Source organism: Miscanthus floridulus, chromosome 17, assembly GCF_019320115.1.
Source record: "Miscanthus floridulus cultivar M001 chromosome 17, ASM1932011v1, whole genome shotgun sequence".
Taxonomy (NCBI): Eukaryota; Viridiplantae; Streptophyta; class Magnoliopsida; order Poales; family Poaceae; genus Miscanthus; species Miscanthus floridulus.
Window position 1 is genome coordinate 21029782 of NC_089596.1, and position 72089 is coordinate 21101870.

Consider the following 72089-nt stretch of genomic DNA (forward strand, 5'->3'; position numbering starts at 1 on the left):
CGGCATACCACCCACAGACAGACGGCCAAACGGAGAGGGTGAACCAGGTGCTCGAGGACATGCTGCGGGCTTGTACCATCTCTTTTCCTGAGAAGTGGGATCAGTGTTTGAAGCTGGCCGAATTTTCTTATAACAACAGCTATCAGGAAAGTATCCGTATGGCACCATTTGAAGCTTTATATGGACAGAAGTGTCGAACACCACTAAATTGGGTTGAAGTGGGAGACCGTGGGTACTTCAGGCCTGATTTCATCAAGGAGGCTCGAGAGAAAGTAAATATAATTCGTGAACACTTGAAGTCAGCTCAGAGTCGACAGAAGGCTTACGCAGACAAGCGAAGAAGACCTTTGGAATTTGCAGCTGGAGATTTTGTGTATCTCAAGGTATCTCCTATGAGAGGAGTACATCGGTTTGGTGTCCATGGCAAGTTAGCCCCTCGGTATGTGGGTCCATACAAGGTGTTGCAGCAGTGTGGTCCCGTTGCTTATCGTCTCCAACTTCCTGAAATTCTCTCGGCAGTTCACAATGTATTTCACGTCTCGCAACTGAAGAAATGCCTACGAGTTCCTGAAGAATCTGTGGAAATAGAAGGACTTCCGCTCCAACCTGATCTGTCCTACGTGGAACATCCTATAAAAATCTTGGATGAGAAGGAGAGAGTGACCAGGAACAGGGTGATAAAGTTTTACAAGGTACAATGGCAAAACCATTCCGAGGACGAGGCCACCTGGGAGCAAGAGAACTACTTAGCAAAGCATTACCCCCATCTCCTCTCTGGGTCGGATAGTTAGTTTTGCGCAAAATGTACTCCATACCTTTTTCTCACTAGGCACATGAAATCTCGGGTCGAGATTTTGTTTTAGGGGGGTAGATTTGTAACACCCTGGTGTTACATTGTAACATTCTGCTGAAACTTTTCGTAAGCATCTGATTTATGTGCATTGGTGTATGATAGGTTTTATAATCCATGTTGGCTTGGAAACATTTGTACGAAACGGGAAAGAAAAAGGTTATGTTTCATGTCACGTAACGCGTTTATTACCTTAATCGAATTATTGTTAATGCTAAGGTTATAAACGTTTTGTGAATGGCAATAAAAAGTTGTGGTCGGTGACGTGGAGGGCTAGCGAGTACGTTCTGGGGTCGGGCTTGGGGATTCGACGCGAAACTTTTCAAATCGACGTCCTCCGCGTAAGTGTTTGAAGCGGTCGACGAAGCCATCTTCGGCGTTAGTTGTAGAACAAGTGGTCTAGAAGTAGCGCAATGTCGCGAATGGGAGTGATGGCTCGGTGTACTCCTTTTCGCATCGAGCAATTGGAATAGCGTTTGGAGCGCGGCGTACTCATTTTCTAGCTGCTTTAAAAGTCGTGCACGTCCCCTGTCTCGGCTCTGGGCGCGGTCACCACCCGGTCGGCTTGCCAGCGCGCTGTGCCGCGCGGGCCTGAGCCACTGCCGCGCTCGGCTGAGCTCGCGGCGCCGTTCGGGCGCACGCCCCGCGTGTCCTGACCATCTGCCTCGCTGTTGCCCGCCTGTGCGCTCTGCCTCGCTGCTGCTCGCCTCGCCTACCGACGCGTCGCGCTCGGTTCCGCCGCCCGTGCTCTGCCTGCCTTGCCCTGCCCCCGCTGTGGCCGTGGTCGGGCGAGGTCCCGCGTCCGCGTCGCTAGCGGCTGCGCTCGGCACCGCTCGGTTGACCCTTGGCCGTTTGCGCGTTTTGAAAACTGCCACTGCGCTGTCGCCTCGGCGTCGCGTCCACCGTGTCCTGGCCTGGCGCCGGCCGCAGACGTGCCATGCCGGGGCTCGTCGTTTGCTGCTGCGACCGTGCGGACGGCTGTCGGGAGCACGCCCTGGGGTTCCCCTTGGCCAAGCACGGCTGTACCTTGCGTTGACGTTCGCAGGCGAGCCATGCCGAGCCGGGCGTTCCTCTGTCCCCGCTGTCCCCTTTGCCGCCGTCGCGTTTCTTTCCAATTGACCGCTGCGGTTGCACCACGTTTCAATTGGTCTTGCCCGCAGCTCCGTTGGGTAGCCAGTAACCTTTCCCGCCCCTCATATCAGCCTGTAGCTCTGTCCTGTGTGCCAATTTCGAAGGGCCGAGCTCTCGGGCCATTAAGACCCGAAGCGCTGCGCCGCCGGCTTTCTTCACCACCAAAGCAGCTCGGTCAAATTCCTCGCACCACTAGCCCCCCCTTTCGTCGGTTGTCACCATGCTCGCCCTATCCTTAACCCTACCGCCGTAGTGCATCCCGTGGCGCGGCCGTGCCATTGCCGTGCTCTGCTGCACTCATCGCGCGCACGTGGCCGGCTTGGCCTGAGCCACCTCCGATCACTTCTTCACGTCTTCCAGTTCCGTGGTGAGTCGCTGGTACTCGTCCATTCCTTGTTTTGTCCCGGCCGTGCTGTTGTTCACCGGAACGGCATCGCCGCCCTTGCAGGCTGCCTCCCGTCGTGGTCCGTGCACGCTGCGACGTCTCGGCGCCTGTGTCTTCGCCCGGTGGTTTGCGTTCGCACGTAGGTGAGCATCGGCCCTTTATTTTAGCATGGAGAGGGCCGGGGTGGCCGACGTAGGCATCCAGTGCCGCACCGTCGCGCCGGTGCGTGCTCTGGATGGCCAGGGACCTCCTCGCGGTGAAGAAGATGAAGTGGGAGGGTGCTGGTGTAAAGCGGTAGACTAGCGAAATAGTACCGGAGAGCCCTTTGCAAATGCCGAGTTCGTCGGGGGTGTTCTTGCTTATTTACCGCGCGCGCAGGCCTTTCCCCTTCGCGGGCCGTTGGCCATCTGGGCCGCGCCTCCGCGTGGGCCGCGCGCCTGGCTGCTGTCGCGCGCGGGCGGGATGGCGAGTTGGGTCGGGCCGCGCGTCGTGGGCCGGTCAGGGAGGTTTCAGTTTCTCTATTTCATGGCATTAGAAATTGTTTATCTATTTAGGTTATGAACTGAACTTCAATAATTAGTAGTAAATTGCATGATTGTCCAAAAATAGCGAAACAAAGGTTGTTAGGTTCGCAAAAATATCGACTACCTGTTAGTACAGTTGGTTCCCCATTAGTGGTTAGGATGGTAGGCTCATAAGCTTGATGTAAAAGGCTTAGCGGTATATCGATTTTTAATTGCAAGATTGGTTGTGGTAAACCGACGATAACTTTAGCTTTGAAATCGTTATCGTAGGTTCCTTAGGCATTTATATACTTGCTGTACTGATGATAATCATAGAGCGAGTCGTTGGATGACATAGTTATTCTTGCTTTATCATAAACTGACATTAGGAGTATGAATATCCGTAGTCAGTGTAAGAATGTAGGACACGTTCATACTTGTTAGTAGTACGGGTATGTAGCTTAGACTTTAGTGGGTAGACCTTACTTAGTAATGTAATAGAGGTACTTTTGCATTGAGAATTTCTGTTGCCATATTGTAATCATTGCATCGTCATTTCATGTAGATCACGAACAGGTAGACTTCGTGCCCGTCGGTGATCCGGAGTACGACGAGGTGATCGAGGAGTACGAGGAGGAGCTTTTCACACCGGAAGGGGACCAGGAGCCTGTTGGTACTGACTTTGCTGACTCGGCACCTGCCCAAGGCAAGCCCCGGTGCATAACCCCTATTTTTAAATGGTCACTGAATATATTTATATGATATGCATTTACGTTACAGGCATTTTATGAAACTACATGCATAGATATATCCACCATGAGTCCTACTAGTACAGGTCGAGTAGTTGCTATGCTCAGGATGTCGGTAGCGTGAGTAACCTGACGTTACTCGCAAATAGGTGATTACACTATGATATCATGATGAAATAATGGAAAGGAAAATGGTGACCGGACAGGGATGTGGATTTGGGTACTGGTGGGTGTGAGGGGTTGTGTCCTGCGGCCAACAGGGCATAGCCCGGTTACACTTTTTCCCTGTCTGTGTCGATTAAGGACCGGTCGTTGCATATGACTCTAGGCAAGTCACAGATTATTGTCCCGAGCACATACTTGGGTATGGGCGCAGGGAAGACTTGCTGCTCTCTTGTCGCGAATCCGGCTCTTTCCGGACCGACTGATGGGAAGAGGAGGTGGTGGAGGTCCTTGCGCCGCACTGAGTCCGGGATTCAGAGGCGGGGGCTTGGAGTCCAAGTTTGGACGGGGACCTGGACACCCGGGACAGGAGAGTGGTGGGTTAGTCCTGCTTGTGCCTTGGGTACAAGCGGGGCGTGTGTCTTCGGGGCACCCAGCTGGGCACATTGATTCGCGAATCGCCGGGTTATCCGGTACGGCTTGTCTGCGGTTTAGCACCGTAGTAAGAACTGGAAGTGGAAAAGGAGAAGAAACAGTATCGATTGCTCAACTCTTGCTTGAAAGTAGCACAGGTGCTTATATAGATTGACTAGATAAAAACTTAATACGGCTGATAATAATAATATATCAATAAGGACTCACTATTAGTACTGCTTTTGGCTAAAAGAAAACCAGCAACCATAAAGCCTAGCATATTCTTTGGAGTCGGGAAATTATTTCCCACTATCGGATAAGTCTTGCGAGTACATTGTGTACTCAGGGTTTATTTACCCCTGTTGCAGGTGACGCTTGAGGAGTGTCTTGTGTGGAGGATCCATCTGGTGGGCTCAGACGGACTCCTCGTTATCTTATCGCTAGATGTTATCTTTTAATATTCCGCTGTTTATCGTTCCGAACTCTGTATTTGGTATTGTAATAATGTACTTTTCAGAAACTCTAATGTATGAGATGGACTTGTGTTGTAACTCGTTTTCATTATTGGATCCTTGGGGAAAAATGTGGATCTTTCGGGCTCTCCCTCTGGGTGTGTCCGACGGATACCGCTCGTGGTAGTGGCTTTCGGGGTGCTTAGTGTCTGGTGGAAGACGAGCGCCTCTGTAAGCCCGCTATTCCGGGTGGTTCTGCCACAATGTGCCTCTCGGCAAGCCTCTCCCAGATGCTCCCCGCCGTCTTCACTATCAAGCTTCTGGCCGAAACGCCGCGAGCCTTGTTCCCTCCGGTACACGGTGGCGGCCACACCACAAATACGGTTGGTGTGATCTCGCAAGACTTCAAGCCCCTCCGATGTACAACACTTGTGCTCGCAAGCACGGGGTGGCAAGAGGTATGCAAACCTCACTAAACACTAGGCAAACACCTAGAGCAAGCACATAAGCGGTGGTCTAATCAACCTAAGCACTTCGCAAAGCACTTATGCTAATCACCTAATAAAACACTAAGCACTATGCATGTGGAGACCACTAAAATGGTGTATCAACACCCTTGGTATGTTTCCTCAGTTCCACACTACTCAAATGGCCGGTTGGGGGTTGTATTTATAAGCCCCACTAAGAAAGTAGCCGTTGGGTCGAACTCCCGCAAATCTGCTATTGACCGGACGCGTCCGGTCGTCCCGACCGTTGTAGCCGCGAACCATCGATCGGACGCTGCCAGCGTCCGGTCGCCTACCACCGGACGCGTCCGGTCGTAGTTTCGCACGCTAGGAACCTCTCTGTACTCGATCGGACGCTGTGTTTCTACGTCCGGTCGGTTGCCGCCAGCGTCCGGTGCTCGCGTCCGGTCGCCTGTCTGCCGAGCCACCGGTCCAGCGTCCGGTCGCCTCTGCGAGCTCGTTTCTTCGCGATCTTGCGTACGGCTTGGTTCCTATCTTCATGCTTGGACTTTGCTTGATATCTTGGGTCTTTTCTTGTGCTTCTAAAGTCTTGCTTGAGGTGTTGATCATCGGATCATCACGTCGCCTTCGTCCAAGTCACGTCTTGCACCCTATTGGACTACAAAACAAACACTTGCAAATTCATTAGTTCAATTTGGTTGTGTTGGTCATCAAACACCAAAATCCAAAGTAAATGGGCCAAGGGTCCATTTTCCTTATAATCTCCCCCTTTTTGGTGATTGATGACAACACGACCAAAGCAAGCAAATTATAAAAATTTTGAATTTAAAAACTACCTACTTGCTAGGATGCAATGCAAAGGGCAAGGTTATATGATGCTAGAAAATCCTACTTAGATACCAATCGAAAACCATCTTGCCCTTGCAAAAGTCCCTATGTGTCATTATGGATTCCTACAGATTTTACCATTACTTAGTCTAATCCATAATCCACTTTCCTCTCTTTCTTGGACCATTACCACTTGTAGACATCAACTTGATGCTTGCCTTTGGTCCTTCAAATTCTCCTCCTTTGACATCAAACACAGAAAAGGAAGACATTAGTAGCACAAGGGAGGGTCAAATTTCGTGATCCTTTGTGTATAGAATGAAATGGATCACAAAATTTGACTCTCACATTATATAGACTAAGCTCCCCCTAAATGTATGCATACATATGGTAGAAAGCAAAGCATATGCATAATTAGCAATTTATTGCACAAGAGAGTTTAATCTATATAATGCATAGAGAAAGCATATAAATATGAAATGAGATCAACATGATGAAGCCAATTGAAGAATGATGCTTAACTCCAGGGACTCCAAATTCCTTACAATGAGACTACTACACATGTGATAGGTTTGAAAAAAAATTAATACTATTTGAACAAGTGTTAGTCTCAAAGCATCCAAGTTGTAGATTAAGCTCCCCCTAAATTTGTGCACACAAGTGTTGAATACTTGTAAAATTTGTGCACATTGATTTAAGTATCAAAATACCACTTGAAAGATGATATTTGGGAGAGATTATCTACAATTTGGACTTTGGCACATATTAGATAATTAATTGTAAAACAAGCTATGTGCCGTGCTCCTAAACAATTTTAATTCATGTAGGTTTGCTCCAAGGGTTGATAATGAAACCGAGCAAGCCTACCATATGAAATACCTATTGAATGCATAACAAAAGATGTAAGCATGTAAATGCAAACATAGGCATAAAAGATAAATAGATGCTTTAATAGAATATCAATTGAAAAACAAAACCAATTGAAATGAATACTAATTAGAAGTAATGACATCTAGTTACCTAACATGGGAAGGGGAATTTGGGTCCATAGTATTCACTAACCTACTTGGCAATGTCTTTGTCCATCATGATGCACCCCATGAAATGCACCCAAACTTTGCCAAGTCTCCAAATTCCCCAATGTCCGACGGACTTCTCACTTCCTTTTTAGGATCCAAACCTTCTTGGTGCTCTTCATGTTTGAAATTATTTCCTTTGGCACCCAAAAGCGTTTGACCCCATTGTTGGCTTGCTTGTTCACCTTGATAGCCACCACCTTGTCATTTTTCTTCTTCTTCAAGAGATAAGGTGTGGAGGCCTTCTTGTCCACCTTGTTGGTGTAGGTGTTGGAGAGCTTGCTTGTTTGCTTTTTCTCCTTCTTCTTTGCTCCTCCCCCATTCTTCACCTTGCACTCATAGGACTTGTGACCTTCCTTGTGGCACACGTAATAAACCACGGTTTGTCCTTCATCAAGCTTCTTCACTCCCTTGACGGTGTTATCTTGATGAAGTTGGGCTTGCTTTGCCTTTCCTTTTACTTGAGTCAAGTCCTTGATGAGGCGAGCTACTTCTTGCTTAAGTTCCTCATTTTCCTTTGCAACCTCTTGTGTGCATGTATCTACAATAACTTTCTCAACACAAACTTGGTTGCACAAAGGTGAGTCTAAACATAAATCATTGCAAGAAGTAGAGGCATCCTTTTTAATGATAGAACTTTTCTTTTTAGATGCCTTGGTGGGGGTATTTTTGATGGCTTCAAGATTAGCAACTTTATTTGTTAGCTCATCACAATGTTTGCACATGATTTCCAATTGAGCAAGCAAACTTTGATAATCATTTTGTAGGCTAGCTAACTTTTCTTTTAATTTTTCATTTTTCTTTTCAAGTTGCTTATCATTGATTGTGCATTCATTTGTTGTTGCACTAGCCTCAAGTTGCTCAATTTTAGTAGATAGTTCAACATTGAGATTTGCAAAATTTTCATATTGTTCAAGCAAATTCTTGTATGCTTCTTGTGAACTACCTAGCTCTTCTTTTAAATTTTTGAGCTTCTTTTGTTGACTAGTGCAAACTTTAACATATTTAAGATTTTCTTGCACAAGGTTATTATAAGAGGGCATATCATCATCACTATCACTCTCACTAGAGGAAGAGCTTTTGTTACCTCGTGCCATAAGGCACACATGAGAAGAGCTTGATGACGATTGCTTGCGGCCTCGCCTTTTGTGATGGGGTTCTTCTTCACTTGAAGAATTATCCCATGACCTTATTGAAGTGAGGGCTTGGTTCTTGCATGCCTTCTTCTTTGTCTTGGGTGTGGGCTTGTTTGGACAAACTTCCACAAAGTGTCCCGACTCGCCGCATCCGTAGCATCCTTTCTTTCTTTGCTCATTTCTTTGATTGGTGAAAATGAGATCCTGAATTTGAATGGGCACACCCTTGACATTGAGCCTTTGGATCATCTTCTCCACCTTGTTGATTAATTTGATTGATTCTTCATCAAGATCGGAGGTGGAGGAGGAAGATTGATCATCATCACTTGAATCTTCATCATCATCATCATCATCCTCATCTTCTTCTTCTTCACTTGAGGAGCTTGAGCTTGAGCTTGACTCAACTTTCTTGCCCTTCATCTTTTTCTTCTCGCTACAAGCGAGAGCTTTGCCTTTGCTTGATGAAGAAGCTTCTTCTTGCCCCATCTTACGTGACATTTCAAATGCCACTAACTTGCCAATGGCTATGCCCGGGGTCATGGTGCTCAAGTTCTCCATGTTGTGAAGGATGGTGATGATGCTTGCATATTTCTTTTGTGGTAGAACGGAGATGATCTTCCTCATGATGTCCGCATCATCTAGCTTTAATAATCCTATTGAATGGAGCTCATTGATGATTAGATTCAATCGAGAATACATATCACAAACAAGCTCATCATCATTCATAGCAAAGGAATCATAATTTTGCTTGGCTAGACAATATTTTTGCTCACGGACATTACTTGTGCCATCATGGAGCTCTTGGAGTTTTAACCAAATTTCATGTGCCGTATTTAAGGTGAACACTTGGTTAAACACATCCATGCTAAAAGATTCAAACAAGCAATTCTTAGCTCTAGCATTAAAATGCATTTCTTTTTCGTCACTCTTTGTGGGCTTTTCGGGATTCTTAATGGGTTTCATCCCGTCACGAGTGACTCTCCATACACCTAAATCAACCGCCTCAAGGTGGCAAGCCATTCTAGACTTATAGTAGAGGAAGTTAGTGCCATCAAATTGTGGAGGCCTAGTGGTATCCATCCCAACCACTCTACAATAGTGTCGGCTCAACGGCGGTTAAGCCAAAGGTCCAAATATGAGCCAACCGGCTCTGATACCAATTGAAGGAACCATGACGCCTAAGAGGGGGGGGTGAATTAGGCAACTTAAAATTATAACTCTAAACTATGGCCTCTTTTTCTAACCCTAGCAAAACCTATGCAATAGATAAGCTATCTAGATGTGCAACTATGGTTTTGCTAATGTGTTGCTATCTCTACCGCAAACGTAGTAAAGTGATCAATGTAAATGCAGAAGCTAAAGAGCAAGGTAGAGATATGCAAACTCTCGTCGACGACTCCGGTATTTTTACCAAGGTATCGAGAAGCGCGCAAGCTTCCCCCTAATCCTCGTTGGAGCCCCTCGCAAGGAATCCCTCGCAAGGGCCAAGCTCCCGGTCGGGTAACTCCATGGATAGCCTCAGGCCTTCCCCACGCGCAAGTGGGTCTTTGATGTGCCTCTCGGCAAGCCTCTCCCGAATGCTCCCCACCGTCTTCACTATCAAGCTTCTGGCCGAAACACAGCGGGCCTTGTTCCCTCCGGTACACGGTGGCGGCCACACCACAAATACGGTTGGTGTGATCTCGCAAGACTTCAAGCCCCTCCGATGTACAACACTTGTGCTCGCAAGCACGGGGTGGCAAGAGGTATGCAAACCTCACTAAAAACTAGGCAAACACCTAGAGCAAGCACATAAGCGGTGGTCTAATCAACCTAAGCACTTCGCAAAGCACTTATGCTAATCACCTAATAAAACACTAAGCACTATGCATGTGGAGACCACTAAAATGGTGTATCAACACCCTTGGTATGTTTCCTCAGTTCCACACTACTCAAATGGCCGGTTGGGGGTTGTATTTATAAGCCCCATTGAGAAAGTAGCCGTTGGGTCGAACTCCCGCAAATATGCTACTGACCGGACGCGTCCGGTCGTCCCGACCGTTGTAGCCACGAACCATCGATCGGACGCTGCCAGCGTCCGGTCGCCTGCCACCGGACGCGTCCGGTCGTAGTTTCGCGCGCCTGGAACCTCTCTGTACTCGATCGGATGCTGTGTTTCTGCGTCCGGTCGGTGGCCGCCAGCATCCGGTCCTCGCGTCCGGTCGCCTGTCTACCGAGCCACCGGTCCAGCGTCCGGTCGCGCTTCCAGCGTCCGGTCCAATGTCTAGTCGCCTGTCTGCCGAGCCACCGGTCCAGCGTCCGGTCGCCTCTGCGAGCTCATTTCTTCGCGATCTTGCGTACGGCTTGGTTCCTATCTTCATGCTTAGACTTTGCTTGATATCTTGGGTCTTTTCTTGTGCTTCTAAAGTCTTGCTTGAGGTGTTGATCATTGGATCATCACGTCGCCTTCGTCCAAGTCACGTCTTGCACCCTATTGGACTACAAAACAAACACTTGCAAATTCATTAGTCCAATTTGATTGTGTTGGTCATCAAACACCAAAATCCAAAGTAAATGGGCCAAGGGTCCATTTTCCTTACAGGTGTATCTTGTTCCATCAAAGTGAGGTGGCTTGCCAATATTGACGGATGGAGTATGTAGTGTTGAACCTTTCATGATTTGTCCATAGTCAAAACTCATGTGTGAATATATTCCTTTTCCATGAGCATGCTCATCGGCTCCAATATCACTAGCGGCATCTTTGTTTGCTTCATTCTTATCACTAGTATCATTCTTGCCACTTATTGCATCATCAACCTCCTTGCTCAATTCTTCCTTCAACTTGATCATCTCATCTTGCATCTTTTTCATTTCATCTTGAAAGAGCTTTGCTTGAGCAGTCATCAACTCTTCAGCTATTTTCTTGGCCATTTCGACAGCAACGGCTTGCATCTTGTCGGTCTCCAACATTGTCTCTTCTCACGTGGTGAAACGCAAAGAGAAGACCTCGCTCTGATACCAATTGAAAGGATCTAACAATGCCTAGAGAGGGGGTGAATAGGTGTATCTTAAAATTACTGCAAATGCTAAGTTTAATTCTGTCAGTCACTATCGAAAGTCCCGACGTTTGAGTCGGAACTCCCAACGTTGTCAGAAGTTCCGACGCAAACGTCAGCAGTTCCGACGCCTACATGAACTACAAAAGTAGTGCCAAATTTAACTTTGCGGATAAATAAACTTACAACCTCACTTTCTAGTGCTTTAGTGAAGATCTTGGGTCACTCCCTTGACACCGTAATGCCTCCAAACCGTAGATGGAGTCCAAACCCTAAAATAGAAGTTTGGGAGAAAAAGAGACAAACACATATAAATAATCTCTAGCAATCACAACAACAAGCACACGGGACACAAAGATTTATCCCAAGGTTCGGCAACCCCACTAAGGAGCTCCTACGTCCTCGTTGTTGAGCTAACCACCATGGTCGGAGTCTTTTCCACCTCCTTGCCTCTCTCAAAGCGACCACAAAGATCACTTGAGCTTTCCACTAAGAAATCGAAGGGTGATACAAACTTCCTAAGGCTCTTCCATAAGATGGAAGCTCTTGGGCAACGCCTAGCCGGCTAGGGGCAAAGCCCCAAGAGTAATAGACGCAAAATCAACCGGCTTGATGAAGAAATCAAGTGCTCAAGCTTTCCAAAGTGATGCTCTCACTTAATCCACTCTCCTTTCACTCAAACCCTAAGGGAACCGAAGATTAGAGCAAAGGGGGAATGGGAGGGGTGCTTTAGTATCTTGGGAGCTGTTGAGCACGAAGTGAGTCAACTGTGAAATGAGTCCGTAACGGTTAGAAGTGAAGAGAGGAGAATTTATACTCCAAGTGAAAATCCAACCGTTCAGATCTACGTCGGGAGTCCCAACACAGATCTCAGGACTTCCGACGTTAACAGAAAACATTGTTCACAATGGGTCAGAAGTCCACGGGTGCAAGTCAGTGTCGGAACTTTCGGCAAACGTCGGGACTTCCGACGTTCGTCGGGACTTCCGACGTGCACAGTTAAACAAACAGCCAACACCTCTGATGCTAGGACTCCCGGCTTGGGTCAAGTCAGTGTCTGAACTCTCGACGATCGTCGGGACTTCCGACGAGCATAGACAGCCAGCCAGTCAGAAGCATAGGCGCTGAGACTCCCGGCTTAATTGAGGGATACCATTTCATCTTTATCAACTCTTTGATTCTTTCACGGGACTAATAGCTACGGCATATCTCATTAAGATCATATTAGTCCCTAATTTGGATGTCATCAATACACCAAAACCCACATATGGGGCAAATGCACTTTCACATTGTATATTCTATCATATCCTTGGGATAACAAATTCACTCCATCTGGTTTAGCTTCCATATTTCGTTCATGTCATTGTAGAACTCGTCGGCGGGGTTTAAGACTTGGTCATTAAGAAATTCTACTATGGTCTCTTGAATTGCTTTCAGTTGGTCACGTCGTATGACTTTTTCCTTCAACCATAGAGTCTTCAATAAAAGTTAAAGGAAAAGTATTAATATATACATATATATGTGTGTGTTGGTCATGTGATTACTTATATATATGAGTAATAAAAGAAGTTGTGAACATATGAATATATTTATATAACGTACTTTGAGGATCTCTTCAGGAGTTCTTTTTGCGTACGCCATGATGAACTCGCAAACATAGTATCCACAGTAGTTGGTAACCTGTTCTTGCCTCAGAATCCACTTTTACGAGAAAAAAGATCCGGTGAATTGAAAGCATGCATGGTGTTAATTGAATTATATATATATAAATGTAGCTAATACTTACTTTGTGTGTGATTACATTCAGTGGCGCTTTGCAATGTTTCATATGGTGTTCCTTAATGAAACTTTTCCAAACACTGTGCCTAATAAAATAAAAAATTAATTTGGCCTTTAATAATTGTTGCAGTTAAGAGATCGGGGCATATATAGTTGCTAGAGAGACCAAATTACCATTGGATAATATCTATCATGTCTTGGTACTCTGTTTGCTCTTTTCTTAACGAGTCTAAGATGCTTAACCGACTATTGGCCATATCGATGACCATCAATATCCAGTGATTGCTGCATATGTTTTTATACACACATATGATCGACATTAACTAGAGTCAACATATATATATGGGAGATAGCTTAACTAGTAAGCAAATAATTGAACAAATGTCCATATGATCGACATTAATTATTTAACACTCACTTAAAGTTGTAGGGGAAGAGTATGTCCTTGTTTTGTTGGTTCACTAAGAACCTCATGAGATTTTTCTCGAGTTCAGCTTTCCATTCAGGCGGGGAATTAGGGTGTTTGAATAAGATATTTGGATCAATGAAACCAACATCATTATCCTTTCTCTTTCTGAGTTCTGTCATCTCATATCTGCATATATAAAAATATAGTGTGAGGATATATAATTTATATATATACATGTAGCTTTATATATATACACTTTAATAGTAGAAAATAATCACACTTACAGACAATAGCAGCTAATGAGACTTTTGTCGAGAGAGTCTAGGTGGCATAGTTGGTGTAATTCTAAAAACTCGACATATATAACGTCATCGCCATGGAAGTAATGTTGGTTTCTAACTCTGACAGAAACAAAGTTCTCTCCCCATTCACACGCCGCCATATACCACTTGTTTAGCTAGTACATTTGCATACCCAGTTCACCTAAGGCCTCAGGGTTGTACAGACTCTTTCCATGTTCAAATTTCTTCCAATGATCCACTTTCGAAGCAGATGGTCCTTCAGCAAGCACTTGGGCAAGGTCCAAACCAGTATCCTTGTAAAACCGAACTAGGTCCTCAAAATCGACGTCCAGTAAGTCTAAGTTTAAACCATATTCATTACGAATGACAAGAGGGGGGACTGATTGTTGTGATTGTTGTCCGAGTTGTGTAACACCTTTCTCTGCTCTAGTCTTTTTCTGCGCCGCCTCAAATGACTTGGTGAGAGAGCGGTCGTAATCCGATTTTGGTAGGGTCTTTTGAGATTCCCGCTTTTTCTGGTCCACCTTCTTTCTTAGAAGATCTGGAGGTAGATAGAAGTACGGTTTCTCTGGGTTCTCCCTCGCTTCTCGTTGCTTTTTTACTTTTTCGAAGAACTGTTCACATCTTTTTGTACTGCAACATTTAATTCCTTTTCACTTTTCTCGTAAGATAGGTTTTGGGGAATAACTGGATTAGAGGAGGCTTTCTTCTTTGTCGGCTGGTGGGCCAACGGCTTCGTTTGTGGGGTGGACCTCTTAGGAGCTGGCTGCTTCTTGGTCATCAAGGGAGGCAGGGCAGGCGTTGGAGACCTCCTTGGAGGTGGCGGCGGTGGCGACGTTGCATAATCATTGCCCGGAGCACTATGATGATCTGGAGATTGAATAATTGGACTTAGGTTGGCGGATGCCCTGCTGTGTGAGTACAAAAAAGAATAATTAGGTATAAGAAATTGTTATTATTAATCATGCATGTCAATAGAAAATTAGTAAAAAAATTGTTTCATTCACTTTTGTTCACACCTATTGTCTGGCAGTTGAGGAAGCGGCGGTGGACTAGAGACCCCGGGAATAATGATGTAGCGCTTGTGCCATAGTATGAATATCTTCTCTGCTTCTCCTAGAGTCTTCTCCCCATCACCTCCTGTAATGTCAAGAGCCAGATCACTAAAACCTTTGTTAACTCTATCCACTGAGACGCTAATATATCCATGTGGTATTATTGCCCCATGGATTCTTGGTGTCTTGGTAGGATCTGGTGGAGAAAAAACACTGAGAGCCACCATGATTGTGACATTCCCTTTTGGAATATGTAGCTCACATAATGTAAAGGTGCAGTGATGTCATCCATGGGGAAACGTAGTGTTGCGTCATCTTGATTTGGCAACTCCGTGGAAGCGCAACTGCTTTTCAACTAATCAGGGGGGCTAATATTAATGTTGATTCCTGAATCTGATGCCTCCCTTTGGGCACTCATTGCTATTTGCACTTGCTTTATGATTTCGTCCTTCATTCTAGCTTGCATGTCTTTTTCGTGCTCCTGTGCTTGAAGCAACGCCTCCCGTGACTCACGAACATATTCCTCCAACCTGCTGATCCATATTGCTTCCTCATCCTTCCTTCTCTGCCGGCTTCTATAGGTATCTCTGTTGTTAGGGAAATCATGCTCCCAAGAAATGTTCCGTCCTAAACCTCTCGTTTGGTCACTGTGTTCAGCAGTCCCGATGGTATACGTCAGTTCATCCTTCTCTCTATTGGGCCCGAACGCACCAATAGCTTTAGCTTGTAGAGCATAAGAAAATCTTTGTGTTGCTCTTTCGAGTTTTGGGCCATGAACCAGCTTCCCGGTCTCTAGGTCCAGTCTTCCCCCATGAGCAAAAAACCAATTCTTCGCGTGTTTGGGCCAATTGAGTGATTCTGGTGTGATACCCTTGGCAAGAATGTCCGCTTTCATTTTTTCCCACATGGGAATGGCAGTCGCGTAGCCACCTGATCCCATGCCATGGTGGTATCCCCTTCTGTCAGACATTCTCTTGGTTCCTTCTCACCTGTTCCTCACCCTCTTCTGATGTCTTGTACTGTACAAAATCATTCCAGTAGGGCCTCAACTTCACTAGCGGGCCCCTAGTATTGAAATTGGGCGTTAGGTTCTTCTTGACATATTTTGTGTATAGGGATTTCTTCCAAGTCTGGAATTGTGTGGCCATCTTCTTCATAGCCCACTTTCGAACTAGCTCCTTCAATTCATCATCGTTGATATCATCATAATCATCCGCTTGCAACATGAAATGTTGAAGGATATCATCCCAAATTAAATTCTTATCAAGATTAGAGACAAAACTAACATGACGCTCGTTGATCTTTTGCTTCCATTCACTGGCACTGATCGGAAGTCTGTCCCTTACAAGGTACCCACAGTGTTGCACGAATTTCCTTGCATGTGGACCAAGTGGTTCGCCTGTCTCGATATTGAATTCCGATATTATGTAGTGCCCCTCCAATGGCTTTTTCAGGCCTCGAATATTTTTGTTTTTACCGTTGTGGTCGTCGATCCAGAGGGCTACGTATAAAAAAAGAATAAATAAATATCATGTGTACACATAATAGATGATAGATATTCAAATATATATATAATATTCAAATATATATACCTCGCCAATATTTTCTTGCATAATATTTTCTTAGTTATTTTCAAGAGCCAGGTATTGACTCCCGTCATCTATATCCTGCTGGTCACCATCGGCAAATTGAGTGCCGGTGTTGATAATATCCATCATTTCTTTATCCATGTTGTCTCTCGGAGCAGCCATCTAGCTTTTACACCACTAGATATATCTATAAAAAATAAAAACCATATATCTATAAAATGGATCGAGTCATGTGCTTAAAATTAATTAAATAACTACACTCGAAATTCAAGTCTCTAAAGCATAACTTTAATTTCTTATTTTCTAGAAATATATATTAGCAAGTGATATATATAACAAATTTATATATATAACCCGTGGCCACTGGCGTCAAGGCGTCGACGTGAGCACTACAAATGGCACAGATCAGAAGGAAACGTCGACGAGGGAAGCCCTGCCTTAGCGTGTTCGTGTTTCACTTTTTCTTCGATAACGTTTGCTTACAGAGACCAGGCATATGTATGCCAGAAACAAGACATTGGCCTAGGGCCCACATGACAGACACTGAGTACAAAGCAAACAATGAAAATACGCCAAGCTAATAGGAAGACGTCTTAGTGTCTTGCTGTGTCACCTGTGACAGTCGACGAGGCAGGCTCGGCGATGGGGAGGTTGGGCGCGCCGCGGAGGCTGTCGTGGTGGACGAAGCGGGGCGTGGAGGGGCTGGTGGCGCTGTCGAGGATGAGGACAAGGAGGGTCCAGTGGGAGCCACCCTCGGCAACGGAGGCATAGGGGTTGTCGTTGACGGGGAGCAGGACGAGGCGGAGCAGGTCGGCGACAGCGGCGATAGAGTCTGGGTCAGGCAGGTTGGAGAGGTAGGGGATGGAGGGCAGGAGCAGGAGGAGGTCATCGCTGTAGAGGCCGACGGAGAGGTGGGCGAAGTAGACGGCGATGATGCGGTCGTTGACGAAGCGGGGCCCATTGAGGATGGCGAGGTCGGAGCGGATGAGCTCCATGTCGCCGTGGCTGAGCACCCACGGCGGCGGCAGTGGCGATGGGCGACGAAGACGAAGAGTGAGGAGGTAGAAGAAACGGCTGCCTTATATAGGGGAGGGACCTTTAGTCCCGGCTCCTGTAAACGCCTGGGACGAAAAGACCTTTACTCCCGGCTGGTATTACCAGCCGGGTTACCTTTAGTCCCGGCTGGTATTACGAGCCAGGACTAAAGGTGTATTTTGGCGAGCCGCAAAAAATGCAGCCCACCTTTAGTCCCGGGTGGTAGATCTACCCGGAACTAAAGTTGGGCTGCAGTTTCACTTCCCGCCCGTTTCAAGCTCCATTTGTTTTTTTATATATTTCTTTCTATAAAATGTTAAAGTCTTGTTAATTGCACAGTAAATTAAATACAAGGCATAAAACTATTTTGAAATAATATGGATTTACTTTTGCTTTATTGCACACATGAAAATCGTGTGACCTAAAGTTTTTTGTTTTTTCTTATAAATATTGAAACATAATGTCATTAATAATTACTATTTCATTAATGCAAAAATGTAGTGTTTAATTTAAATCATTAAAACTTTTGTTTTTGATTGAAAATTTGTTTTCACATCATTTTAACGTAAATTTTTTCATTTTTTCATCACTCATTGTCCAAAAGCGACATGGAAATCCCACCATCAAACACAAATTTAATCTGAACATAGAAAAAAGGGAAACACCTAATAAACATCTCTGAATTCACAATTATTACATAATACCTCTAATACACACTATTAAACATCACTATATATATCAAGCGGGCATAGTAGTGAACTTCTTCTTAATGTATATCCCTGGGTTATGATCGCGCCGTAACCATGGAGTGTCCTCATCATTTAGCTGGATGCTTGGGTCTTTGTTCACTGTGAAGGGTGGAATTCGGTCATCCTTTTCATAATCTTCTGATATGTCTGACTTGTCTTCAGTTCCGACAATGTTTCTTTTCCCTGAAAGAACTATGTGGTGCTTTGGCTCATTGATTGGGTCGTTGTTGTTTTTCCCTCTCTTCGATTTTGTAGACATGTCCTTGACATAGAACACCTAATTCACATCCTTGGCAACGACGAACGGTTCGTCTTTGTACCCAATATTGTTGAGGTCCACGGTTGTCATTCCATACTGGTTATCAACTGCTACCCCACCTCCAGTCGCCTTTACCCATTGGTACTTGAACAAAGGTACCTTAAAAGTAGGTGCATAGTTTAGTTCCCATATCTTCTCTATGCGGCCATAATATGTTTGCTTATTTCCATTAGGGTCGGTGGCATCCATGCGGACACCACTGTTTTGGTTGGTGCTCCTTTTATCTTGGGCTACTGTGTAAAATGTATTCCCATTTATCTCGTACCCTTTGTATGTGAGGATATGCCACGATGGCTGCCTAGCCAATAAATATAGTTGCTCATCAATACTCTCATCACCCTAACATTCTTTTCGCAACCAGTCGCTGAAAGTTTCCATGTGCTGACGCGTAATCCAAGCTTCAGACTTCCTTGGAAACTCGGATCGGAGCAACTCTTTATGTGTCTCGATATACGGATCCACCAAGGAGGAGTTTTATAGAACTGTGTAGTGTGCTTTATTAAAATAATTGTCCTGCATACCAATATATGGTTTCTTCCCTAGTGTCTCCTTTCCACTTACTCTCCCCTCGTGTCACGATTTAGGAACACCAATCGGGTCAAGGTCGGGAATAAAGTCAACACAAAACTCAATGACCTCCTCTGTTCCATAGCCCTTGGCGATGCTTCCTTCTGGCCGAGCACAGTTGTGAACATATTTCTTTAGGACTTCCATGAACCTCTCAAAGGGGAACATGTTGTGCAGGAACACAGGACCGAGAATGCTAATCTCCTTTACCAGGTGAACTAGGAGGTGTGTCATGATATTAAAGAAGGAAGGAGGGAACACCAACTCAAAGCTGACAAGACATTGAACCACATTATTCTGTAGTTTAGCTAGATCCATTGGATCGATTGCCTTATGAGAAATTGCATTGAGGAATGCACATAGCTTCACGGTGGCTAGACATACATTTGGAGGTAGAATTCCTCTTAATGCAACTGGAAGTAATTGTGTCATGAGCAAGTGGCAGTCATGGGACTTTAAGTTTAGGAATTTCTTCTCTGGCACATTTATTATACTCTTTATATTCAAGGAGAATCCAGATGGTACCTTGATACTTGCTAGGCATTCAAACATGCTTTCCTTCTCTTCTTTGCTAAGAGTGTAGCTGGCAGGACTTAAGTAATGGCGTCCATCATCTGTCTTCTCTAGATGCAGGTTGTCTCGTTCTTTCAAACACCGCAGGTCCTGTCGTGCTTCAAGTGTGTCCTTAGGCTTCCCATACACACCCATGAAGTCTAATAGGTTCACACAAAGATTCTTCATCAGGTGCATCACGTCGATCGCGCTACGGACCTCTAGGACTTAGCAATAGGGTAGCTCCCAAAATATGGACTTCTTCGTCCACATGGGTGCATGACCGTCGGCATCGTTCGGAATAGGTTCGCTACCATGTGCCTTTCCAAATACTACTTTCACATCCTTGACCATATTGAGTACATCCTCACCAGTTCGGTTGCCCGGCTTGGTCTGGTGGTCTGCCTTACCTTTGAAATGTTTCCCTTTCTTTCTTAGGGGGTGATTCGCAGGATGAAATCGACGATGGCCAAGGTACACGACCTTTCAATATTTTTCAAGAATATACCTTTAATGTCATCAAAACAGTGCGTGCATGCATTATATCCCTTGTTTGATTGTCCTGAAAGATTACTTAGAGCAGACCTCAGGTAGTGGCATCAGGTACACATCGATACCGTTGCCAGGTTGCCTTGGGCCTTGGATGGGGACTGGCATCATAATAAACTTACGCTTCATGCATAATTAGGGAGGAAGGTTGTAGATACATAGAGTAATAGGCCAAGTGCTATGACTACTGCTCTGCTCCCCAAAAGGATTCATACCATCCGTATTTAAAGCAAACCTTAAGTTTCTTGCGTTATTTGCATACTCCGGGAATTCTCTATCGATTGCTCTCCACTGGGACCCATCAGCGGGGTGTCTCAATATATTGTCTACCTTACGGTCTTTTTTGTGCCATCGCAACAACTTTGCATGGTCTTTGTTTCTAAACAGACGTTTCAAGCGTGGTATTATAGGAGCATACCACATAATCTTGACAGAGATTTTCTTCGTGGGACGTTCGCCCTCAACATCACCAGAGTCATCTTGCCTGATCTTATACCGCAATGCATGACATACCGGGCATGCATCTAACTTCTCGTACTCCTCACCATGGTAGAGGATGCAGTCAGTAGGACATGCATGTATCTTCTAGATTTCTAATCCCAAAGGGCTACCTGTTTTGCTTCGTACGTAGTGGCGGGTAATTTGTTATCCTTCGGAAGCATCTTCTTTTGGATTTTTAGTAACTCTCCAAATCTCTTGTCAGATACACTATTCTTTGTCTTCCATTGCAGCAATTCTAGTGTGGTACCCAATTTTTTCTGCCCCGCATCACAAGTTGGGTATAGCAATTTCTTGTGATCCTCTAGCATGCGCTCGAACTTGATCTTCTCCTTTTCACTTTCGCATTCTCTGTGTGCGTCACGAATGGCCTGACCAAGATCATCAGCAGGCTCATCTTCTGCCCCTATCTTTTCTTCAGCTTCCCCCATTGCAGTATCATTGAAGGCACCATATTCAGCAATAATATCATCATCGTCCCATTGTTCTTCTTCACCTTCTTCCATTACAACCTCGGTTTCTCCGTGCTTCGTCCAACAAATATAGTTTGACATGAAACCCAACTTCAACAAGTGTGAATAAAGACTCCTTGAGCTAGCATATTCCTTCAAATTCTTACATATGGCACATGGACAGCATATGAAACCATCGTGTTTGTTTGCTTCGGCCACACGTAAAAAAAATGCACGCCCTCAATGAACTCTTGGAAGCAGCGATCAATATTGTATATCCAATGCCGACTCATCTGTATTACATGACATACATACCATATTAAAACCTAGAACATAATTAGTTAATTATACGACATACATGCCACCACACAAGGTATTAATTTATAAAAGTCTCGCTACAATATAGACAATTCCAACTACCACTAAAAAACTAAAGCTAAAATGCACTTCAGCAGCATAAGAATTTCACGACCAATCCCAACTAAAACAGACAGATCATGCATTTGTTCAACATCTATGGGCTTCTTCGTAGGATCACTGCCTCATCAGCCGCTGTAGCCACCTGTGCAAGAGAGTTTTGCACGTGTTCAACATACTCTTTCTCCCAGTACCAGCCTGAACATCCAGTACCATCCCACTGAAATTAAAACAAAAAATTAGAACTTTAATCACAATCATCGTGAAAATAAGTATAAATTAACCATAATCATCAAATGCGATAAAATAACTCACATTGCGATCTGGACACTTGTAGAAGATACGACCTTTGTTGGGACACTCCTTCCTCACCTGGTACTCCATCACAATCTTCTTCTCACACTTGCCTCATGCAATGAGAGGGAGGTCCAGCCTCAGTCGCTTTGGAACCCGATGAGAGGCCGAGGACCCGGAAGCAGTTGTCATCTACTCTATACTCATTTTTAATATAATATAAATTTCTCATTTTATAAATAAATAAAATTAAAAAAACTCTAAAATTCTCTATATCTCTAAACCATGAAGTGTGCTATGCATGCTAGAAATGAAAGCTGAATACTAGTTTTGAATAACTACTTTAACCTTCCTTCATCCAAATATGCAAACTTTAAAGTGATTTTGAGCTTAAATGACTTACAAATAAAAAAATCCAGCATAAAAAACCATATATATCTAGTCCATAAAATGAGATATGTTACTGATGAAACATGAGTATAAAGTTGGTAACCTTTAGAACCGAAAAATCGATGGAGGAAAAAGAGAGGACGGCGATAAAGCAAGAACACTGAACTCGAAGTGGCTCAGGCTCGGGGAGGAAGAAGGGGTATATAGGAGAGGACCTTTAGTCCTGGTTAGAGACAGCAACCGGGACTAAAGGTCCCTTTCTAGTCCCGGACGAAACCTCCAGCTGGGAGTAGACTTTTACTCCCGGTTGAAGGGACCAACCGGGAGTAAAAGTTAACCTTTAGTCCCGGTTGATAGCTCCAACCGGGGCTAAAGGTTCCCTGCAGCAAAAGCCAACCGCAGTAGCCGTTGGGCAGGGACCTTTAGTCCCGGTTGGAGCTACCAACCGGGACTAAAGGTTTCTCTAGTCCCGAGCGCGAAAAATACCGGGACTAAAGCCAAATTTCGAAGTGGATCAAAAGTCATTTCTCTACTGGTGTACACAATCAGAATAATCATCTTTATTCTCTCCTCATTTCCTAACATAATATCCATTTTGATACTCTATGGTCTCTATTCGGCTGTGATGAGTGTGTCAAGTACGATATGTGTTTTCATCCTTTGCATTGAACCTCAATGAATATTTAATATGTATTTAATTTAGTTGAAAAACCTTAAGTTATATCAGATCTTATCACATCATTCCTTTTTTTATAGGAAAAAGTCTAGATCAAATGATTATTATTGAGGACAATGATTTAGAGTCTACCAAATTAAAGTTGTCTGGTTTTTTTTATTGTAAGAATTTTATCATTTTTCCTAGTACATCTCATGAGAAATAGGGGCAACAAATCAGTATAAGCATCAGCATAAGCGAAATTTCAGCGAAACGAACAGGGCCTATGTATCGTGAAGCTTTCGCAGAAGACGTCAATTAGTGATATTAAGATTCTAGTTCAAACTACAATCCTACTTGTTTTTTACTAAAAGGACCAAAATCAAACCCTAAGGAAACATATTGTCATCACAAATCACTAAATTAGAAAAAAATACTATGGCACCAAACCTTAATTTATGAAGTTTAAACTATAGATAAGTGCATGCATCACTGGGACCAATGATTTTAATCTCCGGTTAAGCCTTTTACCAGCAAGTTTGACAACAGTAATAAAATGCTATAGCTATATATAGCCATAGTTGCCGCAATTTGACTTGGTGTTTTGGGAAAATATGGCGGAAATTAGGAGCTTACCTCAACTCTTTTCAGGGGAGAGAAGAGGATGAGTCGGGGGTAACTTGGTGGTCCTCCTACTCAGCCAAGAACTGAGGAAGGTGGGACTTGCTTGTCTCCTTCTCGTCCCACGGCATTACAATTCACTCCTAGTACTTCTCACTCTCATTGAGCTGACCAGTGAGTCATCGAGTGGGATGCAGACATGCAGCTGAATGAGAGGATGGCTAATAATTTAACCAGTTATTGGCTGCATACAATCGCTACATCATCAACAGCTGCTTATATAATGGATTGGCTCGGCGGATTGGGGTTTTATATCCTGTAAATAAAAGCGGTGACTTCAGGAACAGAGCACCAAGAAAACCAGAGCACCTTGGAATCACGAGCTTATGCTAACTCAGCAAAGGTTGCGGGTTTCTTTTTTTTTGTGTGTGTGTGTGAGAGAGAGAGAGAGAACAAGGTCCAAGAAAACCCCAAAAATGTGTTGGTCATCTGTAAAACCCTCTTGCACCATCACCAAAATCGATTTTGAGTAGCGCACGAGCATTCATCCAAGGAAAAGGGAGCCTGGGCCCATGAATCGAAGTATGAACCAGAACTGAGGTACAGAGGAAAAAGATAAAAATATTGATAACAAGATCCAAGAAAACCCCAAAATGTGTGTTTTTTTTCTCTCTCTTTTGCAGCCGACTCAAGATGCCACATTTCCTTTCTTTCTTTCTTTTTTATTGGGGATAAAAAAAGAGAGGAGAAAACCCAAAACAAAACTAGCATTCATCTGTAAAAAGCAGATGGCACGTTTATTTATTGATAACAAGGTCCAAGAAAACCCCAAAAATGTGTTGGTCGCCTGTAAAACCCTCTTCCACCAGCACCAAAAATCGATTTGAGGAGCACACGAGCATTCATCCCAGGAAAAGGCCATGAATCAAAGTATGAACCAGAACGGAGGTAACCCCAAATCAAAGCTAGCATTCGAGGGCTTTGCTAAAGGGGGGCAATGGATTGGGGGAGGAAGAAGAAGGGTTTGCTCCAACGCATTCTCACCTGGAGCGCAGTCGACGCGGGGGAGAGCGGCTGGGCCTCCTGCGCTCCAGCTTGCTTGGTTTTAGGCAACGATCGCTTGGCTTGGGTTTGGGTACCTGGGGTTAGCCGCGGCGAGCGCGAGGTGAGAGACGGGAGAAGAGACGATGGGAAGAAAGGAAGTGGAGAACTGAAGGAAGCTGACTAGCGCAGGCGTCCGGCGTTAAAAAGTGGAGATGACGAGTGCTTTCTCGTTTGTTCCGTTGAAAAATGGAGAAATTCACGAGACGCTAACGTGGCTACAGATTGGGTCAAAAACAAACGTGTGCAATTCGAATTTGTCCCCGAATCCTATAGGAATCGAATGCGAAATTCATGTCAAATTTAAAAAGTTTATAAGTGCATATGCATATCAAATTTGCTAGCGCCCGGACGTCTGATCCAGGACGCTAGTGTGGACGGTGCTCCCGCACCCGAGGCTAACACATGCAGCTCCCTCGAGCCCGCACCTATCCTGCTTCGAAGGCCGTGCGGGCCCATGCATGCCCCAAGATCACCGCGAGCCTGCTACGTTTCACGTGCCCGCATGCACACAGCACCAGCAGAGGCACGCGGTGATCCACGACGGTGCACTAGCAGTAGCAACATGTGCTTTTTCGAGATCTAATTTTAAAACATACAAATGAAACACTTGCAACATACGTCTAAAACAGATAAAACACTTAAAAGATGCGTGTATAGCCAAAGCAACATGTGCAACACCAGATCTACTTTGAAACGTCCAGACATTTGCAACAAACATCTGATATAGACGAAACACTTGAAACATGTATATCATCATTACAATATGTGGAACATCAAAGATCTACTTTTAAAACATCGAAATGAAACGTTTGCAACATACGTCTGAAACACCTAAAACATTTGCAACATATGCTTCCAACATGCGTATATAATTATTGCAACAAAGACAACATACAGATGAAACACTTGAAAACTTACGTCTGAAACACCTGAAACACTTAAAAACAAGACATCGCCAGCAACCATGGCCTACCTGGTGGGGAACTACGGTAGCCCCCTCCTTGACGGAGGCCGGGGACTCGGCGACGATGGACTTGGAGGTGGCGACGAAGGCCTCAGACTCGACGGCTGCGGCCGCGCGCTTGGCATCAGGCTTCGGGACAGCGTCGTAGAGCTGGGAGAGGACGCTGGGCGCCATGAGCATCTACCTAAGGCAGCGCACCACGGCGTCGCGCGTGCACTGCAACGGCTGCTAGATGTTGAGGACGGGAGCAGCACCTCCGCGGCCTTGGCGCTCGCGGCAGCCATCAGGGCGGCGTCAGCGGATCGCTCAGGGGTCACGGGCTGGCTGCCCTCGGCGGCGACCTTGGGGGCATCCTCCACCATGGCTGTGACTTACGAGGGAGAGTTCGGAGCGGATCATGTCGGAATCCGTGGCAGAGCGGTCTCTGCGGCGAGTGGAGGTCGTGTGAGTCAAGTGAAGCTAGGCTCCGAACGTCATGGATTGGATTTTTTATAGACTTGTGGAGCGGAATGTTGAGGGCAAGACGTAGTGGGCCGTCGGGTTGTCGCGGTCCATGACAACGGGAGCGTCCGAACGCCCTAAGCAGATCATTTTCGTATGCATATATATACCCTCTTCGCTTAAATAAGCTTTTGATTAACAATTTTTTATTGATATATAAATTTCAAGTTATGGTACAAATTTGATGACATTAGATTTATATTGAAAACTATGAGGTTATGATAGTTATTTTATTATATTTTCATTTCTTTTTTTGCGAATTACATGGTATCCATGGCGCATACACTCAGTGGCGGACCTGGGAAGTATGCATAGCGCCTACAACCATTTTTAGGGCTGTCGAACCATCACTCGCGTGTTTTACCGGCATCGAGCACCCGATATTTTTCTCCGTACCTTCTTTCTGCTCCCGACGCCCCGCCGCCGCCCACCGCCCCGTAGTGGCGTGTTAGGGTCTCGCTAGAGCTCCACCGCGCGCAGCCTTGTTGCTCTGATGAGACCCTACCGCGTCTGTGACGGCCTCCTCCTTCCCTCCTCCCCCGCCGCTGTCATGGCCATGGGCGCCCCGCCCTGACTTGGCCTGGCCGCCTCCGCCGCCGCCGAAACCCCAACACCACCCTCCCTTCATCCCCGCTGCCTGGCTGGCCCACCTCCCCCGAGCTCCTTCTAAGGTCACCGGATTTGGAGAAGAAGAGAAGGAGTAGCCGGAGACGGAGAAGAGAAAATTCAAGTATTGAATTGCTAAGGCCTTGTTTAGTTGGGGAAAGTTTAGAAATTTGGCTACTGTAGCACTTTCGTTTTTATTTGACAATTAGTGTTCAATCATGGACTAATTAAGCTCAAAACGTTCGTCTCGCAATTTCCAACCAAACTGTGCAATTAGTTTTTTTTCGTCTACATTTAATGCTCCATGCACGTATCGCAAGATTCGATGTGATGGCTACTGTAGCACTTTTTGGGAAAACTTTTTAGAACTAAACAAGGCCTAAAAAAACACTCGGGTGTTCTATAGCATTTCCCAATCTTTAAGTTATATTCACCAATAATTTGTACGCCATATGAATTACAATCAAATATGTACTAGCTCATCAACTTATGCTCAAACATTGTTTAGCATCTTACAGCATGTTTGTTTCGGCTTATTCGCTCGTATCTGGCTTATAATCTACGGCTTGAACAATATTTTTCTCTCACACCAAACCAGCTAACAGTACTTTCAGCCATAGCTTATAAGCCAATTCAACGGTTCAGCCGAAACGAACAGGCCGTTATTCTTTTGGGATAAATTTAGTGTGTATACTAATGAAAATTTATCATCTTTACTCTCTTTATTTCCTAACACAATACCCATTTTAATACTCTATAATCTCAATTTGGCATAATGAAAAGAGATGGTTTCTGAATATTTAATTTGGCTCATCTGATATTTTTAATATTTTTTAATTAATTTCTGAATCGCAATAAACACGTCCCAGACCATGGCGTCCTCGGGCTCTGTGCGCACGCTCGCCTCACCTGTGACTTCTGACCACTTCGCCCCCGCACACGCAATGTCAAACGCAGCGCGGCCAAGGCCAACACTCCCAACTCCCAAGTCCAAACTGGAGAAGAGTGGAGGCTGCGAGAGACACGCGGACTCGCGGAGCGAGCAAGAAAGAGAGGACCACTCATGGCGGACTCGGCATCAAAAGATCGTGCGGCGAAGCGGTCAGGAAGGGGAGGTCCGGGAGGGGGAGATGAACCGAAGCAAAAGCGAGCAGGATCCCTCGGTGTCGACGCCGGCGGCGGCGGAGGATCCTCTGCTCCTGCAACGGCGCCGGCGTCAGCGTCGCGCGCTCACCCAGGGAGCGCTGCGGCGTCGTTGGTGGACGTCACGGTGGAGGACGCCGACGCCCTCGACTGCGGCGTGTGCTTCCTCCCACTGAAGCCCCCAATCTTCCAGGTATTGCGGCACACACAAATCCCATCTCCTGACGGTTCTTCTGAACCCAAATGTTCATTGTATGTGCACAAAAAATGACTCCCTGTGTGGCTGTGTTATTTCTTCCAAAAATCTGTCATTTCAATTATAACGATAGATTTAAATCCAACATGAAGATGGATAGCTACATGTCTATAAAAAGATGAATGAATTACATAAAAACTTACTTGAGCAGGACTTCACCCCCAGTTTGGAATTGAAGTTAGTACTGGTCCAATCCTCAACCAGTGTCATTTTCTCACCTCGAAAGTGTCCCCTTGTACTAATATATATGACAAGTAACATACTTTTTATTTTTATTTTTGGGTGGGTTGGGTTGGGGTAGGGGTAGGGGCGGGGGGCTTCAAAGTTGATTTCACGGCAGATGAGAGCTCAAAACATCACATTGAAACCTTAAAATCTCGTAGTAGCTACATTTTTTTCTGCATACTTCAACCAGTTATGACTGAATCTGCATCGAATCTTCATTCAAAGCTTCTAGTAAACAGTATGTTTGTTTAGGGCTTGCTAAATTTTATTGGGATTAGCTGGCCTCCATAAAGACAAGTACCTTCCCTCCCACCCTCCATTGTTTGATGATTTGTGTTGAAAGTTGAAACATAAGCAGTAGTAACAAAGAGTAAAGAACATCTTTTTGTGTTGCAAACCCTTACTGACTTAGGCCCCGTTTAGAAGCCAAAATTTTTTGGTTTTGGGTACTGTAGCTCGTTTGTTTGTATTTGGTAATTAGTGTCTAATTATGGACTAATTAGGTTCGAAAGTTTCGTCTCGCGATTTCTCACTCAACTGTGCAATTAGTTTTTTTTCGTCTACATTTAGTACTCCATGCATGTGCCGCAAGATTCGATGTGACGGGTACTGTACAAAAATTTTTGGGAACTAAACAGGGCCTTACATGAGGCCTAATCTCCCATTCCTGTATTTTTCATTTAATGGTATGGTCCCCATTCACTTGATTACCAGGAGGGTGTCCTCTTAGAAGGTCTGAAATCTAGTTAACCCACAAAATTGGTAAAGGCTTTCAAGTTTTTTTTTCCAGAAAAAAGGCTCTGCTGAAAGTTATAATTTTTTTTAAAAAAAATCTATTTTGAATAGGATCTCATTATTCCGAAACCACAACACCTTAGGATGTCACCTGTCATTCTATCCCTTATAAGTTCTAATTTCTCCCTGTTTTGCATGAAACCAGTTTGATTCCTAAAAACCGTATGATCGGGTGATCGATTCCAATATTGAGGTGAGAACCCTAGTTATGATTTTCTAACTGCAATTCAGCGGACTAGTGGATCAATAGTTTTATCTAAAAGGGTGTACCCAGTGCAGAGAGCTCCCGCTCTGTGCGGGGTCTGGGAAAGGGTGTCAGTGGCAAGCCTTACCCTCTCCTGTGCAATGCGAGGAGACCGCGACTCGAACCCGGGACCTTCCGGTCACAGGCGGTAAGGCCTGCCCTTCATCAATAGTTTTATCTATCCCTTAAAAAAGGGTTCTATCCTAGCATCATTTTCACAATTTAGCGGGTGCAAATAATTCCATAGTTCATTCTTGAAACATTCAATTTCTCACTGTCAAAGTCACTACATCCCAGCATATGTGCAATTGATCATGTTTGTGTCTGTAGTGCTACTCACCATCCTTAGTTTCTGCTGAAGTAAATGATCAGACATATCATCCTCCTCAAATCAGATTGCCTATCCAAAACAGAGCACCTCTAACTCTAAGAATCAGCTTATGGTTGTGGGTTAGGAACCATTATGCCCTGTCTGATTCTGTTGACTGACATTCCAGATTCATAAGGAACCAAAGCAACCTTGCTATTCTGATTCTGAAGTGCAATTAAATTACTTTTTTAGGAGGAACACTGCTGGACTGCTCCACATTTTTCTTTGCAGCAGCCAACTTACAATAATATTGTTTCTGTATCTGCTGAAGCATATAATTCTCTTTTCGAGCATGCAGGAGTAGGGCCAACTGTCTTTGTTCAAATAATAGCTCTTGATACTTTTTTTCGACCCTGCTTCAATATGCATCAATACGTAAAAGAAACCAACACCATCCGCATGATCGATGCTATAATATTTCGGGCACTTGCTTTATCTCTGGCCATATTGTGTATATATTGGTTCATTCATGGATGACTTACCTTTTGATGTGTGCTGATGACACATGCATGCAGTGCAACGTGGGGCATGTTGTCTGTTCACTGTGCCGTGATAAGCTCCAGGCCACGGGCAAGTGCCATGTGTGTGGGGTCGCCACCGGCAACTACCGCAGGTGCCATGCCATGGAGCAATTGGTGGAATCCATCCGCGTCCCATGTTTGTACGCTGCCCATGGTTGTGCCTTGAGGGCGGCCTACTATGATCAAGAAAGCCACCGCTTGGTGTGCGAGCACGCGCCATGCCACTGTCCTGGTGAGGCTTGCAGCTTTGTGGGCTCCACAGCTGCGCTCCTGGACCATGTCAGCACGGCACACAAATGGCCATGCATCACCACAGTCAAAACCAACGATGGTGGCTATTTTAACGTCCATCTCCATGATGGCTTCAACCTCATCCTCGCTGATTGCTCCATCGGAAACAAGAACAAAGGTTCCACTTCCAGCGTCCAGTGCCTTCTCCTACTGACTGTGGAGCGGCAACAGCTTGCCCGCTTCATCTCTGTGCACTGGATTGACCCTCACGCTGCCGGCACCAGTGGTAGTCAGGGACCAACCTCAAAGGAAATGGAATGCCAGCTTTGGTACAGTGCGAACTTTGAACTTATCCGCTGCAGTACTTGGTTAATCCACCATTACCAGTCATGGAAGTTCAGAGTAGCCCGCACAAACCTCTCCAATGGGCTGCCTAAACCTGACGACTGCTTCCAGGTTGTCGTGCCAAATTCAGTTGTTGGAGATGGTACTGGTATCCAGATCGGAGTTCGCATTGACATAAATTGAAGTAGATTGGTGTGGGTCAGTCTTAACTAGTTGTAAATTAGAACCTGCTAGTTAGCTATGTCACCGCCCACTACTTGCTTAGTTTTTGGACCTGTTGGAAGTGTCGATCCCAGTTCAAGTGACATGTCAATGATTAAGTGTAGTAGCCTAGCATGTGGTGGTGTTGGTCTCTAATAGTTTGTTTGCATAGTACTTGGAATGACAGCTGCTCTATCTTATATTTGGCAATCTTAGTTTTAATAATGTTATTAGTTGGAGGGTTCCACTGACGAGATGTGTTAGAAAAAAAAATCCTAAAGCTCTAAAAAATCATAAAATTGTTGTAAAACAGAGTGCTTAACCACATGATCTCTACTTTAATTAACATGAACACCGCTCTGTTCGCTTGGTTGATAAGCCAGACTGAAAAGTATTGTTTGCTGATTTGTTGTGAGAGAAAAATACTGTACCATGGTTGATAAGCCAGGCTGATAAGTTCAAAGTGAGCTCGGTGAAGTAGATTGTGGTCGTCTTCAGGGGAATTCAGCGTCCTTATGATCGGTTGGCTTGAGTCGGATTGTGTTAGTGGATAACACTAGCTCGCCATTGCAATGGAACAAGCATGCAAAAAAGTTTTTTTGAGAAAAAACCAGACCTTCGTATCATGCTCGTCGTCTCCGCCGGCGTGGTTAGGCACGACGAACTGGTACCCCCGCCGTGGAAGGGCACACATGGTACTTGCCACTGGACTTGAGCCTGTCATGGTCATGGCACGGTGAGCAGACAGGGTGCCCCACGTCGGACTGTGTGCATGTGTTATCAAAAAGATATGCAAAATTGAACGACCAATTGTTGTTTGAGAGCTATCATGAATATAATGAAACATACTCCTACACTATAGGAGTAAGACACTACCATACTATCTGCTAAGTTCTTGGGACTTGCTAGTAGTGCTAGTTTCTCCCAGGAGTGATGCACGGCCATCTGTGCGCCGTGCTGCAATGGTCCAGCCGTCCAGGAGTGCAGCTGTGGAGCCTACAAAGCTGCATGCCTCACCAGGGCAGTGGCATGGTGCATGCGCGCACACCGAGCGGTGGCTTTCTTGATCATAGTAGACCGGCCTCAAGGCACAGCCATGGGCAGCATACGGGCATGGGACGCGGATGGACTCCACCAGTCGCTCCATGACATGGCACCGGCGGTATGTGCCGTTGACGACGCCACACAAAGGGCACTTGCCCGTGGCCTGGAGCTTTTCACGGCATAGTGGACAGACAGCGTGCCCTACATCGCACTGCATGCATGTGTCATCAGCACACATCAAAAGGTAAATCATCCATGAATGAACCAAAATATACAAAATATGGTCAGAGATAAAGACAGCGGCAGAAATATTATAGCATCGATGCTGTGGATGGTGTTGATTTCTTTTACATATAGATGCATATTGCAGCGGGTCAGAAAAGTATCAAGAGCTATTGTTAGAACAAAGACAGTTAGCCCTACTCCTGGATGCGCGAAAAGGAGAATTATATGCTTCAGCAAATACAGAAACAATATTATTGTAAGTTGGAAGCTGGGAAGAAAGTTGTGGAGCAGTCCAGCAGTGTTCCTCCTAATCAACTTGTGTAATTGCATTCCAGAATCAGAATAGCAAGATTGCTTTGGTTCCTTATGAATCTGGAATGTCAGTCAACAGAATCAGACAGGACAGTTCCTAACCCACAACCATAGGCAGATTCTTAGAGTTAGAGGTGCCCTGTTTTTGATAGGCAATCTGATTTGAGGAGGATATGTCTGATCATTTACTTCAGCAGAAACTAGTTCCTCAGGTCTATGCGTGTGTTTCGTAAGGAGAGCTACTCTTATAATAGGCACAAAGAGGGAGCCACATGGTATTTCTAAGGTCTTACCATTGTATTATGTAAAGAGGGGAGGCATCGTATTTCCTGAGGAGACGCATCAAGAAGGAACTTGCTAACGCCTGGACGTCCGATCCGGAGCGCTAGCATCAGACGGTGCCATGCGCGCAAGAGAAATGGAGCCCGCGCCTCCTGTTTTCACGCGCCCCACTGCATGGGCCCTCACGCCTGTGCTCGGTTTCTCATGCGGCTGTCTGCGCTCGCTCGGCGGGGCCCTAGGAGCGGGCCCATGCCGACCAGACGTCACCCAGTAGCTAAAGCAAGTGGCTGTGGCAGATGGGGTCTCATTGCAACATGTGCAGCATCAGATCTACTTTTGCAACACGTAGATGAAACACTTGCAACATATATCCAAAATAGCCGAAACACTTGCAACAAAAGTCTGAAACACTTGCAAAACACCTGAAACAAATTGCAAATGTATTCAACATTCCAATAAAACACTTACAACATGTGTACGAAACACTTAAAATCTTTTACGCATGTGTTCATAAGAATTGTCACGTGAAACGGTATTATTGTAATTGTAATATTAATTGAGACCATTTATCAGAATTTTTACCTTTTGCTCCTCTTTATAGAGGCATTGTATTTTGCTTGTTCTGCAGGAACTGAAGAAGAAAATTATAGTTTGAATCAAGAACGAATGTGAATCAAGAAAATGTACCTATTCGCCAAAAAATAGAAAATCCACCGGTCAAGAACGAACGTGGTAAACCGTATTTTTTAGTCTTTGACCGACCAATGAAAGGAAACGTATTTTTGGAACCGTGCAGTTCTCTCCTGCTCGCAGTAAATGAGCCTCATATCGGAAGTCGAAGAGGCGGAGCAGAGAGGTCAGAAGAGCAGGCCTATACTTTTTTTTTAGGTAAAAGAGGAGGCCTATATAGGCGGGCAGGAAGATGTTAAGATTCGCGTCACTCTGCTGGCTGCAATCGCTACAGACATCATCGGCCACCGCCCACCGGAGGACGGAGTGGATGTGGACCGACGACGATGACGAGGAGTGGCCGGAGGTTTTGATGAGCGTGCTGTGTAAGGTAGTCTCTCTGTTTCAAATTATAAGTCAGTTTTGATTTTTTTAATACATCCGTTTAGATAAATCAAAAAAATCGTCAATATGATTTATAATTTAAAATAGAGGGAGTAATTCTTTTTTCATTCGATCGATTATGGAAAGTAATTTTTTATCTCATGCCGTGGATAGAGGCGGAGCTGGAGCAAGAGGACGAATAAAAGCGAGGACAGAGTTCACGAACATGAAGAAGGCTCGCATGAACATGCATCGGCAGTAGCGGCGCCGCCAGACGTACGTGCGTGTTAGGACGAGGACCGCAGTGGCGAACGTGACGGTGTGCGATGCCGATGCCATGGAGTGCGGCGTCTGCCTCCTCGCGCTCAGGCCTCCCATCTTCCAGGTACATATATAAACAATCTGCCATACATGTTTGATTGGTTACCAAGTACCATTTCTTGAAGCAACCGAGATGGATAACGCATGCAGTGCAAGGTGGGGCATGTGGTGTGCTCCGACTGTCGGGACAAGCTGGAGGCCACCCCGAGCGGCAAGAAGTGCCATGTCTGCGGCGTCGCCACGCGCGGCTATCGCCGGTGCCACGCCATGGAGCACCTCCTGGACTGCATCCGTGTCCCATGCACGTACACGGCTCACGGCTGCGACGCTACGTCTCCCTACCATGGCCAGGTGTGCCGGCACGCCCCGTGCCGCTTGTTGGTCCCTCGACTGTCCTGCATAGAGCAAGCTTATCAGCACACTCACTCACTATGGCTAGGAAATGTAGAAGAAGATATTGAGAACAACTCACACACAGCATGAGCCCAGGGCTAGCCGAAAGCTATGCTTCAGGATGTGGCAAACTGAACTGCTCTTCTTCACTGAGTTACAGTGGGAAGCTATATATACAACTATACACATCTAATCCTAGTACACAGACATGTCAGGCTGTCATGTTGCTACAGTGACTAAATTTGACAGCAGGGCTGATTTTGGCTCCTGCTCCTACTATGCACTACTACAGTAAGCATTTGTAGGGACGACTGGCGATGGTTTGTAGAGGCGGTTTTGCCAGTCGCCCATACCACACCGTCTGTGAGGGTATGCCCCCCCGGTATTCTCATGACAAGACATGGGCCGCACCATCGGAGGTGGCTCGGGCCACAAGATAAGACGTGCACGGCGCTGCTCGGCGTGCACCGCAAGACATTGTATAGTATCAAATATGCTGCTTTACTTGTAACCCTGTCTCTCCAAACTATATAAGAAGAGGCAGGGGTTCTCTAGCGGACACGATCCATCTAGATCTATCTACTACATCTCAATACAATACACCAAAGACACAGGACGTAGGGTATTACGTCGATCAGACGACCCGAACCTGTCTAAATCGTTGTCTCTGCGCCTTGTGTCACCATCCGGTTCCAGATTACGCGCACCCCCACCAACAAATCTAACATCGCGGGATACCCCTTGGTGGACTGCCGACGATATTCTGTCGATAGTTGGCGCACCAGGCAGGGTGTGCGCTTGATCCATGGAGAGCCAGATGGACCTCAAATCAACAGCGTGTTCTCGTCATCAATCTCGTGGAGATCTATGCCGGTCTACGACGACGATTCATCGCTGGCTACATCAGCCCCCGCGACAGTAGATCCGATCTCAGAACCACCTCCGAGGTCGTCTTCACCAACAATTCACCGCCCGCCAGGTGCTCGCCGTCAACGCCGACCAGATAACGCCATACGCCGCCGACCAGACGCTCCGTCCAAAGCTAAGTCATGTTTTAATATTCTTCTAAATATTCTCCAATCTTCGTATATCGCCATAATGTTTCTCCGAACTGTTTTCTCCATATTTGCTCTCCAAATGATTTTCTGAATCCCCGAACAGTCCTGTTGATGCTCAGACGCCTCTAGAGACGGCCCTGTCTCCGGCTCCTCCCTACACGTGCTACGGGCTCCGCGCTCTGCGTTATGGGTGGTCGGTAGCGGCTTCTTGGTCACGCATGTTCCTCCTACACGTGCACGAGCTCCGCGCTCCGCGTTATGGTTAACGGGCTAGCTAGGGCTGGAGACTCAGCTACACACTAACTGTTTAGGCGGTTTATATTAAACATAAATACATTTTCACACCAACTGATCGCTGAACTGCATACGCCGTTTCATCACCGTTGCTGATTTTTCTTCAGAGTTTATTTATTTTTACATCATGTACTACCCGTTCTATATGTTTGTATTGCAGGATCATCGTCTAGGTGATCGGACCACCTGGTGCTCGGACTTCTCCACCGATCAACTGGTCGGACCGCTTGGTTCATGGACTCCGTCGCCAACCAGTTGATCGGACTATTCGCCGGTCGCTTCTACTCAATATTCACTTCACCGCTGACCAGTCGATCAGACTGTTCGTCGCTCGTGCTTCATCGCCAGCGACGTCGATTACTCCTCGGCCCTCAGATTCTTAGCGCTTGAGGACTAAGTGGGCACACTTCACCGCACGGACATCGTCAGCTACTTCGGTGCTCGGACCTCACCGCCTACGCTGGGGACTCCTCGCTCCTCGGTGTTCGGACATCGCCGCATACGCCGGGGACTCCTCGGTGCTCGGTCATCGCCGGCGACGCCGGGGACTCCTCGCTCCTCGGTGCTCGGACATCGCTAGGGACGCTGGGGACTCCTCGCTCCTCGGTGCCCGGTCATCGCCAGCGACGCCGGGGACTCCTCGCTCCTCAGTGCTCGGTCATCGCCAGCGACGCCGAAAACTCCTCGCTCCTCGGTGCTCGGACATCGCCAGCGACGCCGGGGACTCCTCGCTCCTCGGTGCTCGATCATCGCCAGTGACGCCGGGGACTCCTCGCTCCTCAGTGCTCGGACATCGCCAGTGACGCCGGGGACTCCTCGCTCCTCGGTGCTCGGTCATAACTAGCGATGTCGGGACTCCTCGCTCCTCGGTGCTCGGACCTCGTCGCCTACGCCGAGGACTCCTCGGTGCTCGGACATCGCCAGTGACGCCGAGGATTCTTTGGTTCTCGGACATCGCCAGCGACGTCGGGGACTCCTCGCTCCTCGGTGCTCGGTCATCGCCAGCGACGCTGGGGACTCCTCGCTCCTCGGTGCTCGGACATCACCAGCGACGCTGGGAACTCCTCGTTCCTCGGTGCTCGGTCATCGCTAGCGACGCCGGGGACTCCTCGCTCCTCGGTGCCCGGTCATCGCCAGCGACGCCAGGGACTCCTCGCACCTCGGTGCTCAGTCATCGCTAGCGACATCGGGAACTCCTCGCTCCTCGATGCTCGGACATCGCCAGCGACATCGGGGACTCCTCGCTCCTCGGTGCTCGGTCATCGCCAGCGACGCCGGGGACTCCTCGCTCCACGGTGCTCGGACATCGCCAGCGACGCCGGGGACTCCTCGCTCCTCGGTGCTCGGTCATCGCCAGCGACGCCAGGGACTCCTCACTCCTCGGTGCTCGGACATCTCCAGCGGCGCTGAGGACTCCTCGCTCCTTGGTGCTCGATCATCGCCAGCAACGCTGGGGACTCCTCGCTCCTCGGTGCTCGGACATCGCCAGCGACGCCGGGGACTCCTCGCTCCTCGGTGCTCAGTCATCGCTAGCGACGTCGGGACTCCTCGCTCCTCAGTGCTCGGACCTCGCCGCCTACGTCGAGGACTCCTCGGTGCTTGGACATTGCCAGCGACGCCGGGGATTCTTCGGTTCTCGGACATCGCCAACGACGTCGGGGACCCCTCGCTCCTCAGTGCTCGGACCTCACTGTCTACGTCAGGGATTCCTCGCTCCTCGGTGCTCGAACATCGCCAGCGACGCCGGGGACTCCTCGCTCCTCGGTGCTCGGTCATCACCAGTGACGCCGGGGACTCCTTGCTCCTCGGTGCTCGGACATCACCAGCGACACTAGGAACTCCTCGTTCCTCGGTGCTCGGTCATCGCTAGCGATGCCGTGGACTCCTCGCTCCTCGGTGCCCAGTCATCGCTAGCGACACCAGGGACTCCTCGCTCCTCGGTGCTCGGTCATCGCTAGCGACGTCGGGAACTCCTCACTCCTCGATGCTCGGACATCACCAGCGATTCCGGGGACTCCTCGCTCCTCGGTGCTCGATCATCGCCAGCGAGGCTAGGGACTCCTCGCTCCTCGGTGCTCGGTCATCACCAGCGACGCCGGGGACTCCTCGCTCCTCGGTGCTTGGTCATCGCTAGTGACATCGGGACTCCTCGCTCCTCGGTGCTCGGACCTCGCCGCCTATGCCGAGGACTCCTCGGTGCTTGGACATCGCTAGTGACGCCAGGGATTCTTCGGTGCTCAGACATCGCCAGCGACGCTAGGGACCCCTCGCTCCTCGGTGCTCGGACGTCACCGTCTACGCCGGGGATTCCTCGCTCCTCGGTGCTCGGGCATCGCCAGCGACGCCGGGGACTCCTCGCTCCTCGGTGCTTGGACATCGCCAGCGACGCCGGGAACTCCTCGTTCCTCGATGCTCAGTCATCGCCAGCGACGCCGGGGACTCCTCGCTCTTCGGTGCTCGGACATCGCCAGCGACGCAGGGGACTCCCCGCTCCTCGGTGCTCGGTCATCGCCAGCGATGCCGGGGACTCCTCGGTGCTCCCTTGCTGCTCGGATCTTGCTACGTCTCGTCGGTGTGCTATCAAGCTGCTCCATGCTGTTCGGATGAGGATACTGATCTTGGGCAGCACATCTGGGGTCTTGATACGCGCATGTCAGACAATGTCAGCAAGCTTTTAGACTTCTTTTCCTTTGATCCTGCTGCAAGATTTATTCTTCATCTTCCAGCAGGCTCGGGGACTAAGTGGGCACACTTCACCTTGCGGTGAATGTGCTTGTTCTCATGTTGAGGCTATGCTCGGGGACTGGCTGCCTGCTCGACTGGTCTTCTATTTTTTGACCCTGGCACCACGTGACTACGTCACCTACTGTCAGGCTCGGGGACTAGCTGTGGGGGTATGCCCCCCCGGTATCCTCATAACAAGACATGGGCCGCACCATCGGAGGTGGCCCGGCCCATAAGATCAAGGCGTGCACGGCGCTGCTCGGCGTGCACCACAAGACATTGTATAGTACCAAATAGGCTACTTTACTTGTAACCCTGTCCCTACAGACTATATAAGGAGAGGCAGGGGTCACCTAGCAGACACGATCTATCTAGATCTATCTAATACATCTTAATACAATACACCAAAGACACAGGACGTAGGGTATTACGTTGATCAGACGGCCCGAACCTGTCTAAATCGATGTCTTTGTGCCTTGTGTCACCATCCGGTTCCTGATTACGCGCACCCCCACCGACAAATCTACCATCGCGGGATACCCCTCGGTGGACTACCGACGATATTCTGTCGACACTGTCTCTACAAATCAAGGGTTTGTAGGGCGCAGTTCCCAAGCTGCCCTTACAAATCGATTTGTAGAGGCGGCCTGTGTTACCAGCCGCCCCTACAACTATATTTGTAGGGGCGGTTGGTAACACCAGCCACCTCGACAAAAATAATTTGTATCAACAACTAATTGACAAGAAGATATATGCATTACATATCCATAATAATTTAAATTACTTCATTACAAACCCATTCATTACAAACACATAATAATTTAAATTTGTTTATTACAAACGATAACAATTTAGATCAGTTCATTATTACAACTAACAATAATTTAACTTTCTAGAATTTTCTAACATCGTACCACGTACTCTAAGAAGTACAGATCATTCATTTCATATGCCAAAATGTCACTGATGTAGCGCAATGTATTTACTAGTGCACTCTCCCTTCCTTCACATGATCGTTCACAAGGTCTACTGACGACGATCAGCATGGGTCGAGAATCTTCACTCCTAGTCACAAGAATTTTTTCCTGCATTCCCTTTGAAATGAGAACAAGGCCACCATATTCCCATTTATAATGACCCAAGTGATACATGGCCTGGTTTAAAATGGCTTCAAAGCTACAACTTGCGTATATTACGTCGTTCTCCTGAATCTGTAAGTGTTGGGAAAAATATGGTTATCAGAACCATGCATATATATAGACATAACAATTAATCTGGATATAAGTTATGAGACTGACCACATCATTCATGTTGTCCTTAGCAAGCTGTGCACAAAACAGTCCAATATCGTGGTGGAGGCCCACATTCAAAGCAGCAATCCTCATGGAGGAGTATGTAGGAATATTGTACCCAATATTTTGAAGCGCCCTTAAACATGCTTGCACATCATATTTTTGCGCAGTAATGTCATGAGGTTGACCGCTGCTCGTCCTATCGATGTATAAAACTATACCTTGTTGGTTACCCGCCCTAGCGAGAATAGAAAAGCCAATTCGACATTGCTTGAGTCGACCATCTATAGGGAATGTACCAACATTGAGGAAATGGACCCTGAAATTTGAGAGTCTCTCTGAACCATGGTATAGGATGAATTGTCTACATTTAAGAATTATATATATCAGAACAAAATATCTATAGAGGTGTCTTTAAAACATGTTACTTACTATGCTTGGATATGGGTGGTTTGCCCTCCCCAATGCTGGTTGGAAGCCCAGATCATACACATAATTATTTAGTAGATCCGACGAAGGGAGTTCGGCCATATTTCTCCTAAATTTATATCTAGGAAAACAGTTATAGTAGAGGAACAGGAGAGGAGAGGAGTAGGAGAAGTAGGAACAGAGGACAGGAGAGGAGAAGAGTAGAAGTAGTAGGACTTGGAGAGGAGGGTTTACAAAGCAGCATCAGTATTATTAATAGATAATATTGCATTACAACCAAAATATCACTGCCAATATAAATTAGTGTTATCCAAACTAATAGGCCTGAGACACCATAATTAAATCATCATACAATTGTGTTATCCAACTACATCGACCATCTAATTGTGTCATCATAGGCCTAAGTATTGCAGTTGCATTGGCATCTCACGGAAAGCCTCATCTAAAGTCCAAACACCATCACGAACAGACTAATAATCATCATATTCTTGCAAGAACCAATCTTACCACTCTGAGGGGGATGCTTTCACCACAATCAGTTGGGACCAGATTAGGGGAGGTAGTTGCTGCTCCAACATTGGCATTGAAATCTCTAAGTGTATGGTCATAGTTGTTGTACTTCTTGTGTATAACATTTTTGGATTCAAGCACATGTTCACTAGCCTCATGCCAAGACATGTAAATCCCAAGTTTCTTCCCGTTGAAAACAACATAGCAAGGGTCCATTTTCTAGTGGAAGTGAAGAAAATAGCCATCAATCAAGTTCAAACTAACTCACAAAACGAGTAGTAATAGTAGTAGTAGAGGTAGAGGCATCAGAAACATATCAATCATTATTTGATAAAGAACTTGGAGCATAAAGGCATCATAAACACAGTGAGCATATATAAAAAATAGTGAGCATATAGGAAAAGATTGTAGGGGCGGCTGGTAATGATGCCAAGATCCTCACAAGTTCTTGATTATCAGCTCATATTCCATATAATGTATGGACTTAGACAATTTCATTATCGGCAAAACAAAGGAGAGGAGATGAGAGGGGAGATTTGACAAAAAAAAGCAATAGCTGCTTAACAAACATAGAGAGGAAAATGTGTAAAAAAAGCAGCAGCTGCTTTCCAAACATAGAGGATAGGAAATATAGCAAAAAAACAACAGCTGCTTATAAGTAGAGGGCCATTCGATCATCATATGAGCAACCTCATATGCATTAGAATGAGCTATAGTGTACCTTCTTTTTCCCCCAAATTTCAATCTCTCTTGTGACACAGAATATAGATTTGAGAAAGTTCTTGTGACACAAAATATAGATTTGAGAAAGTTGTCCTTTCGAATGCGTGCAACTTCTGCTCTGGATTTGTTTAAAAAAAATTTCTGTTGCCTGATAGATCTGTAAGATAGAAGGAAGTTTCATAAGGAGAAGAAGAAAGAACTAGCCACATCAGATAGCTTCGCTTGTGAGAATTGAACCTTAACGCTTCCAAATTTTTAATGATGAGATCAGAACAAAAGAGAAAGAGTAGACCGTAAAGCTGGATTATGATAGAGTTAACTGGTGTTCACTGTATGCAGGTTAGAAAAGAAATATGAAAGGACCCTTGTGATGCTCTAGACGATCAGCATGTATCAAGGTAGAAATACGAAAGGACATCTTGCCTTGCAAAAAATGTAAGTATTATTATATGTTGATCAGACATTTATAGTTATAGTATATTTTAAGGAAAGAGGAGGAAGGGAAGAACTTAGCAAGCAGAGCGGAAGGTCGTAGTAACCAAAGTAAGTTCAAGAGGTGAGCCAAAATCACTTGTCGTATTAACATGTATGTCGCAGATTATTAATTTCATAGACTTGGGGATCCAATATAAAGGATCAATGTTTTTAATGGTTGAACAATTATATTATACTTTTTAACATTTCTATTCATAAATCTAGGATTTGGTGTTCAGTTCAAGACACTGGGATATGCACTACATGTTGAATTTAATCTGTTTTTTGACACTTGTGTGGCTCTAGTTGATAGCTGAATAGCTTTCCGAGGATGAGATTGCTGGGTTAAGACAGATATTCAAGGTGTTGATTATTAAAAGATGCAGTTACTTTTGGTGATCTTATAGCAGGTTTAAGGAAATGTGGTATTGAATTTGGAGGATAGAAGGTGAGGAGATCCCCTTCCATCTAAACAAGCCCTTACGATTTGTTGCAATACCAACTTATTGTTTGAGTTTTTCTTTATCTTATAGTTATGATTTGTAGACACCATCTTATTATGCATATACACCATGCCAATTTTCAACATTTTATATTCTTAGTTGTTTATTTTCTGCACTTCTTTACAAACAGCAGAAATTATCTTTTCGTTTCTGGGTAATCAATTTCTACTAGTGTTCAAACAAATCTGTCCATGTGGGTGATAGATATAGTGAAATTTTCTGAAATGATTGAATGTCAAACATTAATATGACACAACTTATAGCCTTCAGGGAAACAAACAAATGAAACAACTTATGATGGTAATGTTTTTTTCTTTGGCCTTAGAAAAACCATTGGAGTTGCTGGTGGTTTTTTTGTGGTATTGTGTTACACTTCCAAAGTCCTGTACCAATGTATATCTTTTATCCTTGGTTCATTTGTTATGTTGTATATCATTACCTGCGGTCAAATGGATTATTGAATATTGATGATATTGTTTGGTGGAACTTCTTTTAAAAATACTAATGTTGGCTAACTGTTTTTATTATAATCTATCTTGCATATTAATATGTTTCATCTTACACAACACGTGTGAGAAAATCAACAACTCAGCAGTTGTGTAACACATTTTATCTAGACTTAATTGGATTTCCCTAACAATCTATGACATCTTCGTTATTTGCTTCCTATATTGCAGCCTCAAAAAAATAAAAGACTTAATTGGATTTTCCTAACAAACTATGACATCTTCAGTTATTTGCTTCCTACATAGCAGCCTCAAAAAATAAGTGCAGCATGGCACAGCAGCCGCAAACAGACCCTTAATGTAACAACTAGAGAAATCAAATTGTTTAAGTTTGAATTTTCAACCATCCCCCCCCCCCCCTCAGAACACGCAATTTCCAACCATGTAGGATAGCAGATAACATTAACATTCAATTTTCATTCAAATGTTCAGTCAAGAATTTCAATCTGCTCTATATAAAGCAAGTCGGTATCTATCCATTTCTAAAACTCCATCTAGAGTAATTTCCCAATTTAGAGTTCTACATTTTTCTTTGCTTGATTTTCCTTTTATAGTGCCAAACTCTCCACTGAATACATAGGAGTGATACTCCTAAAACAACTAGCTATTGATAAAAGAATGGTTTTATGTTTGTGGTTTTTGTATCAGGATAAGGTACTCAAACCATTAGGAGCTGTTACTACTAGAAGTCAATTCCTTGAGCCTGATGGTAATAGCTTATTGTTTTCTTCATGCAATTATAATACTTTTGGCCTTTCTCCCATTTCTTATACACCACTTTGTTAGGTTTGTTTCCCAATCACATTCCCAACCCTGAGGACAAAACTGCAATTGATAACAAGGCAGACTTAGGCATCATATTTGTTTGCCAATTTGCAGTTGCTATACCTTACCAATTTGCCAAGCATGCAATGAGCATTTACGCAAATAAGCACACAAGCATTGACAAACCAAGGCAATGCACATTGGGTAAAGCATCAGGAACAAGTGATGCAGCAGCAAGCAGCAAGCAGCAAGCAGCAAGCAGCAAGCAGCGAGCAGCAACAGTGTGGATCCGAACTTATTAGGTGCAGGGGAAGCTATGGAGGAGCGCAGATGTCGGAGAGCACGGGTAGCCGGGCCGCCTGCCGTTGAAGGTGTGTGGAGCTGGACCCTAATGGGCACCAGGGCTGCTAGCCAGGAGAGGAAGCGTGGATGCTAGGGAAGGAGCACGGACGCTAGAGAGCTCGGGCACCGTGGCCGCTCGCCGGAGGAGGGAGCACGGACGCCAGGGCACACGAGCACCTGGGCCACGGGAGGGCGGGGAGCAGGCCCGCGGCACCTTAAGGTCGAAAACGAGGCGACGGCAGACCGGGTCATGGATGTGGACGGCACGGCCACAAACCCTAACTTGCTTGGTGGCCCGGGGGATGGAGCGGGTTGGCAGAGCTCGAGGTCAGAGATGGGGAGGAGGCGGTGGGTCGGCCGGCCAGGGGCTCTAAAACCCTAGCCGCCATGGAGATGGGGCGCGCGGTGTCGTGGCGGCCCAGGAATGTCGAGCTGTGGCCCGGGGGTGCGGAGAGGGGGCGCCGACGTCGGGAGAGATCCGGGAGGCGGCGGGGCACCGGGAAAAAATTGGGTAGCCTAACGGCGTCAGGAGGAAGAAGAGAGCGCCCAATACTTACGAAATTTCGACCCCTGAGCGCCCTAGCTTATATACCCAGAGTCATTTGTAGGGGCGGCTCTAAAGACCAGCCGCCCCTACAAATGAATTTCGCATATTTTCTCTTATATACCCAGAGTCATTTGTAGGGGCGGTTTCTGATTCAGCCGCACCTACAAATATTTTCGCATATTTTTAAATATTATTTCTGCATATTTTTTATAAATGTGTAAATGTATATATAAATGTATAAATGTAACAAAAATAATTTGCTATATTTTCCTGTACACATAAAAATTTACTTGCTTATATATATAGATATAATGATACATTCTATTTTGTAAAATAAAAAATATATTTAAAAAAATTAAAATTTGAATTTGTGAACTTCGAATTGAATTTTAAGACAAAAAATGATCTAAAATAAAAATGTTGTAAACATCAAAGTTGTAGAACTCATCAAGAGGTACAACTTATCTTTTGGTCATCTTTTCATTTGGCAAAATTTGAAAAGTTCAAATTTTAAATTTCAATAAATGACAACTTCAAACAAGATTTTGAAACCTTAAATGATTTCAAATAAGAAAGTCATGAGCATAAAAATTGTTGAACATATTACTATCTACATCTTTTATTTTGGTAATCTTTTTATTTGACTAAATTTGAACAGTTCAAATTTTGAATTTTAATAAATGACAACTTCAAATAAGATTTTGAAAACTTAAATTAATTCAACTAGAAACGTCATGAACATAAAAGTTGTTGAACTCGTCACTATTTATAACTTTTATTTTGATCATTTCTTTATTTAACAAAGTATTAGTAAACATTGTTCACAAATCCACATATCACTCATAGTTTCATAAACTATACGAGAGATATGTTGATTTATGAACAATGTTTAATATCACTTTGTCAGATGAAGAAATGACCAAAATAAAAGTTGTAGATCTTGATGAGTTATACAACTTTGGTATTCATCACTTTTTAGCTGAAATCATTTGGTATTTCAAAATCTTGTTAGAACTTGTCATTGTTTTAAATTTGAAAATTTGACGAAAAGAATGACCAAATCAAAATAGTAACTTGATAGGGCATGATTTTAGAAAATTTTAGGAAAAAAAATCATCATATTTGGAGTTAGTATGAGGGAGAAAGACTAGTTATAAATTTTACCCAGAGATTAAAAAGAAAATCATAATTGTTCATGATGATCAATGATGAACAAGTATGATTTCTCTTTTTAATATGTGGTTGAAACTTATAACTGTTTTTCTCGCTCATACTAACTCCCAATGTGATGGGTTTTTTCCTAAAATTTTCTAAAATTATGCTCTATCATTTTAGTCTGGTCATCTATCTTTGTCACTAATTTTGGACAATTCAAATTTTAAATTTTAGAAAATGATAACTTTAAACCTGATTTTCAACCACTAAATGATTTCAGCTGTAAAGCGTTTTACAACTGTTTTAGTAGTAATAGAGTGGATGTTGTAATAGGTTCATCTGGATGTTGCAAAGGGTAGTCTCACACACATGCATAAATGTAGTCTCACACACATACATAAATATATAGTCTCACACATATAAATAAATATATAGTCTTACACACATGCATAAATAAAGTCTTACAAACACACACACTTACACAAACACTCCACGTTCAACAACTAGCTATCCCGCTGTAACGACTTTTTCCTTGACACATTTTCATTCCCATGGCAATATATCTTTGGGCAGGTTCTTTTCCACAACACTGATCTTCTAAGAAAAGTATGTGAATAGCGGCATCTCATTGTAGTTATTGTAAGCTTCAACATCGTCCACGCCATCAACTCCGATAATATGCTGTTTCCCAGAGGCAACCACATGCTTTGTCTTCTTCTTCAGGGGAGGTTACTTTGTGGGTCAGGCATATAGAAAACTTATGCGACATGTGAAGCAAGCACCCAAGGGTCATCTTGGTAGCCTAGATTCTCGAGGTCCCAGACTCTAAATCCAATCTCGTTCAGTTGGTGTTATTTGATCCAGCGGCATCGAAACAGGGCCACCGTTATATCCCTTCCATAGTCAAGTTCTCATATCTCTTCAATGATGCCAAAGTTTTGGATCTTTCGCCCCACTCCATCGAAAGCTTCTATTCGAACGCCATTGTTTTGGTTCATACATTTACTATCTTTTGCGTGGGTATAGTATGTGTACCCATTGATGTCATAAGCTTTCCAAGATGTCACTTGTCTTGAAGGCCCCTCCACCAACCAACTGATGGTAATAGAGTCTATGGTTTCTCTAGATGGTATGTTTTGATCCTTCAATCATGTAGTTAGTCATTGCTTGTGTTGTTTCACGACCCAATCATCTGAACGACCATTTCTCTCCGCCATAATGATAGCCAAGTGTTCATCAATGTATGGTTGCATCAGTTGTGTATTCTGCAAGACACTATAATGCGCCCGACTTACTTCTTTGTAATCATGGTCAATGAACACTTTTATACCACTGGTGCCCTTCCCAGCCAGCTTACCCTTGTGACGACAATCGGGTTTACTAATCCCTTTTTGTACTTTTAGGTACTCTTGATAGCACTCGATGACTTCTTCAGTACTATAACCCTCTATCATTGAGCCCTCTAGGTATGCTCGATTATGCACGTATTGGCTTAGAATCGACATGAACAGCTCGTAGGACCACATTTCATGCAAGTAGCAAGGGCCCAGCGCTTGTATCTGATGAACCATGCGAATCATGAGACATGGCATTATATCAAAAAAAGCAGGAGGTAAACACATCTCTAGTTGGTTTTGTGTCTCTACCACAAATTCATGTAGGTCACTCAGCTCTTTCTTGCCGATCATCTTCTGTGAGATCTTCAAAAAAAAGTAGCACATGCGGGTGATGGCCATTTTTAAGAACTCTGGCTTTATAGCCCTGATTGCCATAGGTAGAAACACGGTCAGCATCACATGACAATCATGAGTCTTGTAATATGTTATTGACAAGTCCTTCATCGACACTAGCTTCTTCACATTCGCTGAAAACCCAGTCAGGACTTTGACCGCCCTTAGGAAAGTGCATATAGTTCTCTTCTCTTCTGGTGTTAGGTTGAAGCACGCCGTGGGTAGAGTGTATTTTCCATTAGCCTCAGGTACTGGGTGAAGCTGTGGCATCACGTTTAGCTGCACCATATCTTTCCGTGATTTTAGACCATCCTATGACTTGCCTGTGTCCATCAAGGTAGCAATGAGACTCTCAAAGCCATTCTTCTGCATGTGCATAGCTTCAATGGCATGGGGGACCTCCAAGTCTGGCCAATAAGGCAGATACTGAAAGAAGATTGATTGTTTCTTGAAAGGTACGCCTTCGATAGGAGGTGTGCTTCTATCTCTATTCGTCCCATCCAGATTCTTCTTTCCATAAATGACGCGTATGTTTTTCACCATTCTGTACACGTGTTCTCCGTTATGACATCTCTCTAGAGGGGGTTCAATCTCCGGAGTGTTGTCATAAAATCTAAAGAATAATTTGCTGTGGTACTTGTGACTTGTCGTTAAGAAGCATCGGTTGCTTAGGTAAACTATATTCTTGGATGCATCTAGGAACACCCATGTAGTACCATCCAAGCAAACTAAGCATCCTGTCTTCCCTTTGATCTGTCTAGACAAAGGAAACAACGCGGGGTAATCATTGGTAGTAACAAATATTATTGCTCTACATCTGAAGTCCTCCTTTCGGAACACATCTTACATCGGCTCCCCATGCCTCCATAGCCTCTCCATTTCTTGCATCAAAGGCTCGAGGAACACGTCTATATCAATGTCTGGTTGTTTAGGGCCAGAAATAAGAATAGTGAGGAGAAGGTACTTTCTCTTCTAACACAACCACGTTGGGATGTTGTACATGGATAAGATCACTGGCCAAGTGTTGTGGTCGCTCATCCTCTCATTGAAGGGATTCATTCCATCGGTGCTTAAGCCAAACCGTACATTCCTTGGGTCATCGCTGAATTTTTTGTGCCTCTCATCGATCCTTTGCCACTGACTACAATCAGCCGGGTATGTAATATTATCATCATCCACCTTGTGCTCATCATCCCACCATGTCATGAGTGTGGCTTCTTTAGGGTTTAGGAAGATACGTCTCAAGCGGTCGGTCACTAGCAGGTACTACATTACCAAGGCAGGAATTCTTCTCTGCTTTGCATCGTTGCCTAATGGAGTATCCTCTAGGGGTGGAGATTCTTGTACCACCTTTTTTGTACCCTTCTTATTCCTCTTTTTCCCCGTGGAGGCTTTGTCCCCACCGTAAAGGTCATTGTTCTTGTACCGGCTGGCCCCACACCGAGGATATTTATCTAGTGACTTGAATGTTTTGCCATAAAAAAAGGATATAGTGGTTGGGGGCATGCATGGATTTTTTCAACCCTCATTGCCAATGGACTTATGACCTTCTTCGCTTAGTATGTGTTGACGGGAACTGAGTTTGGTTGTGACAGCACCCATGACAGGAGATGCAATAGATCATTGAAACTACAGTCTGACCAGCAGTACTTAGCCTTCAGGATTAGTAGCTCAAGCACAAAACTTAGCAATATCTAGTGTGTTGGACAACCCTTTTCAACACCACACACAGCCTCCTTCAAAGCTTTTTTCACCCTTTCAAAAATTTCTAGGCCTTTCGGGCACTTTAGTAAAATCTCTAGTCAAAGGGCTCAAATCATGTCCTCTAAATCATCTTCATCCTCGACACGTCTTCCGCCATCATTATTGGCACCACCTTCGTCGTTACCATCCCAACCACCCGTATCACCACCTTGTTCATTGCCAAACTCGGGATCCATTCATGCATCAAGCTCTACTAAATATTGGGACAGGGATTCTAGGGTTCCGTCGTCGTATTCCTCCTCATCCTCATCATTAACAATAATTGTTTCACCATGATGAATCTACATTGTGTAGTCCTCAACAAATCCTCGCATAATCAAATGTGATCTGATAATAGTCACATATATCTATGTTATATGGTTCTTGCAATCTTTATAGGGACAAATAATTGTATCATTATTCTCTGTCAACGTCGTTGCATGCTTCTCTGTGGCTTCAATAAATTTATCCACCTCTTCAAGGAAACCTGCCTTGAGCCTTAACGAACCATACATCCAAGAGTCCCTGTACTCCATCTTTTACAACAACAACAAAACAAACATTAAAGGACTACTTATTCAGATATATATAAAAATGAATCAAATTAATAATTACTTGAGAATAATTGTATATACTTTAGATATATATGAATATAAATCAAATATAATTACATGAAGCATACAAACACACCATGGTAGAGGAAAATTAATTAATGGCCTATTTATCCATAAATAATTAAAATACATATTTGTTGATTACAATAAACAATTTCAAAGACAACAATTAGCAATAATTATATTTTACCCAATATCTTTCATGCAAACCCTAGTCCAATTTTATCAAACATAAATTTACAAAAACAAAATTAATAAGAAAACCAAACCTAGATCTAGATCTAGATCTACAAGCACATGAAACATCCATAAAACTAACTAATTATTCACTAAAATCAAGAAACATGGACTAAATAAGGGTATGATCTTGTCCCCCTATCTAATTTACCCTAGTACATTCAAAACTTGGGTCTAATTTACTTCATAAGTAGCACAAGCACCATAGAAGAGAGAGAAAAGCAAAACTCTAATTACTCACTAACCAACCATTAAAACTTCAAAAAACGTGTGGAATAGCATTTTCTTACCTTCTACAACCTCTCCACCAAAGGATTTGAGACCAAAACCTTCCCCTCTTAGTAGAGCAATTTTTAGGAGGTGCCTGAGGCCTCCCAAGCCTTTTTTCTCGGGTAAGAGTGAGTGACCCGAGGAGGAAGAAGGGGGTGCAGTCTTTTGTATGTGCATTTGTAGGGGCAGTTGGTGATTGAGCCGTCCCTACGAATCGCAACACCGAGGGCGACTGATGAGTGAGTCATCCCTACAAATCGACCCATTTGTAGGGGCGGCTCGTATCACCAGCCACCCCTACAAAAAAATTGTTCTGTTGGTACAAACATTTTTTGTAGTAGTGGTGGCTACGGTGCGGCAGGGGAGCCTTTTAGCGATGGTCCATGCTGTGGCTACAGTACAACAGAGAGGAGTCCTTTCGACGCTTGTCCCTACCGCTCATACAGAGGGAGAGCAGCAGATTACTTTACACCGCTGCCCCCGCGACTCGTGCGGTTTCATCGGCTCCATGACCACGCTACTGGACCACTTCGCCGGCGCTCACAACTGGCCGTGGATCCACCAAGGTCAGCGCTAGGGAGGCGTTCAACATCCACCTCCACGATGGCTTCAACTTCCTCCTGGCGAACAACGCCAGTGACGATGGTGACCAACCAGCCATGAACTGCGGTGTCCCGTGCCGGCTGTTCCTGCTGAACATGACACAGGAACGGCTTGGCCATGCCATCTCCGTGCTCTGCATCCATCCTCATGCGTCGGCCACCGCCGCCGCTGCCGTCAACAGCACCCAACAGCTGCTGTCGATGCAATGCGAGCTGGTCTTCTTGAACTTTCTTGGTAGGAGCTTGTGCCATAGCCACTATCAGTCGTCGGTTTTCAAACTGGTGTGCACGGACCTTTCTAATGGTTGCCCAACCCTAAAGGTTTGTTAGCAACAAGGGGGATTGGGGTTTAGAGAAATCGGAGTTCAGGCAGGAAGCAAAGCAATTAGGCGAGGAATAGAGGAATCTCGATTCAGTTGGGCAAATAGTTCAACACATGTTCATACAATGAGAGCTAGAATATGAGAGGGGAAGCACAGCAAGGGGATCAGATCAGAGAGGAAGACTTGAGGAAGAAGATGAATAGGGAAGAGGAGACAAGAGCTTGGTTTTCTATATTCTTCGATGCCCTCGCTTGGATTCCCATGATGGCTTTTGTTGCCAGCAGGAAGGCAACCTATTCCTCTTGGGCCTCCTGGGCCCACATGGCAACGATCCTAACATTCCCCACCGCTTGAAATGCGGCTTGTCCTCAAGTCGCAGCACTGTTCGTCGACGAGTTTGGATCGGCTGGAAAGACAACGCTGCCACCACGCTACCGCTGGGCATGTAGCAGTAGACAAGGATGCTCTTGCCAGAGGTGGAGCAGGCTGTAGTGTTCGGTGAGGCTGATCAACTCCTCCCCCATGCTGAACAGGGCCACACAAGTGCCTGACCACTGGCTCGGCTCAATGAAGTATGTGTGTAGGAGGTCGGTGAAGGTGACGTCGAAGAGGAAGCTTGAGTTCTCCTGTAGCTCAGTCTCCGCGCACACCAGCAGCGCATGCAGGAGCTGGATCACAGCTGTTGTATCCTTTGCTCTTGTTGAAGCAGCTGCTATCGACGCAGATGATGAATGTGTGGCCATGGGGAAGACCAAGCGGGCGCAGTGCCACCGTGGGGTTCAAAGACACAGTGCTCCAAACGTGCGGTAGTGTCAACGGAGGCAAGCACGTCTCAATCGAGCTTGAGTGCGAAGCGCTCCACATCTACGGCTATGTCGACGCAGACGAGCATGTTTGGGTCGGGCTCGTGCATGTTCGGTGCCGGCGGTGCACATGTACACGAACTTCACCTCCTCTGGGGTGCACTCAACACAGAAACCACCAAGTGTTGAACACCTTGAGGGCCAGGTTGGAGGCAGGTCGCTGGGCACAACCCAAGTAGCAGTAGGGTCGATGGGGGCCCCTAGGATCATAGCGGAGAGGCTATCAAGTCCAGACGGGATCGCCTTGATGGGGCCGAGGTGGAAGATGGAGAAGGTGAGCATCATCCGGATGGTGTTCTCCTCGCAGATCTTGGAGATGAGGAGCGTGCCCAAGCCAGAGCTAGTGCCGCCGTCTAGGGAGTGGCACACCTGGAAGCCTTGCAGGCAGTGGCAGTTCTTGGCTTGCTTTCGCATGACGTCGAGCACTGAGTCGATGAGCTTGGCTCCCTCAGTGTGGTGGCCCTTGGCCTAGTTGTTCCAGAACCTAGCTAGGTCCATGAGCATAGCGCGAGGCACGAAGCAGCCACAGGAAGCCTCGATGTAGTAAATGTTGACATGCTCGAGCTGGAGGTCAAAATCGTCGTCGTAGCAGCCGGTGGCGAGGCGGAAGCGAGGCTTGGCATGCTCATCCATGTAGCAGTAGGTGAGGTAGATGGAATAGAGCGGGTCCGGGTTCGCGGTGAGGATGGCGATGTCGTCAAGGACGATGTTGAACTCGCGAGCGCATTGCGTGAGCGATTCGCGGATGAACATGGACACATGGGGACGCTCGTTGAGGAACTGGTCAGCGTTGAACTACGCAGCGACGGCCTTGAGCGCCTCAGTTCTGGTGGAGGGAAGGACCTTCGTGTCATACTCGAGGACGAGGGAGTGGTGGACGTGGCAGAGCGGTGCGCCGAGGAGGTCGGAGAAGAGGCAAAGCTTGCCGGTGCTGGGGCCGACCGTCGTAGGCGCGCTCGAGCCGATCCATGGTGGTGCGGTCGCGTTCGCTGGTGACAACCCTCCACGTCACCCGCGTGACGATGAGCGCATCGTGGCTGCAATCCATCGTCGAGCACCCTATGGTCGAGTGCTTCTGCAAGGAGGGCGACGACAGACCAGCGGCCGGAGGCAGCGAGCCCTGCGGCCAGGTAGTGGCTGAACGAAACGGCGTAGGTTGGCACGGGCAAAGCCGAGGCGGATGAGGGGAGGCACGCCATGGTCGGTGGAGCTGAGGCGGGCACAGAGGAGCACACTGTGGTCCGCGAAGACGAGGTGGGCACGGGCGAGCACGCCGCGGTCGGTGAGGCCGAGGCGGATGTGGCCAAGGTAGGTGCAGAGGAGCACGCCGTGGTCTTCATAGCCGAAGTGGGCACGGAGGAGCATGCCACGGTCGGCGGAGCCGAGGTGGACGCGGAAGGGTATGCCATGGTCGGAGAAGCAGAGGGACACGTCGTGGTCGATGAAGCCAAAGTGGGCATGGAGGAGCACGCTGCGGTTGGCGCAGCTGAGGCGGACATGGTGGGGCACGCCGCAGTCGGAGCAGCCAAGGAGTAAGTCATGGTCGATGCAGCCGAAGTTGGCGCAGAGGAGCACCCCTCTGACTTCTTCTCCGCGCACCACCCGCAGCCCCCACGGGAATCCACAAGATCGAGCCCCTCGTGCGCTTCATGGTCGTTGCGAACGCAGAAGGAGGCACGGGCGCGGGCATGTCCTAGGCGGAGGAGCAGGTGGAGAAGGCCGCAGAGGCGGGGATGCCCTCGATGACCATAGGGCTGCACTCGACAAGTTTCTGGCCGGCGTCGAGCGGCGCGTGGGGGTCGTTGGAGGTGAGGCCACTCTCGACGCGGATCTGGTCGGAGGCGATGGGGTCGTCGTGGTACGGGGTGGATAGCTGAACCATCGGCGGCGATGGCGTGGTAGCGATGGCGGTGGAGGCTGGCTCATTGAAGGATTGTCGGAGCCCGTCAAACTGAGACTCCAGCTCCTTGCGCATCGTGCGAATCTCGGCCAGGAGCAACTGGTAGTCGAGAGGACCCATGGAGTAGTGGTGGTGGATTTCGTGGTGCTGCAGGATTTAGCTCCGAGTACCAATTTGTTAGCAACAAGGGGGATTGGGGTTTAGAGAAATCGGAGTGCAGGCAGGAAGCAAAGCAATTAGGCGAGGAACAGAGGAATCTCGATTCAGTTGGGTAAATAGTTCAACACAAGTTCATACAATGAGAGCTAGAATATGAGAGGGGAAGCACAGCAAGAGGATCAGATCACAGAGGAAGAAGATGAACAGGGAAGAGGAGACAAGAGCCTGGTTTTCTATATTCTTGGATGCCCTCGCTTGGATTCCCACGATGCCTTTTGTAGCCAGCAGGAAGGCAGCCTGTTCCTCTTGGGCCTCCTGGGCCCACATGGCAGGGATCCTAACAAGGTTGCTTCCAGCTCTTCGTGTCCAACGCTGTTGTTGGGGTTGGGGACGACAACGATGTGGGATGAAGAAGTGAAGAAGTGAACTTGCTGAACGCAACGATGTGGGATGACGCCCCACAACCCTGCTGCTACCAATGCCATCCCACATCGTTGCGTTCAGCAAGTTCACTTCTTCACAGTCCCGCTCATCGCTGTCCCAGGCTTTTGCTCTGCGTGGACCACCCCACCGCATGCCATTCTATGCTCTCCTCACTTGTTGGTTGGCCCCCTTCTTCCCCTATTTTTCCCTCTTATAAAGTGACTGTATTTTCAAGTGCTTCATAGTCGTTGACGCAATCCCCACCCTATGGCCATTGCGAGTGGTCTGACCTCCCTCTATCTTTCGCGCTCTATCACCGATAAGTGGGGTTAGTAGCGGCTATGCCCTAGGTGAATCTCGCCATTAACCCGTAAACTAAAGGATGTTCCTGCTTTCACCATTCCCCACTTGTATGACGCCAGTTGGCATTTGAGACCTTCCTTTCACCCGTGCATTTGTGAGTATAACTGCCACGTGCTTGGCAGGGGCGAATCTACCTCATATCGTCAGGGTCGGCAGACCGTGATAACCTCCTCGTGAGAATCCCCCTATACGTATCTTACCTGGCCGTGCTTGACCCCGACAAAATTAGGAACTGACCCCGGTAGATGGGCAGCACATAATCCAACTCAGAAGTCATCAAGTAAAGTCGATAGAATTTTGAAGCCTGCAAGCAGCCCACTACGTGGATCTGGACTCAAGGACACTAGTCACAAACAACAGTCAACAGCCCAGAAGTTTCATAAGCTCAAACGACAATAGACAACTCTCCGTTGCCTTGTTGATCGGTTTCTCTCCTTATCTCTGCATACTCGCAAAGATGGCACGATGCCCTTTCGGCTTCTCGCGGTTGGCGTCACGGCGTACATGCCAGCGACGAGCGACCCAGCGTCGCACACTCGCATCGGCATCCAGCGTCGCACTCGTACTCGCGCCTCACAACCTGGCGCATCGGCGTCGCTGCATCCTGCCGACTCACGGACTCAGTGTGACCGCTCAAAAGTTACGATGTCTTCGATCTACTCCCCATTGGCTCATTTCAGCAAGATTCCAGGCAAAGAAATTAGCTTTTTTTTATCATATAAGTGTGACTACTTATGCATTGTCCTGCTAATTTTAATTCAAATGAGCTAAAAGATCTTAGTCTTGAGCTTCATATTTACATTGACAATGTGTGAGCTGATGCAGTATTTGCTCAATTGGATACTATTTCTAAACTTGGTTGTCCATGGTGGAATCGTATTGGGGACGGATTTATGAATGTTTACGTCAATAGCTTTGTGGAACAAGAATTTCTTGATGCTATTCCAAATGATGATCATATATAGTTCGCAGAATATGGATGACTACCCATAGAGTGAAGTTATAAGAGGTAACCACTATTGTTACTGTAAAGAGTTTATTTTCTTAGATGACGTTATTGCTAGTTTTATCTCTATGAATGCTTAGTTTTTGCAATATATCATTGGTATTAGTATTTATGTCTATATTATGCCCGCTTTAGATTATTGTAAGTTTGATCATGAGTATGTGTTGACCCCGGCGATAATTTATCCTAGATTCGCCACTGGCTCCGGGAGAGGCAAACGACGGGAAGAGACAGGAGGGAAGAGAAGAACCAGCAAACCATCATTAGCGACTCGGCGCATGCAGCAGAGCCAAGAAGCAGGCAGCGTCTTTCTCCTCCGCGCATCGACGCAGGCACGCAGCAAAGCAAAGAAGCAGAGCGACTTCCGCAGTTCCTTCTCCGCAATGGTACCGGCATGACCGAGACTCCCGATCCCACCCGGAATGGCCGGAATCGCTCGAGACAACCGGATGCAGCTTCGTCTGTTCCGGTTTGGGTGGCAGTACGAGTTACATCGGTCGGAACGACCGGTACCGGAACGATATGTCGTATGTATATGTGTATTTTATGACAACAACATGATTAAAAAAGTTGAATATATTAATATATAATTTGAAATATGAATCACCCCTTTGAGAATTATGTTATTGTTAGAAAGTGTGCGTTTATTAAGGGTAAAAGCGACGTAGCTGCTTGATGTTCCAGGCATTGACGAAGACCTCGCCGTTGATGGTCTTGAGCTTGTAGACGCCTGGCCGTACCACCTCCACGACGACATACGGTCCCTCCCACGGCGGAGAGAGATTGTGGCGGTCCTTGTTGCTCTGGACGAGGCGGAGCACCAGATCTCTAACGTTGAAGGCCTGACCCTGCACTCGACGGCCGCGGTACCGGTGCAATGCTTGCTGGTACTTGGCCAAGCGGAGGAGGGCAACATCGCGCGCTTTATCTAGCTAGTCTCCTTCATATGCTCCCCTTATTGAAGCCCACGGACAAGAACCGCTTTAAGAGGCCGCAGTCCTTGTATAGGTGCTCGACGGGGAAATCATGGTTCGGGCATGGCCCTTTGAGCAGCCTCTAGAAGTGGTTCAGGGTACCCTTGGTGGGCTTCCGACCTCCCTTACGGTCAGCAGTGGCCACGAGCGAGCCCTCGTGCCGCTATTTGTTCTTCTTTTTGTTGGGACGGTTGGAGGTGCCTTCGCCGGCGTTCTTGTCCCGCTTCGCCTTGCCCTTGAGGATGCGTCGGCCAAAGGCCTGAGGTCCTGACAAGTTAGGGCTCGAGCTTCGGTCCTCGCCGCTGTCGTAGCGTCCGCCACGACATGGGTGGTAGCTGTGGCTAGACCCCTCCCTCGCATCACCGTAGGTACGCCTGCGGGCAACGAGGGTGTCATGTGTGTTGCGGTGGAGGCCGAAACGCTCATGCACCGGAATCACGGTGCGCGGCCTGCTGCCTTGTTGCGCCTGGCGGACCGACACGTCCTCGTCGGGTTGTTCTGAGGGCGCGTTACGCCTGCGGGCATCGAGGGTGTCGCGTGCGTCACGGTGGGGTCCGAGACACTCATGCACCAGAACAGCGGTGCGCGGCCTGCATGGGAGCGCAGTCGGGGCGCTCCGAATGAGGTATTCTGGAGAGAGCGGCTCTCCACCGACAAGCTGCGTCATGATGTTGGCGTATGAAAAGCTGAGGTGGCACAGGTCCTCCTGGGACGGTCGGGGTCCTAGGAAGGCACCGAGCTGGCGCTCTAATCTCCCGTAGTCGAAGCCGAGAGGCTGGTCGCTCCCGGGGGCATGGGTCTCCGGTGCGTGCAGCTGCAGCTCCTCTAGCGCCTCGGCTGTCGTAGAACCGACCAATTTATAAGAATACAAGTACAATGGCAATCCGCAAGCGGTCGCACTGTCATACTTGAACCCATATAAACCCGGTAGTCCGTCGAGTACAACGACGGGTCTCGATAAACGATTTACAACAACCAAGATCGTACAGGATTCAACATACAGGCTACATATTACATAAAGTTCACAGATACTTTTCATCATCAGAGTACGAATAAAAGTTATTACAAACCGAGTTTGATAAACAAAGCGGAAGCAAATAAGTTCGAAGATAAAGTTTCCAACATAATTTGATACAGTGCCAAGCCAGATCACGGTCCACAAAAGCAAAGATAGGAATTACTAAAGAAGCCTGCCCAAGGCTTACTCCTCATCCACAGCGGGATAGAAGCAACTCTTGCAATACCCATGATATACAGTGCCATCTGCAATAATGGGAAAATAAACCCTGAGTACGAGAAGGTACTCAGCTAGACTTACCCGTCATGAACCAGAAATAAAATGACTCCAAGGATTATGCAAGGCTGTATAAGTGGACGTAACTTGACAATATTTTGCGTAAAAGGCAATTTACCCGTTGTACAATTATGATTCCTTTATCAAGTTAATTATAACTATCCATTTCTAGATTAGCAACTATCCTGTGCCAAACATGTGGTATATCATTTAGAAGCATACAATAGTAACCATAGCAGGTATTGTAATTCCATATTCATCTGAACCATCATGTTTCATAACATAGTTGCTACGATATTGGGACTAGCCAAGTTTCTCACTATTCAGGAGAGACGGCGATTCGAATCGATTTCAACCAGCTGGAAATTTATTCCTAACACAAACCCAGGTCTACCAGCCACGATAGCCTTAGGTCACCTTTGGTACAACTCCGGTACACATTTCGCGGGTCCGTACTGCGCCGCACAATCTGGAACACCAGATGCCAGGATGCTCAGGCCAAGCCTGCCCTTGGGCTCAGTCTGATCGTTCCCCGGAAGGAGCGCACAACAGAACGATTCCCAACCTGAGTTGAATTACTCGGCTTCGTGGTCGGAACGAGTTATCCGGCCAGCTAAGTGAGAGGCATGCGTTCAATCTTGTCAGAAGCGCCAACAACGGTACGGTCCTTAATCGACACAGACGGGGATAAATCCACACCTAAGACCTCCATGTCTTGTCGCTTCTCTATCGACTTCTCGTCCGGTCTTGATTTACTTTTACCCCATGGTTCTTGTTCCACGATAGCAAATATAGCCAACCGTGCTCCGGTATCCACCTATATCTCGCAGGTGACAGGACATCACCTGACTTCTACCGGTCTAAGCATGGCTAAGCATATATATTCGATCCTGGACCTATACCGGTTAAAGGTGTAATATTTGGACAAGGAATGTACATGCATCAAGTGGTTTCATTCAACTCTTATAACCTAATGCATCAATCATAAATACGTAAGTAAACATTTGTAAATTACTGGGAGACTTATAATGCTCCGGGGCTTGCCTCGCAGAAAGAAAGTAGGGCGGTGGTTAGGACACTCCGGAAGCTCTTCAGGGTTCTGCTCCACGCCTTCGGGAGCTGCGGCTTGCGGATCCTCCTGCTGGTTCCCTTCCTCTGCTTCTTCGAATTCCAGCAACGTGATCTCTTCCTCCGATCCTAGATGCATGAGTATGGCATAAGTATTATGAATGCATAAATGTTACAAGTGCATCATGTTTATTGAGTAGGTGCATATCTCTTCTCGATTATTACTTAACTACTTCGACAATGCATCGACTATGCCACAAACAGTAGCTACTTGTTTCACTCATAATTGGAGTTCTACTAATCCAAAAACAGTGATCCTGGACTTTCTGGAAAGCTTATCAAATTCTCTACAACTTTGTTATTAACCATTTTTACAGTACACATCAGTTTCAACATGCAACTCATCAAACTCTAGAATCAGTCCGGAAACTATTTAATATGCAACATAAAGTAATAATACTTCTACTTCATGTAATCATTCAAAATTTGACAACATAGAATCTACCAACAGTTTAAGCATACTAAATACATGTAATATAATATAATGATGAAGCCCAAACTATTTATTTAATTGCCTTTATTATTTTATTTAGATATCTAGGTTAAATAATAAACATATATTAGATATACTTCATAAATTCTCAAAAATTTACAGTGCCTTACTAATGCTATCAAAGGACTACTATAAAAATTTCATGTTATTTTACTAAGTAGAACATTCTATACAAAAATTTACAGAGCTTGGCGGCTGCTACGGCGAGGAAGAGAGGCCGGAAAAGCGAAGTGAGGGCGCGGGATGGCTCGGGCAGAAGCTAGCGGGGTTAAGGCCGCGCCCAGGCGCGTCGTGGCCTGCGCGATCAGGGCGTTGGCGACACGCGGCCGTCGCCGCGGACACGCGGCGCGCGTGCTCTGCCGCCGGTCGGCCACTGTGCCGGTTGATTCAGTTAGTTCAGACGCGATAGGAGCAGCCTGACGACGAGTTTCGCAAACGATTTTACCGAAAATTCGTGGCTCCGTTGTGCAAACATCCTAAACCAAATTTGTAGACCTATGTACCAGCTGCAATACTTGTTCAAGGCACTTGTTCTAATTCGCAACCGAAACAGAGAAAAATCGTGCTCAAGGTTGGCCTATCAGGCTGTCAGGGTTCATGACTTAGCAAAATTTGCTAAGTGTTGAAATCAGTGATTTGATGATTTTTGAAATCCAAATTCACACATGTTAGGAGCTGAATCAGTCAAAGACCCAAAAATCAAAGTTGTTCCTTATGTCAAATACTACAACTTTTCTTTAGTGAACTCCTCCATGCAAGGTCTCTAACACCTAGTTCAACTTTAGTCAAACATGTCACATTGAAATCATGATACATACTCAAACCATGACTAAATGACCAAACTAGCCCTAGCCCTAAATACCAAAGTTGTTCATAATGATATCCTAAGCATGTTCAAGCAATTTGCAAGGTCATTCAATCATTTTATGTAGTAGTCACTCATAGAGCTATTTAAAGTAATCACATGAAATATGCCTTAAAGGCTTGATTATGAAAAGTGACTTTCATGAACCATGCACTAATTGCTAACCCAAGTGTGGTTACATGTTTTTGTGACTCACATCTACCAAGTACATGTTTTCATTCATGATTATTTGCATAAGTACAAAGAAATATGCAAAAACAAGCAAACGTTGCATATGTTTCAAGAAACACGAGATAACACGCAATGTTTCATATGTTTCCATCAAATGTTTCAATTGTAAATGATGATTTATGAATGCTTGATGCTCATGCTCATGTTATGCAAGTCAAGTTATGTAAGGCTAACACTCGAGGTGTTACAGCCCCTCCCCCTTATAAAAATCTCGTCCTGAGATTTGCAAGACCTACCATTCTTGGAAAAAGGCGGGATAAATTTCTCGTAGATAATCTTCTCTTTCCCACGTAGCATCTTGTTCACTATGATTGTTCCACACCACCTTATAGAACTTAATAATCTTACTCCTTGTCACTCTCTCCATCTCTTCTAATACTCGAATTGGCCTTTCTTCATAGGTCAAATCCAATTGAAGCTGCACGTTGGTGGGTGCAATAGCTTCTTCCGGTACTCGAAGACGTTTCTTCAACTGAGAAACATGGAACACATCAAAGATTGCACTCATCTCTGGTGGTAGTTGTAACTTATACGCAACATTTCCTTTTCGTTCCAAAATTTTGTATGGCCCTACATATCTTGGTGAAAGCTTCTTTTTCATCCCAAATCTTTTCACACCTTTCATGGGTGATACTCTCAAGTATACATAGTCACCCACTTCAAAAGTTAGTGGTCTTATTCTTCGGTCGGCATAACTCTTCTGTCTTGATTGAACTGCCTTCATATGTTGTTGGATGATACGTACTTGCTCTTTGGCTTCATTGACAAAATCAATACCAAAGTATCTCCTTTCACCGGGCTCAATCCAATTCAATGGAGTTCTGCATTTTCTGCCATACAAGGCTTCAAATGGAGCCATTCTGATACTTGCTTGATAACTATTGTTATAGGAGAATTCAGCTAAAGGTAACCATTTCTCCCATGAACCTTTTGAAGATATGACATAAGCTCTAAGTAAATCTTCTAGGATTTGGTTCACTCGCTCCATCTGTCCTGAAGTTTGCGGATGATAAGCTGAACTTCTGATTAGCTTGGTTCCCAAAGCCTGGTGTAAGTGCTCCCAGAAACGAGCTATGAACTGTGGTCCTCGATCTGAGATTATAGTCCTAGGTACTCCATGCAGTCTCACGATCTGGGAAACATATATCTCAGCGTATTTCCCAACTATATACCATGTGTTCACGGGTATAAAGTGTGCTGACTTGGTGAGACGATCAACAATGACCTAGATTGAATCGTGACCTTTCGGCGTTAGTGGAAGGCCTGTGATAAAAATCCATGCTGATTTCTTCCCATTTCCATCCTGGAATAGGCAATGGCTGAAGTAATCCAGCGGTTTTCATATGGACCGCTTTCACTCTACTGCAATTATCACACCTAGCAACATAGGCTGCGATCTCTTTCTTCATCTTAGTCCACCAAAAATGGGTTTTCAAATCTTGATACATCTTACTACTACCCGGATGGATAGACAATTTGGATGAGTGAGCTTCATCTAAGATTTGATTTCTTAGCTCACGGTCTTTTGGTACCACTAGCCGGTCCTCAAATCATAATACACCTCTTTCGTCCAATCTAAAATGTTTGGTTTCTTGCTCTTGCATTTTTCTCTTGATGTGACTTATCCCTACATCTGTCTGCTGTAGCTCTATGATTTTGCTCTCAAGTGAACAACTGATTGTGATATTGTGTAGTACAGCAGGATGTAACAAGTTGAATCCATCTTCCAACAATGCTTCCACAGTGTTGCAATGGGACTTCCGACTAAGTGCATTGGCTACTACATTTGCTTTACCTAGATGGTAATGCACTTCTAAATTATAGTCCTTAATCAATTCTAACCATCTTCGTTGTCTCATGTTCAGTTCTGGCTGGGTAAAGATATACTTGAGACTTTTGTGGTCAGTATAGATATGACATACATTGCCCAACAAGTAATGTCTCCATATCTTTAATGCATGAACAACGGCTGCAAGTTCTAGATCATGTGTAGGGTAGTTGACTTCATGTTTCCGCAATTGCCGAGAAGCATATGCAATTACTCTCCCTTCTTGCATAAGCACACATCCCAAACCTATTCCTGATGCATCACAAAATACATCAAACGGCTTTTCAATGTCTGGTTGTGCTAGCACAGGTGCTGTAGTCAACAAAGTTCTGAGGGTGTGAAAAGCTGTTTCACATTCTTGTGTCCATTTGTACTTCTCTTCTTTCTGAAGTAGCCTGGTCATAGGCTTAGCTATCTTTGAGAAGTCTAGAATAAACCGGCGATAGTATCCTGCTAACCCTAGAAAACTCCGAACTTCATGGACCGAAGTTGGGGCTTTCCAATCCATGACCTCTTGTACTTTGGATGGGTCTACTGAGATTCCATCTCTTGATAAAATGTGATCTAAGAAAGGTACTTTGCTCATCCAAAATTCACATTTGCTAAACTTGGCATATAGCTTATGCTCCCTCAGTCTGGATAGGACAATCCTCAGATGCTCTTCATGATCTGCCTCATTTTCTGAATAAATCAATATGTCGTCGATAAACACGACCACGAACTTATCAAGTTCGGGCATGAATACCGAGTTCATCAGGTACATGAAATAGGCTAGAGCATTTGTTAGTCTGAAAGACATAACCAAATACTCGTATAAGCCGTACCTAGTAGAGAAAGCAGTTTTAGGTATATCCTCCGGTCTGATCTTTATCTAATGGTAACCTGATCTCAAGTTAATTTTGGAGAATACCTTTGCCTTCGCTAGTTGATCGAACAAGATGTCTATGCGGGGCAACGGATATTTGTTCTTGATGGTCACCGCATTGAGTGGTTTGTAATCTACACACATTATCAGCGACTTATCCTTCTTTTTCACAAACAAGGCTGGACATCCCCACGGAGATGAGCTAGGTTGGATAAGACCCTTGTCCAATAGATCTTGCAATTGAACCTTAAGTTCTGCTAACTCATTGGGTGGCATTCTATAGGGCCTTCTGGATAGGGGGTGGTACCTGGCACTAATTCAATCTTAAATTCCACGTCCCTATCCGGTGGTAGACCTGGTAATTCCTCTGGAAATACATCCAGAAACTCACAAACCACGGGGATATCACATATTGTGGTGGTTTGGATAGCACAGGCTAAATGTTCGGGTTCGAAATCGTGGGAGAGTGGGACTAGAAAAGCATTCCCTCCCGTGGGTTCTCTCAACATGATAGTACGGGTGCTGGTGTTAATAAGAGCACCATGATACTTCATCCAATTCATGCCTAAGATTACACTTATCGACAACCCCGGCAATATTATCAAATCTGTGGTATACTCCCTCCCTTGTATCAAGATGAGTACATTTTTGACTATCTTTTTGGTAGTAATAGTTCCCCCCTGCTGAACTTATGTTAAAACCCCCTTTGCTTACTTCAATTATTTCTTGATCATGTCTAGATGCAAATGCTTGACTCATAAATGAATGAGAAGCTCCCGAATCAAATAAAACAATAGCGGGATGCTTGTTGACGAGAAACATACCAGCCGTGACAACTTCTCCGGTGGGCACTTCCTCCACAGCGGTATAATGCACTTGTCCCTGACGTGCCCTGGCATTCACCTGCCTCTGATTGTTCTGATTTGGGTTGCCATTCCTCTTGGGGTGGGGGCACTCCTTGGACCAATGACCCAGTTGGTTGCAGTTGAAACATGGTTGATTACTTCTGAATCCGGTGGAGCTGTCCTGATTGCCATTTCCTTTTGGTAAGGCAATAGTGAACGCCTTACGGAATGGTTTCTGTGGCCTATTATTCTGAGCTTTCGGTGGTGGAGGCCTAAACTTGGGTGTAGGTGGATGGAATTGTGGTCTAGCTGTGATAGGTGCTTTCGACTGGAAAGATCCGGATGCACCGGCCTCATATGCCCTCTTGCGACCTTTAGCAACTGCATGCATGTTGTTGTGGTTTTCTTGGGTCAAGGCATCACTAATAAACTCATTGTACGTGGCACATCGAGAATTTGCCATAGTCTTCATCAGTTTGGTACCCAAACCTCGCTTGAAACTCTCTATCTTTTTCTCCTCGGTATCCACGAAACTGGGAGCATATCTTGACAAGTTGTTGAATGCGTGCATATATTCTGTGAGTGACTTTGTTCCCTGAGTGAGCCTCATAAATTCGGCTGCTTTCATGCGCATCAGGCCCGGGGGAATATGGTGTCCCCTAAAAGCTAGCTTGAACTGTTCCCAGGTAACTCGCGCATTAGTAGGCAAAGATGATAGGAAATGTGTCCACCAGATCCCTGCTGGTCCTTGCAATTGATGAGAAGCATACTCTGCTTTCAGATGCTCCGTGACCCTCAACAGACGGAATTTCTGCTCAATGGTATTCAGCCACTCATTGGCCTACAGTGGTTCCTCAGCCACCTTAAAGATCAGAGGCTTCATGTCCAGAAACTCCTTAAATGTACTGTGCTGATTTGGCTCGGCCCCTGGTTGATGTGGGTGGCCACGAGCAGTGTTTTGCACGATAAGGCGCAAAGCTTCTTCCATTGTCCTCTGGCTCCCCAGGAACTGGGTAAAGAATTCCTAAGCAGATGGCGGCGGTGGGGGTGGCAAGTCATCATGGTTGCCATCTTGGCTGCCACCAGCTCCAGCACGGGTGCGCGTCATCTGCGAATTTGCAACAATAAGCGATTATTGGTTGATGTCAAGAGATTGCAGATGAATTAGGTACTCATGCCAAACTGAAATTACTGGAGAAAATTCTCAAAAGCACAATAAAAATAGAGGCATAATAATTCATTCTCGCAACATGACATCCCCAATTTGACCACTTATCATGCTCATAACGCATGCAAATTTAATCGTGATTACCGATAAAGGACTGGAATTGCACTGATGTTCATCCAAACGTGCGATTAACATTACATAATAGTCTGGGTACTAATGCCAAATTCGAACTACAGGTCCATTACATGAATAAAGGTGATACATTAGTCCTTCCACTAAGTGCTAAGCGATCTAATCCTCCTCATGATCACTATCGAGGTCAGACGCAGAATCATCTCCTTCCTCAGGTTCTACTTCTTCTTCAGGCTCCACTTCTTCTTCTTCCTCGTACCCTTCTAGATCCATTTCTGCGGCTCCAGGTGGGACATAAGGGTGGAGCTGATTGTTCAGTAGATGAACCTCTTCATGCAGATTATCGTTGTATTCTTCCACATTGGCCAGCTGTTGTCCCAGCTCAAACTGTCGAGCTCTTAGGACATCTTCCCTGGACCAAGCTGCATTTCGCTGGTGAGTTAACCGAGTCATCTCTTCAGTGAGCCTCTCAATCTCGGCGTCGTGCTCCCTCTGAAGCTGACGTCGATCCTTGTGGGCATGACCAAGAGCACCAGACACACGTCTGAGGCTACCTTCAACTCCATCTAACACTCTCATCATTGCGAACATGGCGCTCATGGAAGGGTTATCGCTGTTCTGCCCTTCTGCTACACCAATCTTCAAGGATCTTCCTCTTGCCTACTGCCATGAGTCAGTGGAGGGATTGCCCCTCAGAAAAACTCCCACCAAAGCGGCTGCCAGCTACTGAGGAAAATGATCCATGATATTCCTCAAGATCCCAAAGGCTGCCCTGCCAGCTGCTTCTTCAGCAGTCCTGCCAGTTGACTCATAACACCAGCCTGTCCACTCAGAATCGTCACCTCGGGGACAAACAACGGCCTCCACAGTAACTAAGAGACCTTCTCCCAACCGCTCATTCACCCAGAAGTAGCGGGGTTCCATTCCATCAGGATAGCCTACATAGCTGAGCACTCTCCACAAGAGTGTAGGCATCCCAAACTCTCCAAGAAACGTGTGACGTTGACGGGTACGTGGAGCAAGCTGATGGCTAGGAGCTCTGCCTCCGGTGGACTTGCGAGCAGTCTGCTTGGTGCGTGCCATCTGCACCATTAACATGTACCCTTTGGTGAGACAATGCCATAATGGATAAGAGTTACATAACCGAGTAAGAATTTTATAAGGGGAGGAACAATGTAATTATGTGAATGGTAATTTAACATGATGCATGCTCGTGCCGTACGTCCTCACAAACTTAGGAAAAATTTGTTTCTAACGGTAGACACGGTGGCATACATACGTTCTCTCATAAATAGCGTAACTAGTCGAGCTACACGTTTCGTTGTTAGTGTACCTGCATAAAATTTCATTTCAGCCCTAAACTTATAATGAATATGCAGAATGTAATTGTAAATACTTCCATATATGTATACCCATACATATACTTCCATATCAATCTACCCGACAATAATTTAAACCCACACTTAAATACGTACCATATACACATACAAGCATGCATACATAGCCGTACCAAAGCTAACTCTTCCCGACCGCACGCTTACATCTTGCGGTCATACACTCATCTTACCTTGGCGTAGAGGCATTTGATCCATACATTACCACTCAAGTGAATGGCATCCATACCATAGCACGCCGTATGGACGATGAAGTAAAAACCCCCATGTTAGTACTTAAATAGCCACCTAAAAGTCCTTAATTTGGGCATAAGGAAAGTGATCATTGGCACACTTTAGATTTCAAATACCTATTATATAACTAATAGTTGCTAGAGAAGGGTTTTTGGAAAACAAAAACTTTTGTTTTAAATACACTTGTGACAATTAACGTTGAATCTTGCTCTGATGCCAGCTGTCGCAGAACCGACCAATTTATAAGAATACAAGTACAATGGTAATCCGCAAGCGGTCGCACTGTCATACTTGAACCCATATAAACCCGGTAGTCCGTCGAGTACCACGACGGGTCTCGATAAACGATTTACAACAACCAAGATCGTACAGGATTCAACATACATGCCACATATTACATAAAGTTCACAGATACTTTTCATCATCAGAGTACGAATAAAAGTTATTACAAACCGAGTTTGATAAACAAAGCGGAAGCAAATAAGTTCGAAGATAAAGTTTCCAACATAATTTGATACAGTGCCAAGCCAGATCACGGTCCACAAAAGCAAAGATAGGAATTACTAAAGAAGTCTGCCCAAGGCTTACTCCTCATCCACAGCGGGATAGAAGCAACTCTTGCAATACCCATGATATACAGTGCCATCTGCAACAATGGGAAAATAAACCCTGAGTACGAGAAGGTACTCAGCTAGACTTACCCGTCATGAACCAGAAATAAAATGACTCCAAGGATTATGCAAGGCTGTATAAGTGGACGTAACTTGACAATATTTTGCGTAAAAAGCAATTTACCCGTTGTACAATTATGATTCCTTTATCAAGTTAATTATAACATCCATTTCTAGATTAGCAACTATCCTATGCCAAACATGTGGTATATCATGTAGAAGCATACAATAGTAACCATAGCAGGTATTGTAATTCCATATTCATCTGAACCATCATGTTTCATAACATAGTTGCTATGATGTTGGGACTAGCCAAGTTTCTTACTATTCAAGAGAGACGGCGATTCGAATCGATTTCAACCAGCTGGAAATTTATTCCTAACACAAACCCAGGTCTACCAGCCACGATAGCCTTAGGTCACCTTTGGTACAACTCCGGTACACATTTCGTGGGTCCGTACTGCGCCACACAATCTGGAACACCAGATGCCAGGATGCTCAGGCCAAGCCTGCCCTTGGGCTCAGTCTAATCGTTCCCCGGAAGGAGCGCACAACAGAACGATTCCCGGCCTGAGTTGAATTACTCGGCTTCGTGGTCGGAACGAGTTATCTGGCCAGCTAAGTGAGAGGCATGCGTTCAATCTTGTCAGAAGCGCCAACAACGGTACGGTCCTTAATCGACACAGACGGGGATAAATCCACACCCAAGACCTTCATGTCTTGTCGCTTCTCTATCGACTTCCCGTCCAGTCTTGATTTACTTTTACCCCATGGTTCTTGTTCCACGATAGCAAATATAGCCAACCGTGCTTCGGTATCCACCTATATCTCGCAGGTGATAGGACATCACTCGACTTCTACCGGTCTAAGCATGGCTAAGCATATATATTCTATCCTGGACCTATACCGGTTAAAGGTGTAATATTTGGACAAGGAATGTACATGCATCAAGTGGTTTCATTCAACTCTTATAACCTAATGCATCAATCATAAATACGTAAGTAAACATTTGTAAATTACTGGGAGACTTATAATGCTCCGGGGCTTGCCTCGCAGAAAGGAAGTAGGGCGGTGGTCAGGACACTCCGGAAGCTCTTCAGGGTTCTGCTCCACGCCTTCGGGAGCTGCGGCTTGCGGATCCTCCTGCTGGTTCCCTTCCTCTGCTTCTTTGAATTCCAGCAACGTGATCTCTTCCTCCGATCCTAGATGCATGAGTATGGCATAAGTATTACGAATGCATAAATGTTACAAGTGCATCATGTTTATTGAGTAGGTGCATATCTCTTCTCGATTATTACTTAACTACTTCGACAATGCATCGACTATGCCACAAACAGTAGCTACTTGTTTCACTCATAACTGGAGTTCTACTAATCCAAAAACAGTGATCCTGGACTTTCTGGAAAGCTTATCAAATTCTCTACAACTTTGTTATTAACCATTTTTACAGTACACATCAGTTTCAACATGCAACTCATCAAACTCTAGAATCAGTCTGGAAACTATTTAATATGCAACATAAAGTAATAATACTTCTACTTCATGTAATCATTCAAAATTTGACAACATAGAATCTACCAACAGTTTAAGCATACTAAATACATGTAATATAATATAATGATGAAGCCCAAACTATTTATTTAATTGCCTTTATTATTTTATTTAGATATCTAGGTTAAATAATAAACATATAGTAGTTATACTTCATAAATTCTCAAAAATTTATAGTGCCTTACTAATGCTATCAAAGGACTACTATAAAAATTTCATGTTATTTTACTAAGTAGAACATTCTATACAAAAATGACAAGGAAGCAAGGCTCGAAATAGCATAAATGGAAAATCCTATTGAAAAGTGTCAAGCAACAGATTTCCTATTTTTCTTAACATCCATATGGTACTAGGATTGCCTCCAACAAATTTCATGAATTTTGGACTCATAAATAATTTATAAAAATTCATGCAAGGATTGACGATTCATAAAAGAAAAATCTATAACTATAAATCTACCCATGCACTGGTCCTGAAATTTTTACCAGAGCTCATATATGTTAAGACTAGCTTACCACAAAAATTTCATAATTTTTGGAGAACAGGAACTCTAGATATAAAATAAACAAATTTGAATGCATTCAAAAGCGCATTTCAAATCCCTATTTAATTCTCCAAAAATCTCTACTGTACAAGTCAAGAACATATTTTTCCTAAATACTACACTTCCTAATGAACACTACAAAATTTATTTCACAAATTTAGGAGCTACCAAACTGAAGATACAAAAATAACAAAACACATGTGAATCTGCATTCAAACTGAACTGGATTTGAAACATGGAGTCGCTGACACGCGGGACCCACTGGTCAGCGAGACACAGCAGAGCACGGCGGCGCTGCACGACTGACGCGGCTAGAACTCGACGACGGCGAGTTCGCCGGCGGGGACATCTTCACCAGACCTTCTACTCGACCTAGCGAATCTACTAAGCCACTTGGTCGGCCCTATTGACGGAGCTAAGTACGGTGGCGACGTTCATGGCGGCACGGTGGGCCTGGACCACGGCGGTACGCCGGTGGAGGCCACGGTGAAGCAAAAAAGGGCGCGGACGAGTATCCCTGAGCTCAGGCGAACCTAATGCGCACGGCTACGCGGTCTATGGTGGAGGGACACGCCCCAGCCACGGTGACGGGCGCGGCGGGGAAGCTCCGACGAGCTTGCGCACGACGCTGGCGCTTACCGAAGGCTATCAGTGGGCACGGGAGGAGGCAGTGCGCTGCTGTGGTGGCGATGGAGTGCTGCTGTGGTGATGGAGTGGCTAGGCACGAGCTTGTGCGCGGTTATGGCGACAGCGGAGCTGCGGGAGCTTGGTGGCTGCTACGGCGAGGAAGAGAGGCCGGAAAAGCGAAGTGAGGGCGCGGGATGGCTCGGGCAGAAGCTAGCGGGGTTAAGGCCGCGCCCAGGCGCGTCGTGGCCTGCGCGATCAGGGCGTTGGCGATGCGCGGCCGTCGCCGCGGACACGCGGCTCGCGTGCTCTGCCGCCGGTCGGCCACTGTGCCGGTTGATTCAGTTAGTTCAGACGCGATAGGAGCAGCCTGACGACGAGTTTCGCAAACGATTTTACCGAAAATCCGTGGCTCCGTTGTGCAAACATCCTAAACCGAATTTGTAGACCTATGTACCAGCTGCAATACTTGTTCAAGGCACTTGTTCTAATTCGCAACCGAAACAGAGAAAAATCGTGCTCAAGGTTGGCCTGTCAGGCTGTCAGGGTTCATGACTTAGCAAAATTTGCTAAGTGTTGAAATCAGTGATTTGATGATTTTTGAAATCCAAATTCACACATGTTAGGGGCTGAATCAGTCAAAGACCCAAAAATCAAAGTTGTTCCTTATGTCAAATACTACAACTTTTCTTTAGTGAACTCCTCCATGCAAGGTCTCTAACACCTAGTTCAACTTTAGTCAAACATGTCACTTTGAAATCATGATACATACTCAAACCATGACTAAATGACCAAACTAGCCCTAGCCCTAAATACCAAAGTTGTTCATAATGATATCCTAAGCATGTTCAAGCAATTTGCAAGGTCATTCAATCATTTTATGTAGTAGTCACTCATAGAGCTATTTAAAGTAATCACATGAAATATGCCTTAAAGGCTTGATTATGAAAAGTGACTTTCATGAACCATGCACTAATTGCTAACCCAAGTGTGGTTACATGTTTTTGTGACTCACATCTACCAAGTACATATTTTCATTCATGATTATTTGCATAAGTACAAAGAAATATGCAAAAACAAGCAAACGTTGCATATGTTTCAAGAAACACGAGATAACACGCAATGTTTCATATGTTT

At 45.6% G+C, this 72089-nt stretch overlaps 2 protein-coding genes and 1 pseudogene across 2 annotated transcripts; 2 read left to right on the plus strand and 1 right to left on the minus strand.

The window, feature by feature from the left end:
- Positions 1-16915: 16915 nt before the first annotated feature.
- On the minus strand, positions 16916-26547 carry LOC136515381 (NEDD8-specific protease 1-like). Its single transcript, XM_066508987.1, has 2 exons — positions 26511-26547; positions 16916-17337 (listed from the first exon to the last, which is right to left on the minus strand). Exons 1-2 carry the CDS (start codon positions 26545-26547, stop codon positions 16916-16918), a joined length of 459 nt encoding a protein of 152 aa, XP_066365084.1.
- Positions 26548-27625: 1078 nt separating this feature from the next.
- On the plus strand, positions 27626-30919 carry LOC136519079 (uncharacterized). Its single transcript, XM_066512738.1, has 2 exons — positions 27626-27931; positions 30144-30919. The coding sequence occupies exons 1-2, from the start codon at positions 27659-27661 to the stop codon at positions 30906-30908; spliced, it is 1038 nt and encodes a 345-aa protein (XP_066368835.1). The 5' UTR covers positions 27626-27658; the 3' UTR covers positions 30909-30919.
- A 1103-nt stretch (positions 30920-32022) lies between these two features.
- Positions 32023-51404, plus strand: LOC136515382 (putative E3 ubiquitin-protein ligase SINA-like 6; annotated as a pseudogene).
- The last annotated feature ends 20685 nt before the right edge of the window (positions 51405-72089 follow it).

Bases quoted from the DNA above. Each gene is read 5' to 3' on its own strand.
- LOC136515381 (XM_066508987.1), bottom strand. From the start codon at position 26,547: ATGGCCATGACAGCGGCGGGGGAGGAGGGAAGGAGGA. The intron at 17,338-26,510 runs GGCCGTCACAGA...TGCCGCCGCCGT, and splicing joins GGGGGAGGAGGGAAGGAGGA to GGGTGCTCAGCCACGGCGAC.
- LOC136519079 (XM_066512738.1), top strand. From the start codon at position 27,659: ATGGCGGACTCGGCATCAAAAGATCGTGCGGCGAAGCGGTCAGGAAGG. The intron at 27,932-30,143 runs GTATTGCGGCAC...ACATGCATGCAG, and splicing joins TGAAGCCCCCAATCTTCCAG to TGCAACGTGGGGCATGTTGT.